We start from the raw sequence: 61361 nt of genomic DNA, 5'->3' as shown, positions 1-61361 counted from the left end.
TCGGTTCGCTTCAGGCGCTTACCGACGTCGTTGGAATTCTTGTGAACCGGGTAGTGACGTTCAATCGTCACTTGTTAACACCGAGCTGTGTGCGGGGACCTCTCGGCAATTTTCGATGCCTACAAGGCCAAATCAACGCCTAAGGTAAAAGCAGGTAATATTGCTCTCCAACCTTCGTCCATTTCAGGTCCCGAACCTTCGGTAAAGCCCCACCGCAGCGTGGATTTCCCCGAGCTCAAGAATCCTCCGAAGGATCGTATCGGTGCTCTACCCGAGAATCGAGGAAAAGCGCTTGTCAAGGAAAGCTGGGGATCGCTGAAGGAGCTTCAAGCCAACACCCAGACTGGGGGTCGTACACGACCTTTGTCGCAACGCGCTGTCCGGCGTTGACCTAAGGTTACGCGTTGACCGGCGTCCACCTTAGGGTTTTGAACCGCGTGGGTCGGCTTTTGTCGTCACGTGTTGACTTTCGTCTCGGCTCCTTCGATTTTCGGTTTATCCGGTGCTTTGTCGAATAACCGAGATTGTTCCGGCGCTGCGTTTATCGCCTGGCCGTCGTTGGAGTCTCGAGTTTACAGCTGGTGAGTTGAGTTTGGCTCGTGTCATTGAGTTGACTTTTGAACTTGCTAACCCTGTCACATCGTGTTGACATGGGGCTCCGAATTCGTCACGTGTTGACTTTTGTCGCAACGCGCTGTCCGGCGTTGACCTAAGGTTACGCGTTGACCGGCGTCCACCTTAGGGTTTTGAACCGCGTAGGTTGGCTTTTGTCGTCACGTGTTGACTTTCGTCGTCACGTGTTGACTTTTGTCGCAACGCGCTGTCCGGCGTTGACCTAAGGTTACGCGTTGACCGGCGTCCACCTTAGGGTTTTGAACCGCGTAGGTTGGCTTTTGTCGTCACGTGTTGACTTTCGTCGTCACGTGTTGACTTTTGACGCAACGCGCTGTCCGGCGTTGACCCAAGGTTACGCGTTGACCGGCGTCTACCTTAGGGTTTTGATTCGTCGAATGTTAATTGGTGTTGAGTTTCATCAAGGTATCGGGTAATCGACAGAAACGGACGAATTTGGGCCTAAAACAGGCATACGGGGACGAAACTGAACCCAAAACACCCGGGGGTGTCTCGTCCTTGACCGAGACACCTTGGGGTGTCTCGGCCAAGGCCGAGACACCTGGGGGTGTCTCGGCCAAGGCCGAGACACCCTAGGGTGTCTCGGTTTTGGGGCCGAGACACCCCTCTCCTCTCTCTTGTCTTTTTCCCCCTTTTGCTCATGGTCCCCCCCATTTTGCTTTGGTTTTATTACTCTTTTTGTTTTCCCCCCTCTTTTCAAACTTTCAAAGAGGATTCCCTCTTATTTAGCTCCCCCAAAACCGAAAACATCCCCCCCATTTCGGTTTTGAGCCTTCTTCTTCCTCAAGCCTCTTTCCTCCATTGAAGAACATCACTCCTCAAGGCAAGGTCGGGTTTTGGCGGGTACCCATTTGCCGAAATCTCCTCCTCCTTTAAACTAAGGTTTCAAATTTCATTTCCAAGCCCGGAGAAGCTTCTTCGATTTGGGTAAGATCCTCCCCTCAAACCTCTTATTTTGCTTTAAAGATTGCATCTTTTATGCTTAGTAGATAGGGGTTTATGTATGAACACATGTTCTTGGGGGGTTTTGTGCTGAACTTTTGGAGGGTTTATTTGCAAAAGAGGGACTGAAATTCGTGGGGGGTCTTTTGCAAAAGTGTAACTGAAATTTGGGTATTGGGTTTATGCCTACTTGGTGAAGGGATGCGAGGGGTGCTTTATGCAATAGGATTAAGGAATTGTTTGAGGGGTTTATTTGCAAAATAGTCCCTAAACGTTTTGGAGGGGCTTATTTGCAAAAGGGCCACGAATTTGGGGCTGAAGTACACAAAGCTTAAACCCTAGACCCCTGATCGAATTTTTGGTAAAAGCATGTGGATGCAAAACCCAAAAGTTCGTGGAGGGACTTTTATGTAAAACTGACCAAATTCTGCAAAAGGGCTCATTTGCAAAATTTGATCAAAATTATAGGGTATCGGGATGTTAGATGATCAAGTATGATGACCATGACCCGAGTCATACGTGTCCTTGACCTGAATTTGGCCTTGAGCACGAGGAGTATTTCGGGTATTTCACCAAAATTTACTGCGAGACGACGATTATCGTTTCGCGTGCACGAAATTCGTAGGTTTAATTAGACTTTAACTACAAAATCCTATTTGTTATTAGGATTTCGAGTCCAAGTGCTTAATTTCCCTTTTTCCGATATTTCGTGTATATATATCGTACCTGATGTACTGCTCTTCATTGCAGATTCCCGATGTCTCCCCGTCGGTCTCGACCTTCCGGGAGTCACCCTTGCTCGCAGCATGGCATGGAGGAGGCTCCTACGACATCGTCTCCAGTGACCTCCTGCTTTGGGGGTTAGAATCTTATATATTTTTTTTATCCCGGATTGACCTCTCGCGGGTCATGACGGAAGAACCGATACCCCTCCCGCGGGGGTTAAGGTTTCGGACTTGTTTTGCTTAGCCAATTCAAGTCCTCGGGTATATTGGGGCGATCTCGTGTTGCCTTACACCTTATAGGTCGGTATATGTTATCACGTGATTTACGTGGTTATATACCGTCCTCCCGGTGTAGGGCACTCGAAATCGTCTTCGCCAATTATCCCGTGAACAATCTCATTTTGTCTTTATGAGATAGATATTCTGACCCCTTCGCTTTATTGCAGTCGATTTTCCCGGTGGTAGCTTTCCTGTTCATGCGAACACCGGTTGCAGCCGTGAGGTCTTTTCGTCGACTTCTGCTAGGCGGGTGGTTGATCCGTTCCCGCAGTTTGACAGGGATCGTTCAGACGAGTCCTGTCGCCTGATACGAGATGGGGGGCGTCACTGTTTACGCCAGCTCATTACTGACGCTCCTTTTACCGCGGATGCTACGTCCACCCAGGCTTTGAAGAAGCCGGACTTCTTGTTCGGTGATCATGTGGAGGATCCCGACACATTGACTTTCTCAGAGGAGCATTGGCTAAATCTTGAAGAGAGTGCCCTTCTATATATTCCTTCCGTTCCTCGTCATTGTTCCTTTACTCATCTGGAGGGACAAGTTGTGGAAAGACGGATGTCTTGGGACCTCACTGATGACGCTGTGCGGGTTCAGTGTGGGTATGTTTCTCATGGGAAGACCCCTGGTTCAGGCGGATATCATCCTGTTCGTGGTCTACGACCCGGGATCATGGGCCTTGACGCCGCACCCCCAGACGAGATGTTTACAGTTGCTTCTACAGTGAGGAACAGGTTGGCTCTCCTCGGGAGAAGGCTTCCTCACCCGGAGTTCCGATGCTATGGTTGGGCTTCTTCTTTACCCAAGGGGTGGTGGCCCCGTATGACCGACTATGTCTTGGGCCATTGGGAGAAGATTCTGAAGAGCAGTGGCCTGTATGATATTTTTCATTTGGGAAGTTCTTTTTCGAAACCAGTCGTTGTAGCATGTTTATTATCATGTCTACAATCATTCCCCAAAGTTTTATATTTTTTTAGAATTTATTTGATATTTTTAAACATTATTTTAAAATCAGCAAAACAGGTTTTTCATGTGTCAGATTTCGGTCGACCGCACCGGTCGACCGATCATTTGATCTTTCTTTACCATGCGACAGAGAGTCTGTCGGTCGACCGGTAAGAAGTCTGCCTCCCTTTCTTTTGTTTTCGACCTGAACACCAGTCGACCGAAAATCTTCGTCGGTCGACCGATCGATTCTGTCGGTCGACCGGAATTTCCGTCGGTCGACCGCTGCTCCTTCTGACTGCTTCCAACGGCTATTTTTGTTACCGTTGCTGGGGTGTTTTTGGTCTTTTGTTTTTGGTTTTTGGCTGAGTTTTGGAGTGAGTATAAATACCCTATTGCTGTTTTCTTTCAAGCCATCTAAGAGAGTTTTAAAACAAGTTTAAGAAAGTTTTTAATCAAGGGTTTAAGTTTTGTTTAAAAGAGTTTAAGAGTTTGTTTGAGTTTAGTTTGTGAAGCAAATTTCACAAGAGCAAAGAGGAGATCATCCTTTGGTGTTTGGGCATTCAACTCATCTCTCTCTCACTCTTGATCTATAGAGAAGTTTTCCTTAAACTCAATTCTAGCTATTTATTGTTTTGATCTTAATTTCCATAAGCTAGATTTCTATATTGAGTTTAAATTGTTTTATTGATACTCTCTGTTCACACACAACCTATTGAGCTTATTGTATTTACATTCATAGTATAATTTTGGGTTGTGAGATTAGTGACTTAGAGTTGTGCTTAATTGAGTTCTCACCTTGTTTAGAGAACAATCAATTGATTTATATTGTGCTTAATTGTGAGGATTCACTTGTAATACACTTGTACACCGAGAGAAGTGTGTGGTGAGAGACGGGGTCGAATCCAAGAGGAGTGGCGTCGGTTGACGGGCCTAGGGAGAGGTTGTAACCGAGCACTTGAGGAGGAGGACACGGGCTAGGACCAACACTTAGTGTGTGAGGTGTGATTACATAGTGATTGTATTGTGAGGTGTAAACGTTGTTCGGGTGAACGTAGAAAACCCGGTTGTGATAGTGGAGATCTCCTCGAGGTGAGGAGCGGAGACGTAGGTCGTGGGGACCGAACTCCGTAATCATATTGCTTGTTTGTCGAACTCCGTGATCATATCGTTTTGTTTGTGATTGCATTGGCGTTCTTATTCTTGTTTTCATATCTTATATCGCCTTTGTGTATTGCTCATCATATTACCCTATCACTTGTGTAGTTTGTTTATTTTATCCTTGTGTTGTTTATATATCCTTGCATATATACATATTCATCATATAGGATATATCTCTTTGTTTGCATTGCTTATCCTAGCTTATATATCTTGTGGTATTTCATATTTGCTAGGATAACTTATTAATAAGTTTTAATTGGCATTTAATCGGATTAGATTAGCATAAGACCCTAATCACCCCCCTCTAGGGTCCAACTTCAAATCGCACCTGGGGGTTATCTCTGGTAATGAGCCTCTGATGGTACGGTCCTTCGTTGGCACTCTTTGTGGAGCCGCTTTCGATTGGTATCATCGCCTCAAGCCAAGAAGCGTGAATAGCTGGGACGACATGGAGACTAAATTCCTCGCTAACTTCTTCGACGATGACACCGAGATATCCATCAGGTCGCTGCTCGACGAGAAACAGAAAGACGGGGAATTGGTTGATACCTTCGTCAAGAGGTTCCGGAACAAGGCGATGAACTGTCGGGACCCGATCACCGAAAGGCGATGAACTGTCGGGACCCGATCACCGAGGAATTCATTCTCCAAACTTGCCACAACAACCTCGCACTGGACGTGTTGGAAGCAATGGGGACAGCACCGTCCAAAACCTGGAAGGATTTGAAGGTCCGAGGAGAGCAAGCCGAGCGGTTCCTCAGAAGGAAGAAGGCGGAAAGAGGCCAACAGGCGAATAATGCTCCGCAACAGAATTTCGTCCCACGGGGTAAAGGTAAGGCACATGCTAATACAGTTGATGCTAATCAAACTTTCCAATTGCAACCCCAGCAACAGCCGCAGCAACAAGCGCCACAACAATCTCGGGGGCAATGGCAACAACGGCCTCAGAAGCAGAAATCTTCGGAGCCGAGGTTGCCTAAAGTGTATTCCTTCAAAGATGACGAAGTTCCTGCCGGCGATTGTGGATCAAGAAGGGGCTAACAAAGTGACGGATCCGAAGTATTGCGCATACCATAGAGCGGTCCATCACCCTACCAAGTCGTGCTACCACCTCAATGACAAATCCAGGCGCTAATTGATGTAGGCGTCATAACCCCAAAGCCATCCAAGAATGTTGGAGCAAATGCGGTTTCAATCAGCTTTGGATCGGTGCCCACAACATGGTTCAAACCAGAGCGCATCACCAAAGTAGGAATGAAGACAGTGAACGATGACCCACATGGACAGCGCCAAAAAGGACTGGTGCCACATGCAGCCCCAAACGGCGAAATCCTCTGGGTTCATCCCGATCTCATTGAAGATGAGCAGTAGGTGACTTCCTCGAGAAGAAAGGGTAAAGGCAAGTCCTGCAATGCTACATCGACAATCTTCGAGGAGGATGGCGATGAAGCTCCTACTTTCCTGCTCTCCAAAGAAGAACAAGAAGTCTTCGCCACTAGAAGCAGAAATGAGTATCACTACAATTATCCACCACCTAGTGAGCAGGGTATGAGTAAACGGGGACCAGCGAAAACTCTCACGGAGATGGGAGTGATTACGAGTCCTACACCGGGCGAAGAGGCTCGACGACAGCTGGTGAATAAACCGAAAGAGAAGAATCCCCAGGAGGTGCAGAATCCGAAGCAGTCTCGTTTCAGTCGTCCGATTGGAAGAGACAAACCGGAAAGCTCGAAAACTCCGCAAGTCTTCGATATAATGGCTCAACTAGCCAACATTCCAGCACGGATAACGCTATATGAGTTGCTGTGATTGTCCAAGGAAACCAGGGAGGCCTTGCAAGAAGCTTTGGCCAATTCAGAGGTGTTTCTGACTCAAATCAAGCCGGCGCCTGAAGAGCTAGAACCGAGTGTCAAATGGGAGATTTGAAGACAGAAGTCACATGTTATGTGATCGATGCCGAAACTTCATATAACTTACTATTGGGTCGGCCTTGGATCCATAGTAACGTTATAATCCCCTCAACTCTCCATCAGTGTTTGAAATATGTCGACACTGATAATAGAGTTAAGACGGTGGTCGCGGATAAGCAACCATTCAAAGGGTATGAGAATTATTTCACCGATTCTCTCCTTTATGGTAACGAATCCGATACTGAATCATCGGCCCATAGCACGGACAGCGGAGAAGAAGCTGATACCGAAGCCGGATTTGATTACAATGGAGGTTATGTTTTGAACGACATTGTACCCTTTGTAATCAACCTTGACGATGAACAAACGTCAGAGGGTAGTTATAACTGGCAACTTGCCAATAATGAAATAAATAACGATTTAGAGTACTCCCTGTCTCTTGATGATGTGATAAAAGAATTGTACGATAATCCTGATTTGTATATGCCGCTTCGATCGTCCTATGTAACGAAGGAACGCCTCCAGCATTCTTTCGGAACAACCATGGTCATCCCGAACAAAATAAGAGGCGCAAAAGAAATGATTTACGGTAAAGGGAAAAGCTCTCCATTACCAGATCATTTCTTAAGGGAAGATGAAGATGATGACAAACCTGGTCGACATTTATCTAAGTATAGTCCGAAAGCACGTAAACTCATGGAAAAGCAGGGGTATGATTTCACACTCGGAGAAGGTCTATACTTCGATCGAGGTCCTCGTACTCCAGCCAAAGCGGCATATGTACCAAAAGGGAAACCCGATGATTATTATAAATACAGACGAGGTTTAGGGTATGAATCTTCTTCAGAAGACGAATGCTGCTGGTTAATCAATAACCAATCATCTAAGCAATACAAAGATGGAAATTCGTCAGATTCCTCGGAATGAGATTCTGATACAAGTCTGGGGGAAGCTTTCAAAGCCCTAATGGCGAACATGGCTACAGCTGATCCGTCCACAATGGAGGATGACGATCAAATGCCAACATGGGAAGACCCATGGATTCATCACCTGAACATGCAGTATGGTGATAGGTTCGAACAGAGAGAACCCCCCACTGAAGATAAAATAGTCCAAGTTAACATGGGTGACGAGGCCAACCCAAAACCTATATTCATCAGCGATAGTCTTCCCCCAAATGAGAAGGAGGAATTAATCGCTCTCATCAGGGAATATATTGACGTCTTCGCATGGAACTATGAGGATATGCCCGGGCTCGATCCCAATATGGCAATGCACCGCCTCGATATCAAGCCGGATGCTAAACCTATCAAACAACAGCAAAGACGGTTTCATCCGCAGATTATGGAAGCCATTGAGGCAGAGGTTAAGAAGTTGATCGAATCAGGATTTATCCGAGAGGAGCAACATCCAGACTGGTTAGCCAATATTGTTTCAGTCATGAAGAAGAACGGTAAAATCAGGATTTGCATCGACTTCAGGGACCTGAATACGGCATGTCCAAAAGACGACTTTCCTCTCCCGATATCAGATGTCATTATCGACAATACATGTGGATTTGAGAGAATGTCTTTTATGGATGTTTTTTCAGGATATAACCAAATCAAGATGCACCCAGATGACGAGAAGCATACAGCGTTCAGAACGCCCCTCGGTGTCTTTTGCTACACAGTGATGCCTTTCGGTCTGAAGAATGCAGGCGCCACGTATCAGCGAGCAATGACTAAGATTTTCCAAGAACATCTTAGGAAGACGGTCGAATGCTACGTTGATGATTTGGTTATAAAAAGCCGCAACAAAGAGGATCACGTCAAGGACTTGAAGACGATATTCGATCTCATGCGGAGTCATCAATTGAAGATGAACCCCACTAAATCCTTCCTTGGAATGTCCAGCGGAAAATTCCTTGGATTCGTCGTCACCACTAAAGGTATACATATCGACCCTGATAAGGTGAAGGCGATACATGAACTGCAACCCCCTAGAAATCTAAGAGAGCTCAGAGGATTGCAAGGGCGTTTAGCTTACATCCGGCGACCGTTCTCTAAACTAAACAAGAAAGGGGTGTCATTTATTTGGGACGACGCCTGCCAAAAAGCATTCGACGATATCAAAACATATCTGACGAATCATCCTATTCTCGTCGCACCAAAATCAGGTAGACCGTTCTTGATTTATCTCAAGGCGATGAACCACTCGATAAGTGCCTTACTAGCACAAGACGATAATAATGGTCATGAGCAGGCAGTCTATTACCTAAGTCGGACCTTGATAGGCGCCGAGTCTCGATACCCGATGATCGAGAAAGAATGCCTCGCATTGGTATTCGCAATGCAAAAGATGCGGCATTACTTGGTTGGACAGACGATTTACGTCATTTCCAACGTTAATCCAGTACGGGTGTTTATGACGCAACCGGCCTCTATGAATTGGCGGTTAGGGAAGTGGGACCTTCTCTTGTCCCAATATGATTTGCACTTCAAACAATAGAAGTCGATCAAAGGACAAGCGATTTGCGATCTTTTGGCGGCACACCCGACCACAGATACGGCAGAAGTATATGATGACTTGCCGGATGGAACCTACGAGGTTAACACTACGTCGCATTAACAAGTATGGCAATTATACTTCGATGGTGCCTCGAGAGCAGTTAATAGGGCAATAACCCCCGGATGTTCTACAGTCTCCTCCGGAGTTGGAGTTGTCTTAATTTCTCCGAGAAAGCATGTGATGCCTCGGACTTATTCACTGACTAGCCCGTGTTCCAATAACGTAGCCGAATACAACACGCTTCTCATTGGACTCAGTTTCGCCAAGGAGCTGGGGGTTGAATATCTCGAAGCTTTTGGGGATTCTCAATTGATAGTCAACCAAGTCCGTGGAGAGTATGAAGTCAGGAACCAAGACCTGATCCCGTACCACCAGGAAGCCATGAAAATGGCAGATTCTTTTGAAGAATTCTTTATTGAATATATCCCTCGTCTCCAGAATGCTTATGCGGATGCACTGGCAGCACTAGCGGTATCACTTGCGCAGCCTCCCGAAACTGAGCTGTTAGTCACAGTAAGGACGCATCAACTCCGCATACCCATATACAATATGGATATTGAAGAGGAAGATGATGGAAACATAAGCGCCAAGGAGGTGAATTCAACTCAAATCGGGTCTGAGTCCCGAGATTGGCTTTTCCCATCATTAACTACGTCCAATATGGTATTTTTCCAGAGGATGTAAAAGAAAGGGAATCAATCCGCCAAAGAGCACCAAGATTCTTCTATAATACTGAGACCCATACATTATACCGTAGAGGGTACGATGGTTTGTTACTCCGATGCCTTTCGAACAAAGAAGCAGAAGAAGTTCTTAAGGAAGCACACGAAGGAGAATACGGTGCGCATCAGCCCGGTCCCAAACTATATGATCGCATCAGGAGAATGAGATATTTTTGGCCAACAATGGTTCGTGACGCAATCGAATACGCACGAGAGTGTCATGCTTGTCAAATACATGCAAATTATATGCATCAACCGCCAGAGCAGTTGCACACGTCAACCACGTCTTGGCCGTTCGAGACATGGGGTATGGACATTGTCGGTCCTATTTTTCCCCCTTCAGTCAAAGGTGATCGATTCATTCTCGCAATCACGGATTACTTTTCAAAGTGGGCTGAAGCAATTCCACTTAGAGAAGTGAAGACGAACAACGTCATCAATTTCATCAAGCATCATATCATATACCGACACGGCGTGCCAAGACGGATCATTCATGACAACGGTCCACAGTTCATAAGCAACGCCTTCGTCAGGTTTTGTGACAAGTTCAAAATTGAAGATATTTCGTCAATAGCTTACTATCCCGCTGCGAATGGATTAGCTGAGACGTTTAACAAGACGATCATTAAAATCCTGTCCAAGCTTGTGAAGACCAATAAACGAGACTGGGACGATAAACTCGGTGAAGCACTCTGGGCTTATCGCACCACCATACGCACACCTACAGGCTCAACAACACATCGAGTTTTACCAAGCCAGGATGTCAAGGGCTTTTAACAAAAGAGTCCGACAGAGAAGCTTCAAGGAAGGAGATCTGGTCCTCGCTGCTCGCCGACCAATAATTCTCACCTCCAAGAAGAAAGGTAAATTCGAACCCAAATGGGAAGGACCGTTTGTAATAGACACAGTCTATTCAAACGGCGCATATCGCCTGATTACTCAAGAGGGCGCCAGGCAATTAATGCCAATAAATGGGAAGTTCCTGAAAAAGTACTATCCCTAGTACATTCAGGATAACTCGTTTATCGGGAAGTTCCTTGAAGAATATTACACTTAATATTCTAGAGGATAACCCAAAATCATTTTCACTACCAAAATCCCTCACTGATTAATTTCAATTGACAGTGAGTCCACCAAAAATGTCTTTCTGGCCCTCTTGACTCTTTCCATGAACAAGAGGTCCACTTTCAGTTCAGAGTCCCCTTTCGATAAACAAAAGAACTCCCTTCTTTTTTCTCTTTGGTTAAGCCTTCTCATGGTTATAACCTAAGATGAAATTTTATTTCGATAAATGAAGAATTCATCTTTAGATAACCAATCCTATAAAAGGTAGGTTTATCTAGATTTTCCAGATTCTCGGAGTGGAGATCCCACTTCTAGTTTCTTTTGCGCTGGAAATAGAATATAAAATTCTTGCTTTCCAGAATCAGGGAATAGAATATAAAATTCTTCCTTCCTTGTTTTTCGGGTTCGCCTTCACCCTAAAAGAAGACCGGGAAATAGAATATAAAATTCTTCCTTTCCCGCACCGATCTTTTCCAAAATTTATCAATCTAGGATTCATCCTAAGGAAGTTTATCCCGAATCCTAAGCAGGGATAAGTCTGCGCCTAACACGCGCTGCCGGTTTAGTCTTTCTCCGAAGAAGAAGACACCAGAGTTCGATTCTGGGGTATTCTATCCTGAAACCTAAGCAAGGATAAGTCTGCGCCTGACACGCGCTGCCGGTCAGTTCTTAACCGTTTAAAAAGAACACCCGTTCACATATTCGACATTGTGACAGGTTGTTATTAATAACACCAGAATCCATGCCTTACACGTGTGGAGAATTTCATCCTGAATCCTAAGAAAGCATATGCCGACGCCTAACACGCGTCGCCGGTTTAGTCTTTTTCCGTAGAAGAAGACACCAGAGTTCGATTCTAGGGTATTTTATCCCGAAGCCTAAGTAGGGATAAGTCAGTACCTAACACACGTTGCCGGGTAGCCTATTCCCGTGACAATGGCGAAGTCTACGTATTCAAAATCGTAGCGCCAAGTCTAAGAGAATTCACTCTCTTAGCACAACGTCACATGCGGAACGGATTTAGACAATCCGCATGCTAGCCCGACTCAAACGGTAGTCAGTAAAGGCTAATCAAATCCGTTGAAGGCTGGGGGTTAGCCAAAAACCCTAAAGTCAACACCTAACACGTGTCGCCGGGTAGCCTATTCCCGTAACAATGGCGAAGTCTATGTATTCGACATCATAGCACGAAGTCTAAGGGAATTCATTCCCTTAGCACAACGTTACATGCGGAACGGATTCCGATAATCCGCATGCTAGCCCGACTCAAACGGTAGTCGGTAAAGGCTAATCAAACCCGTTGAAGGCTGGGGGTTAGCCAAAAATCCTAAAGTCAACACCTAACACGTGTCGCCGGGTAGCCTATTCCCGTAACAATGGCTAAAGATAAAAACCAGTTCCACTAATATGATCAAAAGTCAATACATTCAGCAAAAGAAATCATACATCAAGCGCATGGCCAAAAATCTGCTGATTAAGCTTAGACAGCTTCTCATCATAAGCTTGCCTCAGCTCAGCTCTGATGGACTCCTCGGTGGTGGCTAAAGTCCCCGCAGCAACCTCCTCCGTCTCGGTCAGCTTCTGCTTCAAAAATTTCAACTCCTCAGATAAAGTAATGTGGGCTTGCTGATCCTGTACCTTCGTCATCTGAAGGATACTCAAGGTCTCCTCTCTTTCGCGAAGCGCTCTTCGGAACTGTTCTATCTGGGTCTCTCAAGAAGCAATAGAAGAGTCAAGCTCGATGAGTGAAGATGATCTAGCAGCAAGGTTGGCCTCAACTCGCTCCACCCGATCTCGCTGCACCTGAATCTCGAGCTCAGCAAAAAGTTGAGTATCGCGCCATGTCTGTAAGCGAGTGTCCAACTCGGCAGCAATGAATGAAGAGGCACCTGCATCCCGGAGCTTGCGAAACATCTGAAGCTCATGCTCTAGGCAGTCAAGGTCATCCACTATATCCTTCGCCAAATCCGGGTATTCTGCATCCCTTATCGAACTTATCCTAGAATCAAAGAAAGGCTTAAACTGGTGAAGGGAAAGTCCGCCGTGGAAGAGTTTGCCAATCATAGCATTCACGAAGGAAAAGAAGGAGCGGACTTCTATGCAGATGACGATCTTCTCAGGGTCATTGTCAGATAACAACTCCTTCACAAGGACATGAAGCAGAGAAGAAAGCTCTACACAAGAAGGAGAAATTCGTCAAGAAAACCTTAATAAGGAAGTAAATGACATTTCTCAGATGCTTAATATATACCTTCTTCCCCTTGGGTCGCTGGGGGTAGTGGAGGTGTAACGGCTGTGGGTGTATCAACTGGTGTAGTTGGTCTCACAGCCGGCTCAACAAGATCAGTCTCGATAAAAGCTCCTGTCAAATATAAAACAGAATTCTCAGATGCATCACATTATAGATGCATTAGTCAAAAATTGGCTAGTCCTATAATTAACTTGAGAAGAGCCACGTACCTTCAGAAGAACCATCCTCGGGATTCTTAGGGAGCGTAGACTCAGGAAATGTATCTCCAGGCAACTGGTCATCAATCTGAGGAGAGCCATACATGAAGTGGAGCATAGGAGTGTCCACGAGCAAGCCTTCCTCGTCAAAATCATCAGTTGAGAAATCTGACACAAGAGAATATAAGTACGAAAGAAGAATAAAGAGACTACGACCAAATAGAAATGAGTTACCTCTTATAAGTGCGTCAGCCTCTTTATTCCCAAGATCCACGTTTGCCTCCTGCAAGTTATCTAAAAGAGCGAGAAGCACAGAGACAATTAGGGAATGCACAAATTCTGAATCGTTCAACTCCTTTGTGTGCCATTTAAAGGATATATTGTCAATAGTAGATGTACCTGGATTCGTCGAATCGGGTCTTACATTGGCAGTCTCCCTAACGTCGGCGGCTTCTGCAGGTTTTTCAACCTGGTGTGGTGAGTCAGGCTCACCAGAAGATGCAAAATCATGAAAAGCAGGATCAGGACTCATCTCGCTCTCCCTACGCTCTCCTATATAGAGATGGAAAGCATGAGTCAAAGTTCTGAATGATCAAGCAACAGTCGAAGGTCTCGCCTAGGAAAAAGGACGGAATTCTTCATCTTTGTCAGCTGCGGTCCCTGAAACATCAAACAGTTGTCAAGATTAATAATTCTGGAAAACAGAAGGAATGAGTAAGTAACTAACCTCGCTCGGAACAGTTCTCATAATCTTTAGGGTATCCGCCTGAAGCCTCATCTGCAGAATGGAAGACCTTCTTTCCCTCTTCATCAATCCGACGAATCTTATTCCGTGTCCTCTACGACCGAGCATTTTCCAAAATCATACGAGAATCAGCCTGAGAAGCCTCCTCAGCCTCTAGCTCTGCAATCGGCTTCACGGGGACAGTTTTATTAGCTGCTAACAACCACTTGTAGCTTAAGAAGGTGAGGTTCAATTGCCGCTCAGCACTCGGGAGACTAAACTTAGCACCAGTACAGCCCGTCACGATCCATAACCATGCACGAAGACCGTCCACCAAACCGCCGTGAGTCCGAAGCTACTGACGTGGATTCCCGACATAAAGCTGATCATAGCCAAACTGGCGAGCGAATCGGCAGGGTAGGTATGGCTCTATAAAACACTGATTCCTCACCCAGAAGGTCAGATAACCCGGCCTAATATTCACCAGCCAGTTAAAGCAGCCGATGTCTAAATAAGTTCGATACTCCCTCGGCCTCTCCTCATCAATCAGACACTCGCCATATCGACCGGAGAACTGCGGAAAGCAAGTGGAAAACGCCCAACACTTGTGGACCTGTAGCTGTTGTCTGATGTTAGGGAATCCTCGCCCCTCCCACTTGCCATTCTCAAGCAATTGTAGTAGGGGAACGGAGGGGTCTGTGGCGTTCGGTACCGACATCATATCAGAACGATGAAGGACGAACCAAGCCATCAAATAAGTGTACGGAAGCTCCACCTTAATAGTAGGAATCTGAGCCGGCGATTCACTTTCCTTCCGTGTAAAAGCACTAGAAATCTGTCGAAGCCCTCGATGAATGTTAGCCACCATCACCGGAAGAAGCGAAAGTTCCTTTTTGTAGGCAAGCTGAACCGTTGGGTAGAGCACTTCCAAGGGCAAAGCGTCACCGGACTGATACGGGACCACGCATTTCTTTAACCAGATAGCGAGGTAACCGGCAAGAAGGGTCATCGGTCGAATCGGTGCGGTCGCATGCCATAAGAATGATTTAAACTTGGTCCCTGCAGGAAAGCCACTCTCAGGACTGCTAATGGTATAGGAATGAGCGTCAATCTTCTTCAATAGATTATTCACCCCCGAAGGAGTGAGTGGTGCCAGCTCACAAATAGCCTCGCCAGAATTGCTCTCTAGATTTCTGAACAAATAACATGCAAACTGCTTCAGACTCACGTATGACTTAGTCCTCTTCGCTAAAGGCTCAGACTGCGCCAAAGCAATATGATAGTGACATGTGAGGTCCCATAAAGTCTCGTAGCGGTCGGGCAGGCGATCCTTCAGCTGACTCAATTCATGGTTGGAGGGAAAGTATTCCTGATACAGCATCTGTCCCATGGGCAAACCAGAAATCTTGTACATCTCATGGAGGGCCAAGCCCAACTCCCCTTGCCGGGTCAGAAAAGTATTCGAATCCGGGTTATAAAGCTCGCACAAAGCGAAGAAATGCTTCTGCGCTGACAGGCCAAGCCCATACATGGTGGCACGGAACGGATGCATATAAACCACAAGCCGTGCAACTCCTGCTGCCTCCATCGCTTAAGACGTACTTTCGTCATGCGCAGTCCACCAAAGCTGTCTAAAGAATGGACCCAGCCGTAAAATCTGTGGCGCGTCGCAGGCATCTCCCGTCCTAAGTCAGCGAGGCGATTCTTCAACAGTAGAAGCAGAGGCGAGAAAGGCTCGTTACACGGGCGGTGCATCCAGCCCCAATACTCCAGGATGCAATCCAGTGATATGATCCTGCTCGAACCAGGAGCTGCCTGGATGAGTGATATAGCCACGGTGAACGCATCTTCATGCTCCTCCGTCAAGCCGCCATGACATCTCCCGTGTCACAGCCTGACGCCTGGGCTCAGCTGCAACGAACCAGGAGAGAGGACTGCCCGAGGAATCTTCGGCAAATATATGAAACCACCGCTATTTTTATGAAGCCACTGCTCGGCGTCAATAAACACTGCATCCGGATCTTTGGCAGAGTCGCCAAATAAAAAGTCAGTCTTCCTGAGAGGCTGAATAGAACTGGCATCCTTCACGAAAGGCGCATCGGTAATCAATTGTCAAAGAGATCGATGTCCACCTTCCTTCACCACTTGGACAACCTCTGTCGACGTGCCCGAAGCAAACTGAGGAGTAACTGGAATAGGGGAAAAATCGTCGGAAGTCGAATAATACTCGCCACGATGCCCGTACACTGCATGAGATGAGAACGCTCCGGAAGGATACTCCACTGAAAACAAGCAATTAAACGTTTGTTAATTCCAGTTATAAAAGGAAATTGAACTCGTCCTACAAATGGGTAAGATAAAGTCATTGCCTTATAAAGGGTGAGACGATTTGGCCACATTGTGCATTTATAAGATAGGGTATATCGACAGTGAGACGATTTGGCCACATTGTGCATTTATAAGATAGGGTATATCGACAATATATCCCTGTCTTATAAAACACAATGCAGCGTCAAAACGCCCCCTTTATTTTAAGATATGGTTTTGACCAAGCAAAACCTATCTTTAAAGCGTCGATCCTCACCAAGGAGAATCAAGGCTCTTCCCGATTGCCTCACCAAGGAGGACAACGTGGGGAGGACTAATTTGCAAATTTCCAGAAAAAAGAAGACTAATTTGTAAATTTCCAACTATGCCAAAAATAGCTCACCAGCATACGAGGGAAGCATGCCATCAGCCGGTGCAGCTGGGGAGCGACCTCTCGGGACACGCGACATAATGATCTGCAAAATAAATTAGGGGATCAGATCCAGAAAAATTCCCCTTTTTATTGTAATTCTACCCCCCTGAAAGACGAGCTCGAGGCGCCAAATCATAGTCCTAACCCTCACATGCAATCCCACAAGTTTATAAATTGAATTAAGCATGAAATATACTAAAATTATGGAGGATTTACCTGAGGAAAAGCTCGTGGATCCAATAAAAAATCAGATCTTGAAAGAGGCTCGAACCACGTGCTCGAGGGGCCTGAGAGAAATATTTATATGAAGATTTCTAAGGGATTTCTCAGTCTAAGATCCAAAGGAAGACTAAATCTAAGACAATTGTGAAGATTTGAGAGAGAAAGGATGCTCGAAGGAAGAGAAAATCAAAGAAAAGGTCAAGGGGGGGGGCGGCCCTAGAGGAGGAGAAAAAAGAGGCTTTTATAGGTGAACCAGACTTGAACCACACCGGACCAGGTTGAACCAGACCAGACCAGTCCAAATCAGTTCAAAAGAGGCTGAACCAGGCCAAACCAGTCTGAACCAGACCAAACCAGACTGAACCAGACCAGACCAGGACGAACCAGTCTGAACCAGTCCTGAACCAGCTTTGAACCAGTCCTGAACCAGGTTGAACCAGTTTGAACCAGATTTGAACCAGAATTCAAATTGAAGCTGAATCGAGCATCGAAACAACTTCAAATCGACCGAGGGTTCAATCCTTTGTTTATGCTTGCCTCTCCCACACATTCAGATGGGTCGGAAGATTTTTTAAGCCTAATTACTGTCTTTTTTGGGTCAATATCAGGCCGGTTCAACTCATTATTAGGCCGGTTCAGCTCATTCGAACATTAGAATTACTCCGAAAAGTATACGAGTATAAACTGCTTCTTAATACTCCAATAAGGTATACGAGTATAAACTGTTCCCTATTTTTGGTTGGGAAGTTCCTGGAGAATATTTTGCTAAAAAATATTCTTAAGGATAACTCAACAAGACTACGACGGACAACGCGTCGCAAAATAAAGACTCAACGCCAACAATCGATGGTCAGTTTTATATTGAACCAGCAAACACGAGCTAAAGATCAGAAAATCAGGAATCGACTTCAAGTTTAAAATTCCGACAACGGTCAGACAATAAATGCAGCACCGAAAACCTTACAGACATTCGACAAAGCACCGAATAGCCTGAAGGAATCAAGAACAGAAGCTATTCCAAGGTCCCGTTACACCGACTGAAGGTTGGGACAATCATATCCAAAGTATCCCAGACTCTTCTATAAAAGAACGAGGCTGAAATACTTTGGAGGGGTTATCTGTAGGCGTATAAAACTGACTATAGGTCCCTGAATACAGCTCGGCACGGTGATTCGATAAATCAACAAACCATCAGGTGACGTATCTAAACGCGAGCGTTAGTCCGCAATACCGAAGCCAAGTGACACACGACAAAGTGTATTAACGAGGCGACGAGGCTAACGAATCGCACGCAAACAACGGAATAGATCCACTCGCATGCAAAATCAAGCTAACGGTTCGGTGAATCAACGAGTCATCCAACTGTAGAACGGATTCGAACTCGAACACCGAAGCGGGTTTACTGCCATATCGGGATCCAGACTGCCATATCAGAGTCCAGATCAGCGACGAAGCTCAGATAAACCGCAGAACCGGACAACGGACACAACGGCGCCACACCCGGGCGACTCGGCCAAAGCCGAACCACCCAGGTGGCTCGGCCATTTTGAAGGGTTGGAACTTTTGGAGCCAAAACTCTGCCGAATTGAGAACTGAGCTTGGAGTTTTGAAGACTTGAAGACTTGGACATTCAGATCTGGTTCTTGGCGAGCATCCACGTCATAAAAGGCAGGAGTTCGAGAGAGAGAGAGAGATCAGATCTGAGATCTACACGAAGTAATACTCCGGATCAAAGCTTGGCCTTTGATCCCGAGAACTAAAGGCTATTATTTCCTTGGTGAAATAGTACCCCCCGGCTGTTATTTCCTTCGTGAGATAACACCCGTCAAATCGTGTAGATCCGACCGGATCTAGATCGCGCGGTGGTCCACGGATTAACCCCGGCGCTGGCAAAGAACCCACAAAAGCGAGTGACCGCAGAACAGGAGCTCGTGATTCGTTCAAAAGGAAAGTTGTAATTTTTATTTCTTTTTCTTTGATTTCGTTGTAACCAGATCTTATAAAAATACCGGATCTTTGTAACCGATTAACTGTTATCAAAGAGTGTGCAATGACATCAATGAAGAACACAATTTTTCCCGCGAACACTATCTGTCTCTCAGGAATCTCTTGAATAGCATGAATCTAGCCTGCTAACCCCTTAATCCTTGGAATGGCAGGTGACGCCTCTAACCTCTACTGCTGTCCATAACCATGGTCCTGCTACTGTTGACCCTGACCACGGTTTTGCTGCTGCCCGTGTTCTCTTCCTTACTGCTAGCCCTGACCTCTACCCTGTTGGCCTCCTGCCTCTGCCCTGTTGGCCTCCTGCTAGTGTACTACGACAATCCTTCAATTTATGTCCGATCTTGTTACAATTATAACATGTACGCCGAATTCTGCACTACTGCGATGCTCTCGAATCATGGTGTAGGTTGTTCTCTCTTCTTATGCTCTCGAATCATGGTGTAGGTTGTTCTTTATTCTTATGGTGTAGGTTTTTGTAGCATGTGTATTATCATGTCTACAATCATTTCCTAAAGTTTTACATTTTTTGAAATTTGTTTGATATTTTTAAACAGGGTTTTAAAATTAGAAAACTGCTTCAAACCTATTATTTTTCATTTATTAGTTTGCGGTGGACCACCACGGTCGACCACCTTGAGTCTAGAAACTCAGGATAGTTTTTAGAGGCTCCCCCCCCCCCCCCCCCCCCCACCGGATGCGGTCCAGAGAGTTTCGCGGTCGACCGCCACGGTCGACCGGTTGATGTCCAGAGCCGTATTTTGTTTCTGTTATTGCTCACGGTCAACCGTGTATTTTTCGCGGCCGCCCGCCGATCGCCCAACGGTTCTATTTGTACAAAATCTGATTTCTGATTCTGTGCGCTTTTTGGTCTTTTGTCTTGGGGTTTTGGCTGTTGGTTTTCTTCCTATATAAACCCTCAAACCCCTCTCTACCAGGGTAACCAATGGAATGTTTTAAAAGAGTTTTTAACAAGGGTTTAAGTTTAGTTTAAAGTTTGTTTGGTTTATGAAGATTGTTTTACAAGTGGAGGAGATCATCTATATTGATTGAGCTTCATCTTAATCCATCTCTCCATCTTGTTTTTTAGAGAAGAATTTCTAAACTCATATCTAGATTTACATTTGCATATTTGTTTGATTATCATTCTTTAAAGCTAGTTTTCATATTGAGTTTAGATTTGATAAATCTTATTGTTATGCACATCCACTTTGAGCTTATTGTATTTACATTCATAGTATAATTGGGTTGTGAGATTGTGTAACAATTGAGAGTGAGCTTAGACTGTGTTCTCATCCATATTAGAGAATAAATTATTTGTTGTATTATGCTTATTGTGAGATTTACTTTGTATTACACTAGTACACCGAGAGGAGTGAGTGGTGAGAGACGGGGTTACTTCCAAGAGAAGTGGCGTCGGTTGACGAACCTAGGGAGAGGCTGTATCCGAGCACTTGAGGAAGGACACGGAGTGACCAACACTTAGAGAGTGTGGAGTGTAGTTACATTGTGTTATTGTGTGGTGTAAACATTATTTGGGTGATCGTAGAAAACCCGGTTATGATAGTGGATTTCTCTCCGGGAGTGGGGAGCGGAGATGTAGGACGGAAGGTCTGAACTCCGTGATCATTTCGTGTGTTTGAGTTTGCCTTGGCGCACTTACTCTTATGTTTATATTTCTTGTCGCCATTGTCCATTGCTCATTATTTCTATCATCCACTATCTTGTTTATTTTATTTACCCTTGTGTATATCACTTATCTTAGCTCACATATATTGTTGTATTTTATACTTGCTAGGATAACTTGTTAATTAGTTTTAATTGGTATAAAATCAGATTAGATTAGCATAAGACCCTAATCACCCCCCTCCTAGGGTCTAAACATGTACTACATAAAATTTATATTTAGAAATCCACAACACGAGACTAGTACATTGAGCAATATAATCCAAACAAGAAAACATTCATGTATATACCATGTGTCTCAACTTATAAATTTCTAAATATAAATTTCAACTAGGAAACAAAATAATGAGGAAATAAAAGCGGAAAAATCATACCAACCATTCCCAAAACTATCATTCAACTCTACATACTACCCTTAGTAGGCAAATCAGATACCGATACAATATCCCGTGTAACCAAGTTGTGAAATACCTTCACAGTATATCATATCGATCGAGTGTCAAATAATCACCTACACTTAGGTTATCATCAAATTATCAGATCGTCCTTCTTTGGAATTCTTCAACTCATCGCACCCCCATGCAGACCGATAAATAGGTATATTAACTCATCGCACCCCTGTGCGGACCGATAAATAGGTATATCAATCTCTGCGCATATCCATGCGGACAAAAAATCATAGGTTCAACAACCTCTGCGCACGCTCGTGCGTACCATCATGTATAAAGGAGTGAAGTCCTCCACGATCTTGTTGCGGTCCTGACTAATGTACTCAGAGTGTAGTCCATCCGTGGTCTCGTTTCGGGCCCCAACTAATGATACGAGTTGCCGTGCGAGCACCCTTTGGTCGCGGAATTACCAAAAGGTGGGTTGAGAAAAGGACGACCAAAACACAAGAACAATTCAGTTTGGCGAAGGAAAATACCTTCTCTAGATTATGAAGAACAAAAGATTACAATCTCTCCCTCACAATCTCACTCTAGAATTGAAGAACAAGCTCTCCAAATCTCAATCTAGAATCTAATCTCTCTTGATTAAACTCTCTGACCTAAAAGATGTTTAGAAACCCTAAAACAATCCCTTATATAGGTGTACAAACGTGGATGGCAGTTTGGTAAATAACCAGACCCAAAACCAACAGGAAAACGCGTGAACAGAATCCCAAACGAATCAGGATACCATCGATGAGTCGACTCATGACTGAGATGAGTCGACTCGACAGAAACTGGAGAAATCTCAATAACCAGCGATGAGTCAACTCATGTCAATCATGAGTCGACTCAACCTGATGAGTCGACTCATAACAGTCATGAGTCGACTCACAGGCTGAAAACTGGGTACTTCGATTCTTCTGCTCGTCGTCTTGTTCCACGCTTCCTCCTGTGTTCCCTTATACTGTTTGACACCCCCTATTCTCATGCTAGTATGAGAATCATCTATCCTCAAGCTCCCATGAGGATCGCTAAGTTCCGAAGAGAAGATACACATGTATCATGTGTCCCCTCTTTAAGAACTTGAAGTCCCATTCAAGTTAGAACTTCAGCTGAGGAAACTCTTGAGCTCCTCCATCTTTTCTGCACCACTTGTCTCCTTCGGAAGAGATGCCGAACGAAATATAAACTTTACACCATCCTTAGTGAAGGTGTACTTCTGAGCCCGCCTCTCGTAGATCGCATATCTATCCCATAAGTACGGATTACCCAGTATAATCTGACAAACATCCAATGGAACGACATCGCATGTGACCTCGTCAATATACGATTCGTGGAGCGCAAATCTGATAGTGCATTGATCAACTACACTCAGTTTCTCCTCCTTATGAATCCACCCCAATGGATAGGGTTTTGGATGCTTGACCGTCTTCAGACCTAGCTTCTGCACCAATGCCTCAGATATCAAATTCTTCTCGCTGCCCGAATCAACAATGGCATCAACCAAACTGGTCTTCACTTGCAACTTAAGAACAAAGAGTTGCTCTCTCGGGTCGTCGTCCTCTTTCGTGGTCTGTTTTCTCGTCATAAGATTGAGACTGCTGTTGGGCTCTGTCATCCCCGGGACTTCCTTCGGACCTTGAGCTATCATGTATGCCTTTTTCTCCTCCTTCCTCTTCAACCCTCTTGGTTTCAGATGAGGATACTTCTCCCAGCACCGATCAGCTTCGTGCCCTGTCTTCTCGCAGTGACTACAAATCAGCCCTGTTTTCCCTGGATCACCCTTTTTCTTCTCCTCCTTAGATTGAGAACCACTAGACTCGCCTCCCGTCTGTTTGGAGTCTCCCTTAGCCTCGTTGCCCTTCTTTTGTCTACCCTTAATGGCAATTGCCTTCACGCTCGCCTCTGCAATTGATTCCACCGTGAATAGCATCATCTCCTTTCGGATGTGATCGCTCAATCCCGCCATATACTTCATAAACACGGAATATTCCTCTGTCGCAATGTTGAGGACCATCGCCTGCTGCTAGAACTCCGTAGTGTATTCTTGAATGGTTTGATTGACCCTTTGGTGCAAGCCGTACCACTTGTACCAACGTTCTTTAAGGAATCCCACCGGATAGAACTGTTTCCTAAGTAGCTCCTTGAACTTGTTCCATGATACCGCCTTCTTCTCCTGCTTGCAGTAGGATTTCCACCACGTCAACGCGTTCCCTGAAAGCTTTAAAGTCGCGAACACAATCTTCTCTTTCGACGAATAGCCATAAAGAGTAAAATATGTCTCCATCCGCTCGATCCAGTCATCAAGCCTCTCGACGTCAACACTCCCATCATAAACATGAATCTCCACCTTAAAGTCAATCTTCTGGTTTTGATAAGAATTCTTACCACCTTGATGCAATACAGTCTTAATGGTCTCCTCCTCCTCGTTGGAATCTGAATCTACTCTTTCCACATCGGACTCAACAATTTTCTTCGAAGAAGGTTCACCTTGTTTGCCACCTCCATGGATAAGACTGACTGATAGCTCTGATACCAACTTTATACGAGTTGCCGTGCGAGCACCTTTGATCGCGGAATTATCAAAGGTGGGTTGAGGAGAAAGAATAAGAATACAAGAATAACTCAGATTTTGGGCGAAGGAAAATACTTCCTCTAGATTATGAGTATGTAATTTACAATCTCTCACAATCTCACTCTAGAATTGAAGAACAAGCTCTCCAAATCTCAATTACAAGTTAATCTCTCTTGATTTAACTCTCTGATTCTTTAGAAACCCTAAAACAATCCCTTATATAGGTGTACAAACGTGGATGGCAATTTGGTAAATAACCAGACCCAAAACCAACAGGAATTCGTGTGAACAGAATCCCAAACGAACCAGGAAACCCTCGATGAGTCGACTCATGACTGAGATGAGTCGACTCGACAGAAACTGGAGAAATCTCAATAACCAGCGATGAGTCGACTCATGACAGTCATGAGTCGACTCAACCTGATGAGTCGACTCATAACAGTCATGAGTCGACTCACAGGCTGAAAACTGGGTACTTCGATTCTTCTGCTCGTCGTCTTGTTCCACGCTTCCTCCTGTGTTCCCTTATACTGTTTGACACCCCCTATTCTCATGCTAGTATGAGAATCATCTATCCTCAAGCTCCCATGAGGATCGCTAAGTTCCGAAGAGAAGATACACCCATATCAACTAACCCCACCCAACCAATCGTAAATATAATATTCTATAATAGTCATCACTCATAAGGAACGCAAGATATTTAGATACCCCAACTGATGTAATCATGCGTACTCAATTCCTGTATGTGTACTCCTCAAAATATGTGTATAGAACATTGCACGACTTGCACTATGTGCACGTACATCGAACCCACATGTAGAAAGGGTCAAACATCACAATTTGAACTTGATCAGTCGACCAATAGAAAGCTTCGATCAACTGATCGAGTCTCTCACAGAAACAATGCATACACGAGCCTACCAGTCAACTGATGATTACCATCAGTCGACTAATGACCTCCCATCAGTTAACTGATGGGCATCATCAGTCGACTTGACCGACAGAAAGTGCACAGGTAGGGTTTTTGTGTATTTTCTTCAAAAATTCAAGTTTTTATTAACGTATCCGATTTAGAACTCATGAATACTTAACCTAGAGTTTTTTAAAACAAGATGAAACATGTAAAAGCATGGATTTAGGGTTTAACAATCAAATTAACCAAACTTTTGTTTAATTCAACAATCTAGGATATTTAAACTAAACTAAAACACAATTAACATATTAAATAAACCCTAATGATCATGATCATGTAAATACCTCAATTACATATTCGTTTTACTGTTCTTGGCATGGATTTAAAGCATAAACATCATATATTACACGTTTAACATTAGATTTAAACCCTAAACATAAGATTTATCTTGATTATCACATGAAACTCGATTATTAACTAAGGAAAAGGTTTGGACAGAGGTGATCTTGCCTTATCACTGCGGAAGAGATGTGCTGCTCATTGAAAAAGGGTGTGAAATCCTCCTAAGTAAGTGTCATCCACTTCTCTGGGGTAAACCGAAGTTTGTACCATCCCCCAGCATCACCCTTGAGGCTAAAAGCTGCTAACCTCTACTTCTGGATGGAGTTGACATTAAGTAAATCAAGAATGTTTTCCACATCTTCCTTCCACTTGTGGGCTGTAAGAGAATCTGATATACCCTAAAATTCTGGTGCCCTTATCTTCTGATATCTCTTCATAAATCTGAGCCATGCCTCCTGGTCTGTGGCCCTATCAACGGATGACAGTGGGTCTATTGTAAGTGATTCCTTTGGTGGTGGAACCTCCGGTGTCTGATTAGGAGTTGCTACATGCTCCTCAAGTGATGTAAGTCTGGTGGCGATCGGTGCTATAAGGTCGATCAAGTACTGTGGAGCCTTCTATAGCCCAGGCTCTGGCTCAGCCTACCTAGCTCCCTGAATACGAGTTCCTCTCCGACCACGTCCTCTTCCCGACATCTATAAGTTCATGAACAGAGTTTATTAGACACAGTAAATGAGACCTAAAACATAGATAGCATGATGCGGCATAATTATGTACTAAAATTACAAGTGCACAATTTATCAAGTTATAGTATAAAGAGTTATCGATGTTAGACCCTAGAGGGGGGTGATTAGGGTCTTATGCTAATCTAATCCGATTTAAATGCTAATTAAAACTAATTAACAAGTTATCCTAACAAGTATGAAATACAACAAGTTATATGAGCTAGGATAAGCAATATGAACAACAAGAAATATCCTAACAAAGAGATATAAGCAATATATGATATATGCAAGGATATGAAACTAACACAAGGGGTAAACAATATAGTGGATCATATATATAATGAGCTATGGACAATGGCGACAAGAAATATAAACATAAGATTAAGTGCGCCAAAGCAAACTCAAACACACGATATGATCACGCAGTTCGGACCTTCCATCCTACGTCTCCGCTCCCCTCTCCCGGGGAGAAATCCACTAACATAACCGGGTTTTCTAAGCTTACCCGAACAACGTTTACACCTCACACTCGATTTTCTAGCTAACCGAAAACTTTATAATCACCACTCTTACAATCCCACTCTACACCCTCTCAAGTGTTGAACTAGACGTGTCTCCCTCAAGTGCTCGGTTACAGCCTCTCCCTATGTTCGTCAACCGACGCCACTCCTCTTGGGACGATCCCCGACTCTCACCACACACTTCTCTCGGTGTACAAGTTTATTACAAAGTGAATCTCACAATAAGGCTCAATACAATAAATGTTTGTTCTCTACTATAGATGAGAACACAATGAAAGCTCACACTCAATTGTTACAACTCTTACCAACCCAAAATATATTATGAATGCAAATACAATAAGCTCAAGTGGGTGTGTGTAACAATGAGATAAAATCAAATCTAACTCAAATAGCAAACTAATAATAATAAGAATATGAAAATCAATAATAAAATTGCTAGAGAAAAGAGTTAGAAAACTTCTCGATAGATGACAAGAGATGGAAGGAGAATAGTTGGATGCCCAAACACCAATAGATGATGTCCTCAAGCTCTTGTGAAATTGATTTCACAAACTCAAACTTCTAAATGTTTAAAAGCTTCTTAAACCAAACTTAAACCCTTGTTTAAAACTCTTTAAACTTATTTTAAAAACACACTCTTGTTATTGAAGAGCTGAAGACAATGGGGTATTTATATCCACTCAAAACATCAGCAAAAAAACCCAAGCAAATGACAAAAAAGCCCTAGCCAACGGTAACAAGAAATAGCCGTTGGAACAGAACTGACAGAGCGGCGGTTGAAAGAAAAAATTCGTGGTCGACCGCGATCCAGATCCCAAACTGAGAAAATGAGCAGAGACTTCTTCGGTCGACCGGTGTGATCGACTGATGGAAATTTCGAGCTCTCGATCGACCATGGCGGTCAACTGACAAATTCTTTGCTGTCCACTGACAAATGAACTCAGGGGCGGTCGACCAGTGCGGTCGACCGAGGACTGATACATGAAAATGAAGTTCTGAAAATAGTTTTTTTGATTTTAAAACACTGCTTAAAAATATCAAATAAATTCCAAAAAATATAAAACTTTGGGGAATGATTGTAGACTAATAATCAACATTCAACAACGACTTGTTTTCAAAAAGGACTTCCCAAATAAAAAATATCATCATTTTGCAAAATAGTCCAAAACACGAAAATGTAAACATATGAATTTTGACATTTAGGCTAAACCATGTTTTGAAACTTTGCACAATGATTTTGTAGACTTAATAAAATATGTATATGATTATTGTTAAGTCCAAAAACTAAGAATACAAAATTTTCATAAAATTGCATATTCTATGCAATGTTTTCAAATACACAATAGTAAATATGAAATATGTGATTTCATATTATAAACATGAAAACCCAAAACCATGCATGTATATTTAACGTACTTAACACACATAATATAAAACCTAAACTAAGTTACCCAAGCTAGATCTTGATCTTCAATATAGCTCAACTTGGTACACTTACGGATAAATCTTGAACTTGGATCTTTAACTTGAATTGCGAGGGCTTCACCGACATTTCGCCAACCTCCTTTGGATATGATCGTTGAAGTTCTATTCCATCCATCCTCCAACAATGTTGTTTGTCTATAATAAATAAGAAAACACAAATACTAGATAAACAACATTAGTGGTAAATTGTTTATTAAACATCATCAAAACAAGAAGGCCAACAATCTCCCCCTTTTTGATGATGACAAATAATTTACAAAAAGGATATATGCATGAAAGGAAATGAATATACAAAGTATAATATATCATGCATATGAATAAGAAAGAATATACTCACAATATTTCTCCCCCTTTGACAACATCAAAAAAGGGGACAAAAGGAATAAGAGAGCGAAAGCTCCCCCTAACAATATGCATGGGTGAGTATAACACATAGAAAGATATAGGGATTGCTCCCCCTATCAAAATGCCTTAATGAATGTATGAAATGAAGGCTAAGGCAAAGCATGTGAGCAAGCATAGATGAAAAATATGCTGAATATTACTCACATACAAGAGGACAATGAGAACACATATAGATATATCATTTATGAAAGAAGTGTCTCATTACACAATTATAAAAACATAGTGTATAAAAATAGATTTATGAAATCAAAAGATAGAACATGAGAATCACCTAAAGAGTTTTCAAATCAAAACAAATCAACCAAAAGAAATCATAAATCAAGGTTTATATGCAAAAACAATATTTGATCAATAAATAGAACATTCTTTGTAGAACTTGATCAAACCACATATAGAATGCATTATAAGGCACACATAGATGATCCATAAGCACAAACACATAATTATCATCATATAAGTAAAGTATAATGAATTCAAAGAAATAATTAAAACAAGATTTTTAACAAAAGAATTTCAAGAGAGGCAACAATATATCAAGCTCTTAAGCTTGTCCCAACCCATATAATCATTCTAGCATCCGGTAAACATAATTTGGGAATAAACATCCAATAAATCCGGGGGGTTATATAAACATAAACCTCTCATCAAAACAAAACCAATAATCATGAAAACAAAAGAATTTGACCAAAAAAAATTGTTTTCATAAAAGTTTAAAATATAATTTTTTTCAAAACCAAGAAAAAGAGAAAGAAAAACACTAAAAATCTTGGTATAAAAATTAAATTTGTTTTGGTACCCAAGAACTCTTGGTACCAAAAGATTTAGGAACATGACCGCTATCATTTAAGCTCAAAGCCCTAGGGTTATGAACCCATTTGGGCGCATTTAGTACACGGGTCCGATCATAGCAATAATTATGCAAATGACCCATTCGATTGCAATAAGTGTAATAAAGAGGATGCATTTGCTTATGTTGACCATGTGGATGTGCACGAGGAACATTTGCAAATAAAGATGGTATTTTAAGATTATTTTGCAAATGAGAAACATTTTGAAATAATATTGGTCTACTTGAAATATTTTGCGATTTAGAAACTTTTCGCAAATCAAAACAAAACTTAGCTAAGTGACCAACTCTACCACAAAAATCACAATGATACACAAGAGCATGCTTATGATGAGAAATAGGTGCATGTGTGTGTACATGTGATGAAGAAACTTGATGAGATGCACAAGCATAGCAAAATTTAGCAAGGTGGCCTTTACGACCGCAAATAGAGCATTTGTAAACTTTGCTATACAAGTATGCATAGTGTGTAGGTGATTTATAAGTTATGACACTAGATTTAGCACACTTGTCCATAAGTTTCTTATGATTATCAATACATGTGTTAAAAGTTGAATCTAAACATGATATGCGGTTTTTCATAAGATTCAATTCATTATTGGTCACAACATCATTGATAATAGAAGTAGAGCATATATGGTTATTCTTAAAAAAATCAAATTCATTTCTAATGAATTTTACTTCTAGCATGGCATCTTTATTAGCATGAGTTAAGCTAGAAATGGATGAAGTCAATTTTTCATTTTTTTAATTTTAACATATCATTAATTTCTTTAAGAGCAACATTTTCTTGAGAAATGATATCAAAATTAGAGACTAGCTTCTCATGATCGGATTTTAAACTAACATGCTTGCTTTTAAGATCAATAAAATTATTTTACAATTTAGTGTAGGCATGCGATAATTTCTCATATGCACAAGTGAGTTCATCAATAGATAAATCATTTTCGGAATCGGAATTGCTTACTACACAAGAGTTATCCTCTTGTGGCCGTGTGCATGATGCTCCACATGAACTTGAAGAAGAATCCTCCAAAGCTTGTCGGATTGCCTCCAAGTCCCCTTGATGTGCTTCAATAAATTTCTAAAGTTTGTAAGCACTATCAAAATGAACAAATTTGTTAGAAAAGGATGAGTCAAAAGCATTAAGCAAAAATTCTAACAAAAACTTGTTCATTGAAAACATTTTCTTATCATGATTGCTCTACTTGGATTTCTCCAATGTGGGCACAATATAAGCACAATCAATAACTTTCTATAAGTCAATATTTCTAGATTCAACAAATAGTTTAAATCTAGAAGCTCATTGTGCATAGGGAAAACTAATGAATTTAGGAGCAACATTTGATTCATAGCCTAAACGAAATACATTTATATTCATGATATATATGTGAATATATGCAAGCAAGACAAATATAATCATAACTAGATTAGCACAAATAAGATAACTTGGATCTTTAACTCAAGGCGGTTAGACCTTTAAATCAAAGAGCATCAAGCTCTGATACCAATTGTTAGACCCTAGAGGGGGGGTGATTAGAGTCTTATGCTAATCTAATCCGATTTAAATACCAATTAAAACTAATCAACAAATTATCCTAGCAAGTATGAAATACAATAAGTTATATGAGCTAGGATAAGCAATATGAACAACAAGAAATATCCTAGCAAAGAGATATAAGCAATATATGATATATGTAAGGATATGAAACTAACACAAGGGGTAAACACTATAGTGGATCATATAAATAATGAGCTATGGACAATGACGACAAGAAATATAAACATAAGATTAAGTGCGCCAAAGCAAACTCAAACACACGATATGATCACGGAGTTCGGACATTCCGTCCTACGTCTCCGCTCCCCTCTCCTGGGGAGAAATCCACTAACACAATCGGGTTTTCTATGCTTACCCAAATATTGTTTACACCTCACACTCGGTTTTCTAGCTAACCGAAAACTTTACAATCACCACTCTAGCAATCCCACTCTACACCCTCTCAAGTGTTGAACTAGACGTGTCTCCCTTAAGTGCTCGGTTACAGCCTCTTCCTAGGTTCGTCAACCGACGCCACTCCTCTTGGGATGATCCCCGACTCTCGCCACACACTTCTCTCGGTGTACAAGTGTATTACAAAGTGAATCTCACAATAAGACTCAATACAATAAATGTTTGTTCTCTACTATGGATGAGAACACAATGAAAGCTCACACTCAATTGTTACAACTCTCACCAACCCAAAATATATTATGAATACAAATACAATAAGCTCAAGTGGGTGTGTGTAACAATGAGATAAAATCAAATCTAACTCAAATAACAAACTAGCAATAATAAGAATATGAAAATCAATAATAAAATTGCTAGAGAAAAGAGTTAGAAAACTTCTCGATAGATGACAAGAGATGGAAGGAGAATAGTTAAATGCCCAAACACCAATAGATGATGTCCTCAAGCTCTTATGAAATTGATTTCACAAACTCAAACTTCTAAATGCTTAAAAGCTTCTTAAACCAAACTTAAACCCTTGTTTAAAACTCTTTAAACTTGTTTTAAAAACACACTCTTGTTATTGAAGAGCTGAAGACAATGGGGTATTTATATCCACTCAAAACATCAGCAAAAAAACCCAAGCAAATGACAAAAAAGCCCCAGCCAATGATAACAAGAAATAGCCGTTGGAACAGAACTGACAGAGCGGCGGTCGACCGAAAAAATTCGCGGTCGACCGCGATCCAGATCCCAAACTGAGAAAACGAGCAGAGACTTCTTCGGTCGACCGGTGCGGTCGACCGATGGATAATTTGGAGCTCTCGTCGACCGTGGCGGTCGACCGACAACTCTCTGCTACCCCACTGAACAATGACACTCAAGGGCGGTCGACCGGTACGGTCGACCGAGGACTGATACATGAAAAAAAGTTGTGAAAACATTTTTCTTATTTTAAAACACTGTTTAAAAATCAAATAAATTCTAAAAAATATAAAACTTTGGGAATGATTGTAGACTGATAATCAACATGCTACAAGCAACTGTTTCCCAAAAAGGACTTCCCAAATGAAAAATATCATCATTTTGCAAAATAGTCCAAAACACGAAAATGTAAACATATGAATTTTGACATTTAGGCTAAACCATGTTTTGAAACTTTGCATAATGAATTTGTAGACTTAAAAAAATATGTATAGATTATTGTTAAGTCCAAAAACTAAGAATACAAAATTTCACAAAATTGCATATTCTATGCACGTTTTCAAAACCACAAATAGTAAATATGAAATATGTGATTCATATTATAAACATGAAAAACCCAAAACCATGCATGTATATATGTATATTACTATATATTTGCATAGAAACCAAAAAACTTATGTAAATATATATATAATATATATATATATATATATATATATATATACTATATATATAATTATATATATATATATATATATATATATATATATATATATATATATATATATATACTATATATATATATTATATATATATATATATATATAATATATTATACTATAGTATAACTACTATATATATATACAGAGAAACCAATAAATGTGTGTGTATAGATATTGAGCTTAACGTACTTAACACACATAATATAAAACCTAAACTAAGTTACTCAAGCTAGATCTTGATCTTCAATATAGCTCAACTTGGTACACTTGCGGATGAAGCTTGAACTTGGATCATCAACTTGAATTGTGAGGGCTTCACCGACATTCCGGCAACCTCCTTTGGATATGATCGTAGAAGCTCTATTCCATCCATCCTCAAACAACGTTGTTTGTCTATAATAAATAAGAAAACACAAATACTAGACAAACAACATTAGTGATAAATTATTTGTTAAACATCATCAAAACAAGAAGGATAACAATCGATCCCACGAGGAAGGTGTTTTGTAGGAGAAAATATAAAATTGGTTCTTATGTTGTGTGCGTGACAAAAAGGAGTGATGAGTGAATGTGATTGTGGAGAGAATGATTGTGATTATGTAAATGAATATATTTGAGAGTGGAAGTGAGTAAAAAATAAATGTGATCAACAAGGCAAGAAGGAAGAATGAATAAAATTGAGAAACAAATAAAAAAATCAAGAATGTAAAGATAGCGGGTTCAATTAAAGATATGGGTAATCTAGAATTGAATCCTCTTCTTAGAAAAAGGTGATTCTCTAGAGGGTTCTAGCCTAAAGGAGAATCAAAGAAAGTGAAAATAAACAAAAAAAAAACTAAACCCAAGAGGGTTCTAGCCTCAAGGTGAATAGTATAAGAAATTAAAATCTAACTACAAAATAAATTATAAAATCTAAACTACAAAATAAATTACAAAAATATAAGAAAATAAATCTACTCTATAAGCATAAAATAAATCTAATCTATGAGCATGAAATAAATCTAAGGAAAGAGGGTTCTAGCCTCTTGGCTATTTAAACAAGAAAATAAAATCTAATTACAAGAATGAAAATAAATCTAACTAATAAGCAATAAAAAAGAAATAAAAGAGAAAAAGGAAAGAAATGCAAACCTCTAAATAATTCTTCATCTCTATCTTCATCATCCAACAAAGAGAAGAAATATTTAAGTGGTGAAAAAATTATTATTATTAATTATAACAAAAAGTTATAAATTTGGAAGGCCTTCTCAATTAAGAGTAGCCCTCCTCTCCAAAAGGAGTTACAAAAATTTTCACACCTCTAACCCCTCACTCTCTACCCCTATTTATAGTAAACATCAGTGAATGTGAGCCATTGGATCAAAATCTTATTCAAAACAATTGATTTTCAGCCATTGAAGCGTAACAGACTCCGTTGGTATCGATGCCGCCATCGATGCTGGCATCGATGTCAGTCTGCTTCCTTTTTCAACCCGCAACTTTTCTTCTATTTGGCTTTTGGGCTTGGGCTTTTGGTATTTTTTTCTTCATTTGGGCTTCTGTTGATGTTTTCTTCTTTTTGATTTTGGCCTTTTGGATAATTTAGCAATTGATTTTCCAATGGGCTTCTTTGCTTTATTTCTTCATTAAATCAAGAGTTTTTTGTTGAGAGATTAGAGTTTGAGATTTATTCTTCATTAACCTGTAATTAAAGATAAAAATAATTATTAGTGGTATATTTATTCATATTAAATAGATAATGAGGGTATAAAATTGTAATAAAATGTGATTATCAAATACCCCCACACCTAAACTTTTGCTAGTCCTCTAGCAAAGAAAATAAAATGAATGAAAACCTAACTCACTTTCACAGGAATCGCGGTTGTATTTAGCGCATACAACAAGCCTTTAAACCCCTAAGTTACCCTAGTGAACGAGTTGTAGTCTCGTGAGGGTTTGCAGTGAATATACCCACAAAATCCGGTCAACTTGTCAAATTAAATAAGTTAGTAAATAACTAAATTTACTTGATAATTAAAGCTAGTTATTACTCAAGAAAATATTTTTATATATAACTCTAAGGTATATTTCCTAGAAAATCTTCTCATTATAGCAATACAAAACCAAGTCAAACTTAGAAATTTAATTTAAAAGTTTTAAAAAGAACATGCTAACTCTTTGTTTAAAATAGTATTCAAGTTGCTTGATCTAAAATATTTTCCAAGACCATATATATAAATATAACTATATATAAAACATTTATTAGTATTTTTATTTTTATTTTTATTTTTTTTTTTATATTATTATTATTTTTAACTCTTTCTCCCTTGGTGATTTTTTTCTACTTTAACGGGCTTTCTAAGTGATCATTTAACGAGTTTTGGGCCAATGAATCCCAATCCAATTGAGCTTAGGTCATTAAGTATAAAAATACTCCTTGGGCTTAATTACTCGGTCAACTTAGGCATTATAAGATAGAATCACCTTGAATTTAAGAGTTTTCTTTTGTGCCCATTTTTCGCACTCTTCTTTTGTAATTTTTTTTATGTATATATATTCTAAAAAATATGTAAGTCAAGCCACTTTGAAAAATTATTTTTAACTTTAAGCTAAGCATGCATTCCATTATTTTAAATAAAGATCTAAGTTAAGACTTAAGTAAAGTATACTATTTTGAAAATTATTTCTTAAGAACTTTATTTAGAGTTATCATAAAAGGTGAACTTGAGTAAATAATAAATTAGAAAATTTAAAATTCATCAAATAAATCAATTATTACATAACTCTATCAATTTGTCAAGTGACGAAAATTTTATAATTTTTTTTAAGGAAAAGGGAAAAAATGACAAAAATGCAAGTAAAAATGTAAAATAAAGAGAAAAAATAACTAATTCCCACCCCCACACCTAAATTTTGCATTGTCCTTAATGTAAACTCTAGGATGCACAAAGTAAAGTAGATAAGAAGTGAAATACTTACATTTGGTCGGCTGATAAAAATCTGCAATTACCTTTGGTCTAAGGAGGATGGAATCAAAATTTTATTCTTCTTTCTTTTTTTTCTTTTTTTTTCTCTTTTTTTTCTTTTCTTTTCTTTTTTTTCTTCTTTTTTTTTTTTCAACTGAATAAGAAACTCTCGAATGAGAGAAGAATAAATTCTTTTTATTATTCTGAAATAAACAAAACAAATAATGTAGAATGAAGTGTTCAACACGAAGAGCTCGTATTCTACATTGAATCCTACATTATTGTTAAAAATTCTTCCTCAGATTTTAAATAAATTCAGAATGATATAATCAATAATGTGAAATTCTAAGCATTTTGGAGTGTTCAATAATTTTTGCAACAAAGTAAGGTAGGTATTATTGGTGTTATGCATTTTGTATTTCTTAATGAACTCAGACTCTTGTACTGTGAAGTGTTGTTTTCTAACAACCAATTCTTTTGTAGAGTTCTGAAATTTTCGTTGATGATTATTCTCTAAGAATCTAAGTTCATCAAGAAAGAGTTCTTCAAATTTTAATTCAAAGCAGCAAATGTTTAACACAGTTTCATTATTCTCAAGGACCTGATCTGTTTCTTCTAAAAACTCTAACTCTTCATCAAAAATTTCCTCAAAACTCAAATCAGACTCGTCTTTTTCTTCTTCTTCTTCTTCTGATCTTTTTTGAATGTAATTTATTTCTAGAGGTTGATTATTTGGCTGGTCCCCTGGATTAAAAATGTTGAGATCAGCAGTCAAATTCCCAAAGGACAGCTTTATTTGACTAGTTCTACAGTTGATGAGAGCATTAGAAGTAGCTAAGAAAGGTCGTCCTAAGATGACCGGTGTCTGTCCTTTGGGATTGGAAACAAGCTGTGTTTCCAAGACTACAAAATCTACTAGAAAAATAAAATCTCCAACCTTAATTAGAACATCCTCTAATTTCCAAGACTACAAAATCTACTAGAAAAATAAAATCTCCAACCTTAATTAGAACATCCTCTAACTCACTCATAGGGACCTTAACAGATCTATTAGCCAACTGTAAGGTGCATTTGGTTGGGTTCAGTACACCTAGACCTAATTGCTGGTAGACTGAATATGGAAGCAAATTGACACTGGCCCCTAAGTCTAAAAATGCCTTATCAATGTGAGTATTACCAATGATACATGAAATGATGGGGGAACCTTGATCTTTACATATCAAAGGTATGGGATTTGATAGCATTTCACTAATATTGGCAGCTAAAAAGACTTTCTTTGGAACATTTATTCTCCTCTTCTTAGTGCATAATTCTTTTAAAAATTTAGCATAAGATGGAATTTGTTCAATTACATCTAAGAGATGAATATTGACCTTAACCTACTTGAATGTTTCTAGGATATTCTCCTCTTGCAGGGAGTGTTTCCTAAGCCCGAGTCTATCTAGAAAAGGAGCAACTGGTCTAAACCTATCAAAAACAGGCTCAGGTTCCGGTTCAGATTCTTGGTCATCTGAGGAGGGTGATTGTTGAATAAATTCATCAGAAGGAGAAGGAGAAGGAATTTATACTAGATCAAAAGTTTGACTTGGGGGAGTTGTCACTTGATTATCGACTTGTCTACCTAACCGAAGTGAATGGATTGCATTCACTTGAGCTTCATAGGATGAACTGCATCCTGTGTCCTTAGGGTTGACCACGGGTTAATTCGAAAATTTTCCTTTTTCTCTTTCACTCATGGCACTAGCTAGTTGACCAAGTTGGGATTCTAATCTAGCTATAGCTTGAGTGTTGAAATTGAGCATTTGTCCGGTTGATTGCATAAAGGAATTCAGAGTGCTGGATGTTTGAGTCAACATATTCGCGGTTTGAGTAGAGGCCTTAATTATGGTTTCCAAACCCCTTTCCAAGACATTGAGACGTTTATCCTGATCTGGATTATGAGGAGTCTGAATTACAGCTTGATGAAGAGGAGACTGATTTTGATATGGCAGATTAGGTTGTTGAAATTGTGGATTGAAAGGAACTGTGTTTCTCCTAGGAAATTGTTGGGTTGAAGCGGGAGTGAAGTTTTGAGTTCTGGGAGAATTTCCTTGATTCCATGCAAAGTTGGGATGATTTCTCCAACCTGGATTGTAGGTTGGAGAAAATGGATCATTTCTAGGGCGCTAGAATACAGCGTTCATCTGTCCTAATGGCTGATTATTTCCTAGGAAAAGGCATTCCTCTGAAACGTGGGTAGGAGACTGACAATTATGACATCCTTGGGCAGAAACATGATTGATTTGAGCTGGAGCTCGTTCCTTAAATTCTAAAGCTTCTAACCTCCGTAGAATCGTCGCCATCTTCGCTTCAGAAGCAATGTTTGATTCCAAGGAAGGCCCACTAGACTTAGAATTGAGGACTGATGAAACCCTGTCATCATAGTGTTCCCACTGCATTGTTTTCTCGGATAAACTCTCTAGAAATTCCTAAGCTTCATCTGTGTTTTTCCTCATAAAATCTCCCTGACACATCGATTCTAAAGATGTTTTTGAAGAATAGTCCAATCCTTCATATATGACTTGGCACAATTGCCATTTTTCTAGACCATGATGATGACATTGGATTAAAAGATCTTTGAATCGGTCGAAATATTTCCAGAATGGCTCTCCCGGTATAATTTTAAAGTTTTGAATGTTGTTCCTTAACTTTACCATTTTGTGAATAGGGAAAATTTTCTTAAGAAAAACGGTGACAAATTCATCCCAAGTTGAGATGGAATTTGTCGGTAAGCTGTACAGACATTTTTTAGCTTTATCCTTAAGAGCAAATGGAATAAATCTAAGCTTAATCGCATCTTCGGTTAATTCTCTCATTTTAATCATAATACACACTTCCTCAAATTCCGAAATAAAAATATATGCATCTTCTGTTTTATTTCTAAGGAATTTGGGAAGCATGTTTATGTAATGCGGTCTAAGCTCAAAATTTTCTCCATTTGCTTCAGGAAGCCTTATGCAAGATGGAATTGCATTTCTGGTGGGGGTAACATATATCTTGAAGAATGGGTTAATTTGTCATTTCTTGGATTGGTTCAATACGAATTAAACGATGAGAATTATCCCTAACCCAAGTTTGCATACACCAAAACAACTTCTTTTTATAAATTTTTTATTTCTAAAGAAAGAAAGAAAATTAGTTTTTTTATGAGAAGAAAAAGAAAAATTCTAACTAAAACAAATCAAAGCAATTACTTTTTAATCACTCTAATTCTAGGGTTAGCCTAACTCAACTAGACCAGCTCCTAATCAAAAACTCCTATAGTGAAAAGATTAAAGTTTTATCCATGTAGTTAGCCAGGTAAGGATAGTGCTGGAGGGTGATCTAGGATCAATTAAGTACATCTTTCCTTACGAAGCGCTTTACGCAACCCCTAAATCTTGCCTTAGACACCAACTAATCTGAGAAAACTTAAACCGGTTCACTTAAGGATTTCTTGTTCCTTATTGAGCTCGTGTCCTTAGGGGCCAACGTCTAATGAGTTTTAGAAGGCTTGGGTTTGTGAAGTGAGGAATTAGTGATTTGTGGGCTAGAGAAATGGTGATGAAATCTCTTATCTTATCTTGATTAGGGGTTTTACCCTTAAGAATGTTTTAAGTGTGTGCCAAATCAAGTGCTACAATCACTTTGGTGAATTCATACACTATATGAAATGCAACCCTACAAATTAAAAGCGACTAAAAAGGATGATAAAAAGAAAATCTATTTTTTTTATTAGGGTTAACAATCAAACAACTATGAGAAGGGGAACATTGTTTGAGTTTATTATCTTGTTAGTTAATGTTCAAGTGAAAGATGAATTTTATTATGGTCAACAAAAATAATTTTTTTAATCCTAATTGTCTCTAATTGTGAAACTAACTAAAAAGGGTGGAATTGAAAACGCTAGAAAGAAGACTTACCCGAAAGCAATTCTCCAAGTTCTTCTTGATCTTTAATCCAAGACTTTCAAGCTCCAAGCGGTTCCTTCACAAGAAAACACACAAGTTAAAGAACTAACATAATTAAAACCTACTTAAGCATCTTCCCCGGCAACGGCGCCAAAAACTTGATGCGGCATAATTATGTACCAAAATTGTAAGTGCACAATTGATCAAGTTATAGTATAAAGAGTTATCGATCCCACGAGGAAGGTGTTTCGTAGGAGAAAATATAAAATCGGTTCTTATGTTGTGTGCGTGACAAAAAGGAGTGATGAGTGAATATGATTGTGGAGAGAATGGTTGTGATTGTGTAAATGAATATATTTGAGAGTGGAAGTGAGTAAAAAATAAATGTGATCAACAAGGCAAGAAGGAAGAATGAATAAAATCGAGAAACAAATAAAAAAATCAAGAATGTAAAGATAGTGGATTCAATTAAAGATATAGGTAATCTAGAATTGAATTCTCTTCTTAGAAAAAGGTGATTTCCTAGAGGGTTCTAGCCTAAAGGTGAATCAAAGAAAGTGAAAATAAATAAAAAGAAAAACTAAACCCAAGAGGGTTCTAGCCTCAAGGTGAATAGTATAAGAAATTAAGAGGGTTCTAGCCTCAAGGTGAATAGTATAAGAAATTAAAATCTAACTACAAAATAAATTACAAAATCCAAACTATAAAATAAATAAGGTGAATAGTATAAGAAATTAAAATCTAACTACAAAATAAATTACAAAATCCAAACTATAAAATAAATTGCAAAAATACAAGAAAATAAATCTACTCTATAAGCATGAAATAAATCTAATCTATGATCATGAAATAAATATAAGGCAAGAGGGTACTAGCCTCTTGACTATTTAAATAAGAAAATAAAATCTAATTACAAGCATGAAAATAAATCTAACTAATAAGCAATAAAAGAAAAATAAAGAGAAAAAGGAAAGAAATACAAACCTCTAAATAATTCTTCATCTCCATCCTAATCATCCAACAAAGAGAAGAAATATTTAAAGTGATGAAAAAATTATTATTATTAATTGTAACGAAAAGTTATAAATTTGGTAGGCCTTCTCAATTAAGAGTAGCCATCCTCTCCAAAAAGAGTTACAAAAATTTTCACACCTCTAACCCCTCACTCTCTACCCCTATTTATAGTAAACATCAGTGAATGTGAGTCATTGGATCAAAATCTTATCCAAAACAATTGATTTTTAGCCATTGAAGCGTAACAGACTCCGTTGGTATCGATGCCAGCATCAATACAGGCATCGATGCCAGCATCAATACAGGCATCGATGCTGGCATCGATGTGGGCATCGATGCCACCATCGATGTCAGGCTGCTTCCTTTTTCAGCCCGTAACTTTTCTTCTCTTTGGCTTTTAGGCTTGGGCTTTTGGTATTTTTTTCTTCATTTAGGCTTCTGTTGATGTTTTCTTCTTTTTTGTTTTGGCCTTTTGGATAATTTGGCAATTGATTTTCCGATGGGTTTCTTTGCTTTATTTCTTCATTAAATCAAGGGCCTTTTGTTGAGAGATTGGAGTTTGAGATTTATTCTTCATTAACCCGCAATTAAAGATAAAAATAATTATTAGTGGTATATTTATTCATATTAAATAGATAATGAGGGTATAAAATTATAATAAAATGTGATTATCATAGCATAACATATAACAATAAGTAAATCTTATCATATATCATTCACAGTATATTTTATAATCAAAGCAAGATAGTTATCATAAAAAAATTTGTAATTTTCGTGTGTGTGTGTGTGTGTGTGTGTGTGTGTGTGTGTGTGTGTGTGTGTGTGTGTGTGTGTGTGTGTGTGTGTGTGTGTGTGTGTGTGTGTGTGTGTGTGTGTGTGTGTGTGTGTGTGTGTGTGTGTGTATATATATATATATATATATATATATATAATAACATAACATATACCAATAGGAAAATCATATCACATATCATTCACAGCATACTTTATATTCAAAGCAAGATAGTTATAAAAAAACGTAATTTTCACTTTATATATATATATATATTGTCCTCACTCAATCTAGGAATTCCTAGATGACTCTATACGTGATTCCTAGGAAACTCTATTCTATCTCCACGACTCGACACAAGATAATCCTATAAGGATGCTGGAACTAGAGCTCTGATACCAACTGTGATGCCCCCGGATTTACACAAGGCTACAGTCTGAGGTGAATCCAAGGATGTCAAACCTGTCATACACCCATACTATGCAATAACATGTTTTACCATCACAAAAATATCTCTCTAGAGGAATCAATAAAACAGTACAGGTACAAGCAGATATAAAAGAGATGGACATAGGAAATTAAGCATAGAAATAAAGGTAAATCTCAAAAATGATTAAGTCTCAACCAATATAAGAATAAATATGTCCAATAATGTGATACAAAATAGTCAATAATCTCAACCACAGGAGTCAACTGAAAATACATATGTCATCAGCTCTCAAAATGTAATGTAGCTCTATAATCAACTAGAAACATAAACTAACATCTGTGGAGAAGAAACTACTACAAATAAGTGACGACGACTATGCTTAAAGTCCATCAACCTACGGCTCTCCGAAACTCTGCTCTGCTAACTGAAAAGAAGTAAAAACCACAGTGGCAGAGCGCTAACAAGTTCATCTCCATCCGCCCCTAGGGGAAGGGATACTAAGTATGATGGAGGCTCTACTTATAAGTGCATAGTCTAACTAAATTATTTTACCCTGTACTACATAAAATTTATATTTATAAATCAACAACACGAGACTGGTACGTCGAGCGAAATAATCCAAACAAAAAAACCATAATGTATATACCATGTGTCTCAAGTTATACATTTCTAAATATAAATTTCAACTACGAACAAAATAATGAGGAAATAATACAGGAAAAATCATACCAACCATTCCTGAAACTATCATTCAACTCCACATACTACCCTTAGTAGGCAAATCAAATATCGATACACTATCCTATGTAACCAAGTTGTGAAATACCTTCACAATATATCATATCGATCGAGTGTCAAATAATCGCCTACACTTAGGTTATCATCAAATTATCAGATCGTCCTTCTATAGAATTCTTCAACTCATCGCACCCCCGTACGGACTGATAAACAGGTATATCAACTCATCGCACCCCCGTGCGGACTGATAAATAGGTATATCAACCTCTGCGCATAACCATGCGAACCAAAAATCATAGATTCAACAACCTCTATGCACGCTCGTGCGTACCATCATGTATAAAGGAGTGAAGTCCATCGTGATCTTTTTGCGGTCCTGACTAATGCACTCAGAGTGTAGTCTATCCGTGGTCTTGTTCCGAGCCTCAACTAACCCCACCCAACCAATCGTAAATATAATATTCTATAATAGTCATCACTCCTAACGAACACAAGCTATTTGGATACCCCAAACGATGTAATCATGCGTACTCAATTCTCGTACGTGTACTCCTCAATATATATGTATAGAACATTGCATGACTTGCACTACACAATCATACATCGAACCCACATGTAGAAAGGGTCAAACATCACAATTTGAACTTGATCAGTCGACCGATAGAAAGCTTCGGTCGACTGATCAGGTCGCTCACAGAAACAAGGCATACACGAGCCTGTCAGTCGACTGATGATTGCTATCAGTCGACTGATGACTGCCATCAGTCGACTGATGACCTCCAGTCAGTCGACTGATGGGCATCATTAGTTGACTGGACCGACAGAAAGTGCACAGGTAGGGTTTGTGTGTATTTTCTTCAAAAACTAGGGTTTTTATTAACATATCAGATTTAGAACTCATGAATAGTTAACCAGTGGTTTGTTTAAACAAGATGAAACATGTAAAAGCATGGATTTAGGGTTTAACAATCAAATTAACCAAACTTTTGTTTATTTCAACAATCTAGGGTATTTAAACTGAACTAAAACATAATTAACATATTAAATCAACCGTAATGATCATGATCATGTAAATCCATTTGTTACAGATTTGTTCTACTGTTCTTGGCATGGGTTTAAAGCATAAACATCATATATTACACGTTTAACATTAGATTTAAACCCTAAACATGAGATTTATCTTGATTATCACATGAAAACTCTATTATTAACTAAAGAAAATGTTTGGATAGAGGTGATCTTGCCTTATCACGTGTACAACACTCTAAAACAAATAGAAAAATGACTCCTCGTCACCACACTTCGCAAAACATCACTTCTCCTCGCTTTTCGCCTCACGAACTCTCCCAAAATCTCACTTTTTGGGTTAGGTTTTGAGGAGGAAGAAGAGAGACTGCTAGGGTTTGGAACTTTGACGAAAAATATGTTTTTCGTGTATAATCACATATTTATACATATGCAAACCCGGTTCAAAACAGCCCAAACCAGAAACCTAACAAAAACTGGAAACTGGCTGATCAGTCGACTGATACCCTCATCAGTCGATTGATGACCTCGTCAGTCGACTGATACCCTCATCAGTCTACCGATCAGACCGAAATCAGTCTGTTTTGGTTTTTCATGCATGTTTTCGTGTTGTAACTCGTTTTGTGCATGTCCAACACTTGTACACTCTTATATATACTCTTAATTGATCTCATATCAAATGTTATCATAATCGTGCATCCATAAAGGATATTTTCATATTTAAAACTTATTTATCAATATACAAATCAACTATTCCTTCAAAATCCACGGGGTTTTACAGTTACTCAACTCATAGTCGATTGAGGGTTTACGGCTTACTCAAGCTAGGATTGAATTAAGGAATTTGCCACTAGTTAGGGCTAGGGATACTCTTGTGTGAAGAGTCCAGGTTAGACTACTAATTTTGGAGAAACTAAAATTTCTACTGAATCGGGTTTGTGATTCAATAGAACTTTCACATAATAAGAAAACGTCTTCTCGAGAAAGAAGAGTGGATATAAAATTATTTATCCAAACCACTATAAAATCTCTGTGTGTTCCAGATTATTCCTGTAATTATTGCATTGCATACTGTTTGACTTGTTATTTATTTTATTCTACTGTATATTTTAAAATCGGGTTTGTGATCGTTGCCAAAGTTTCTTAGATTTGCAAACAATTAGTAGCCTACGTAACTTCTCTTTCTCCATCATTCATTGTTTGATAATTTGTATTGACGATAGTCTGGGAGACAATCAAAACACATCGGACTTTAATTGCCTTTAAAACTCAGCCAGAGACGAAATAATAGACGATTTTTTATTTTTATTTTTTATGACAATAAGAGAGACGTGTACTGTTGATGAACAATATCCTCTTGGACTTAAATGCCCAAAAATTTAAAAGTTTTTTGAGTGTCCAACGCCAGCAACAAAAGAGAGACAACGATGACACGTAGGCATCAACGATCTTTGGCTTTGAAGCAAAAACTGACCTTGATTTGGAGTGAACTGATCTTTTAAGAATAAATCCAATTATTGAGTTAATGAACATGCATGATACTTCACAATATGACAACGTAAGCCAAGTATTCAACGGGCTATTTGTTTTGTTCTCGAAACCAATAATTTACCTATCTTTTCCTTTAGTTTCCACTTTCTTTTTGGTACGTTTTCACTTATATACTTGTGGATTATTTTATTGAAAATTCTTGTGCATAGAACACCGAAGTATAGTTAATCCACGGTTTCACTACAAAAAATTCAGTCGACTAATTTCTACCCCACTTAGTTGAGGGTAATATTCTTCGAAATTCATTAATTAATCACAGTAAATTAATGTACTTCTTTACAAAATTTCTTGTACTTTCATGTTAATAAAGAACAGCGAAATGTTTATATTTTGATGAAATCCTTAATAAAATTTAACCTAATTTTTAGTCTTTTATACTCATTTGAGTTTTCAATTGCACTTAAATGTCATGTATTTTCATCTACTTGATATACACTTATTCGTTTTTGGCAGCACTTATATATTCTAAAGTTTTTAAAACTTTCATTTATATTTCTTCACTTGTTTGTTACAGCATTTATATATCGTAAAGTTTCTAAAGTTTGCACTTAATTATTCAAAAAATTTTAGACCTAACACTTAAATACCCTAAGATTTATAAAATTTGCTCTTGAATACCATCAAGTTTGAATAACTAAGGGTATTTAGTGTAAGTTTTATGATCTTTAAGGCATTTAAGTGTGCCTTTTAAAGACTTTAAAGTATACAAGTGCCTGTCAAAATAAATAAGAGTACGTAATCGCAATCTTAAGAACTTTGGATATACATATGCTTCTAAAAATAAGTGAAGATGTGCAAGTGGGAAGTAAGAGAAATTATAGACTTCAAGTGCAACCAAGCTAGTTACCCAAATTTCTAGTCTTCGATGCTCTTCGTAGGTTGTATTAAAAAAACAGAGTTCACGGTAAGGGTCGTTATGTAGATGTGAGCCTAAGCGGTTGTTTGGTCCAATTTCTTTAAAAAAATAAAAAAGAAAAGTACTCAAATTTTTTTTTTAATATTTCTATAAAATTTATAGGAAAAATATATAGAACTCAAAAGAGTGTCATATTTTTTGTTTTTTGCTATTTCTTTGTTTGGTTCAAAGTATGAAAAAGTGTCAAACTTTATAGAAAAAAAATATATTTTTTTCTTTTGTTTGGTTGGAAGTCGCTTTATAAAAAATAGCTTACTAACAATGCAGAAATCACATGAGAAGTGTACTAATGTACTTAATTATTTTTTAATATATGCGTCGGGTTTCTAGATGATTTCCGTCCATTTTGAACGAAAATTAATTTTCTATAAAATAATATCATTTTTTATATTTTATAAAAAAACTTTTCTATAATTTTTTTAAATTAAACATAATTTATAGAAATATCGAGAAAAATTTTATTTATAAAAATGGGCCACCTTCTATGAAGTTTTCAGCTTTAAGAGTCATGCCATGGACCGTACGACTATATCGTCAGCTCACATCCTATTCCTCATCATCGGTACAGCTCCAGCCAATTAATGACTGACGCGTGTAACAAACACGTCAGCATAACCAATATTGAGGCGACCATGGGCATTGGGTTTCGTGCAACTGTCATTTGATTTGCATGGAGATGCGGTCTGGATACCGCAATCTCTGGCTTCAATTTACTTGACATTAGCACGATGCATGGATATGTTACCGCCGGCGAGAATAATGACGATGAATTGACCACCTCAAGAAACGAACCCTATTACTAGTTGTGGACTTGAGTCTGACCTATAGGGCCTCGAGGGATGTGGCGGAAAATATATTATTATCGGAAAACAAAAGTACTAGTAATATTTTTCTCTTGGAAAAAAAAAAATAGAGGCATACCCTCGGACACATCTCTGACAACACCCCCTTTAGTTCCAGTGCAGGAGCCTTCACTTGAGATTTTTTTAAAATCTCAATGTGGCCCGGCCCTGCACTGTAGCTAGAAGGGGGGGTGTGATCGGGTGTGTCTGAGGGTGTGCTGTGCACCTCCCTGAAAAAAATGTGTCTTAGCACGCCAAAAAAAATAAATAGAATGTGATTTCCTAGCCGCGCCCGACCCCCCCCTCTTTTTTTTGAGGTGTGATTAAAACCCTTAATACCCGACTTAATAATTTTCAGCCGCTTTTTTATATTCCAGACAACATGAGAGAAATATAACTCAGAAAACCGAAACCTACCATTTGAGCTTGTTCCCGATCAACCAAAACCTGGCCCTCTCTGCTCTCTGCTTCTCGTCTCTTCTCTCTCTCTCTCTCTCTCTCTCTCTCTCTCTCTTCACATGCTCAAATCTTCTCAACCTCAAACCTCCGTCAGCTTGAGAACTCATTTTTAAAACCCTAGTTTCATTCAAGCGGCCAAGAAATCCATAAGAAAAATGCTCAAAATTTCTTCAAGTGAAATGGCTAAGAACCCTAAGCGTAGCAAGGATGAAGGAGACAACACTCAAACGGAAGGGGCTCTTCACCGGCGTCGGTCGGTGCAATTGGCGAAGCAGGAACTACCAAACTTATCCGCCTTCGTCTCTGCCTTGATAGCTCCCGCCGACGGTTCTCCTCCGACATCCTTTGAGGATGACAGAAATCCTATTGAGCATGAAAAGACTAGAAATTCGAGAGCGCAAGAGGAGACGCTCGCCGGAGGATGTGTCCATCTCAAAGAAGAAGTAAGTTTGCAATTAATTGAGTGATTTTGAATTTAATTATTTTAATTGAGTGATTTTGATTTTAATTGAAGTTTATGGGTTCTTTTTATGAATAAAATGGTGGTGAGAGACTGATTATTGTAGCGTAGAATCAATTTGTTAATTTCGGAGTACGATCTGAGCAATACGAAGTATTATCAGCTTGGAAGAATTGCATGTCAATAATTCTCATTTGTTGATAGCTAGAAGCAATGCATGTCAATAATTCTCGTTTGTTGTTAATGTTTACTCTTAAGTGTCAACTATTAGCTATTCTTGTTAATAAAACCTGACTTTTATTAAGTTAATGCCTTTACTGTTAATTTTAACCTAATTTGAATTTGAATGATTTGTTAAGAGTAAATAGTTGTTTATGCAGGAAAGTTGTTCCTGTAGGTGATATAAGACCTAGTGCATGTCTTTGATCGTACTGTACTTTCATGCAAAAACTTCAACTAAAAATGAAGAAGTGGCATTAGGATGCCTACAAGGGCAGTAACTTTGAGCACTATGTATTTTTCGGACCTCCAGCACGTGATCGACGGGCACTAGAGCATATGCTCAGCCATTATACTAGCGAAACTGATGAATTCTCTTTTCCCGATCCTAAAATCGGGTCTATATTTTCAGTCAAATTTGATGAAGAGTGGGTGCAAACTCACACGGGCTTCCCTATTGATGGGGAGTTAATCTACGGGAATAGAAACCCTCATAACCAGCTTTGGAGGGAGTACTTTGAAGAGAAGAAAGAAATGCTAAAGGCCAAGTCAAAGCAAAGTCCAAGGCTACAGAAGAAGCTGGTAGCATGAGCAGATATGTTGAAGAGTTACTGGAAACACTTGTTGAGTCAAGAGATAATAAGGACATTGAGGATTTTGTGTTGCTGCAAATCTTGTACTAGTGTGCAATGATTTGGTGCCCCAACAGCTCACAAGGTATCATAAGACAGTTGTCTCAATATGTAGATAGTATTGAGAGAGTGAAGAACATTGTGTGGGGTAAATTTATTTTTGATGAGACGAAGAGAGACATTCAAATTACCATTGAAGGGTTGAGGAAGCCAGGGGTTACATAAGTCCTTGGATGCATGCCGCTCATCCCTGTAAGTTACATGATCATATGGTTTGACATTTGTTTTAGTTATTAGTAGCTTTGGTAACATGCATTAGAAAACATGTACAAGATTGAATGTTTACAGGATATGGTTAAAATTAACATGTTAACATGAAATTTAACATATAAAAATTAAAGTTAACATTAATAGGTGAAAGTTAACATGTACCTATTAATGTTAACATGTAATAGTGAAAGTTAGCTATTTAGTATATAGTTGAAGAAAGAGTTCTGAAAGTTAACTATTTTGACTTTCGTTCCTTTGATTTTGATAGCTATAGTACTATGAGATGACATGCATTAAAAAATCAGCCCTAAACTTGAGATGGAAACCTCCGTTGACCAATTGGGTAAGGTCGGAGGGACAACTGGATCGTTGAGGGGGGAGACAATTGCCGCTAAGGTCAAAAAAGCAAGCATTAAAATTATGGAGAAACCAATTTCTCCCAACAGCCCATGGGGTGAAAAATACCCTCAAAAGGAGCCCAGCAGGAAGAAGAATGAAATCGCTTACTTTGGAAAAAAAAGAATCCGGTCTCATCTAGGAGTAAAGTTATGGAGCAAACTAGGCCGAGGAAGAAGAATGAGAAAGAAAAGGTAAAGGATGGGAAGCAAGAGAAGGTAAATGGCAAACCAAAGAGCTCATTCGTAGGCTACGTAAGCATCAATGACTCTTTACACATTCTTGCATATTTATATTGAGTTAAATTTTGTAACTTTATCATTAATTCATTTTTAGTTTGCATTGTTTCATGTTAACTTTCTTTGGGTAACATAGTTACATTGTTACTGTTGAGTTAGTGTTAAATGTAAATAATCAGTAGAACAAGTGAATAAATAGCATATCATGATAACTTTTGCCCCTTTATATTATTTTTTCATGATTAAAGCTTATATGTTAATCTTATATGTTAGCTTTAGTTATGTTCATGTTAATTTTAAGTTTAACATGTTAACTTTCATTCTAGCATGTTAACATATAAAAGTTATGGATTTTCATAACTATTATCATTAATCTTGTGGATTTACATGGGTAACAGGTATATTGTTTATTTTTCAGATTTTCTTCCAGCATATCACAGATGCTTTTGAAAGAGAAGATGAAATAGAGAAGTTGATAAGTGAAGATCAAATTCATTTTTGGAGGAATACGGTCAAACTAAATTATAAATTGCTCCACGTTGTCAAGCGTAGCAAGAGCCTTCAATGAGATGCTTGCTCTAAGGAGATACATAGGGTGAACAAGAAATTGGAGCTCTATGAAGGAACCACTGACTTGATTGACCCCGAAGACCTGAAGAAATGTGAGAGTGATTATGTCAAAGAATGATAGGCATATAGGGTCCGCACAAACTGAAGTAAGGAGTATTCATTCTATTGATAGGGGTGACAACGTAAATTGCTTTGATTATGACAATGTAACCAATATTGATAAGGATGTCTCTCATATTACGGAGGCTGTTGCACAAGCAGAGAATGAGATAGAGAAAGTTGAATGGAAAGAGATGGAGGATGAGAATATGGAGAAAGTTGTAGAGAGTGAGGAGAGAAATATGAAGAAAAGAAAGTTGCAGAGCAAATTGAGGAGAAAAATGAGGTACAAGTTTATCAGAAGAGATCCAAGAAATTGTAGGATCTGAAATAAATACACTAGAACACTAGAAGGGGGGTGAATAGTGTTTTTTTAAAGTTTATACAAAGTAGATTATAAATTGCAAACAAAAATGGCAATCTCAGAAATTCACAATCACAAACACAAGGATTTATACTGGTTCCACCAATCCGGTGTACATCCAATCCCCAAGCAAATCCCGCTTGAGAGTTTCCACTATGATTTTGAATAAACTTATAAAATCAAAAACAAACCTGACCAATTTGCAAGTCCCTATAAATTGCAACACTAATTAACAAACACCTTGCCAATTTGCACACCAATCTCTAAACCAAGAGATTAACACCTCTCACAACTTGAGAGAACTTTTGAAGCAGTGTTTCGGTTTTGTGATTCAATTCAACAAGAGCTTGAGGAGATCATCTATTGGTGTTTGGGCATCCAATCTTCTCCATCCACTCTTGATATATTGAGAAGTTTTCTAAACTCTATTTCTAGCTCTTTTATATATTTGATTATCATTGTTATTAAGCTAGAACTACTTTGAGTTTAGTTTTGATTTATATCTCTTTGTTCACACACAACCTTTTGAGCTTATTGTATTGACATTCATAGTATAATTTGGGGTTGTGGGTTTGTGACTACGTTTAAAAACGGCTATAAACAGTCATAAATTCAAACTTTGAAATCTGGAAAAACTATATCTGTAGTCGACTACAATACAGATTAGTCGACTACACTGAGTTCAAACAGACTCTGTGTATTCAGAAAATTTCTCAATAGTCGACTACAATGCTCATTAGTCGACTAAACAATATTTTGACAAAAACTTGTAAAATAAAATTTGCCTTTAGTAGTCGACTATAATGTAGATTAGTCGACTATACTGTAAAATAACAGAAACTTATGTTTCTGTCAAACACCTGAGTAGTCAACTATAATCTATATTAGTCGACTATACTGTAAAATAACAGAAACATATATTTAAGTTTTATACACGAGTAGTCGACTACTATTCTAATTAGTCGACTACTAAGAATAAAAAATATGAAATAAAATGTTTTTATACTCAAGTTTTAACTATAATTCTAATGGTTAACATAGGGTATTTCTATAGTTAACCAACACACTAAGCCTGTGTTAGTGTGCTCTAATATTATGTGTGTTCGTGTGTGTGATCAAGGCTTGCACAATAATTCTAAGTAAAGAAAATATAAAATACATTATCTCATATGTTCTTCATCTTCTTCACTTCATAATGCCTTGAAATCAACTTGCACTTGTTCATATTTTGATATTGAAATCTGCATATAAAAGTTAGTGCATTTGTATAACACACATTGTATAAATTGTTATCATCAAAATACTATCATGGAGATATGATATTCAACATTCTCTCCCTTTTTGATGATAACAAATAATTTATGCATAAATATGTATTTTATAATCAGGTTTAAACATAATGAAAAAACCATACTTACTCCCCCTGCATATATGCAAATTTGAGTCTATATCAATACATAACAATAGATGACTATTTCTCCCCCTTTGTTATCAACAAAAAGAGAAAAACATTTATGCTAAACATGACATTATTTCTTCAAAATGAGCTAAAACTTCAAACAAATCATCCAGGTTATGAACATAGTCCATAACTTCACCCATCCAAATAGGTAGGCAAAGACTTACCATAAAGACCAAAAGTTCCACAATGTTCATCACCATGATCTGTTTAAAATATGTAGCACATATCTTAACTAACCAAACATCATCATAGATAAGAAAACACACAATCAACATACTTGACATAGTAGCAACATAAATAACATATTACATAAGTCCTAACATCTCACAACTACATAGTTTTTATACTTAAACAAAATAACATAATTGTTTTGAAACTTAACATAAAAAAAATCCTAAGGTGCTGGAGGAGGTTGTTGTCCTTGAAAATATGCATTAAGCTTTGTGTCCAAGTCTTCAAACTTCTTGATTAGCTCTTCTTAATTACTAATGATATATGAATTCTGAGAATATAGAACTCTTTGACCAGTTTCAAGTTCAAGAATACGTGCACTTAAAGTGTTGTATTGCACGTCTGAAAAGCGTGAGGGTTCTGTAGGAAATGGTGGTGGTTGACTAGAAGAAGCTCCTGCTTGAGTTGAAGATTGTGGAATATCTTGTGGAATTTCTTCTTCATGAGGTTCATTTTGAGGATTTTGTTCTTGAATTTCAAAATTTGTCAACTTCATCCTAGTTAGGGCATTGGAATCAAAGAATTCAATGGAACGGATAACAGAATTTTTAGATTGGAGATCCACATGAAATTTATCAAATATTTTTGTTAAAAAGGCACCATAAGGAAGAAATCCTCTTGGTATTGTCAAAAGATTATAAAAATAAACTTCAGCTCAATTAACTTGGATATTTCCCATTATAGCATATAGAGCTTTTGCTAAATCTAGGGAAATAAAATAAAAACTCCCAATTTTTAGAAATAAGTTATAAGCTAGGATTCGTGCAATGAACCTAGGAATTGGATGAAGTTTGTTTGAGTTATTTAAAGGTTTGCCATATCCAGGAAGAAATATATGATTAGATAAAAGATTTGAATCATTCATCCTAACTGACCTAAGAGAAACTCCTTGATAAGGAATATTGAAGATTTTTCAAATTGACTTTGTAGTTAAGTCAATCTCTATTCCTTTAACAAGAGTCTTAAGTTTTTCAGAACCACCAATAGTTCCCACACGTTCTATATTAGTATAGAATAATTGCACAAGAAAAGGATATGTGGGTTTTCTATTTTCAGCAGAGAATAATTCAAGCAAGCCCATATTTTCAAAATATGACCCAAAATTCCAGGGAATAAAATCATCAAATTTCACAAATCGTCCTGGAAGAACTTCAAAAGATGATATTTTGTTAAATTCTTCTAATAAATCAGGACTTTTTAAATAAATGATGATTTCATCGTTAACAGAAGTATGAGTTTGCTTAGCTTTCTTAGATCTAGACATGATGAAACAGTTAAATAACAAAAGATTTAGAGATCAAGTTTAGAAATATACCCCAAACAGTTGAAACCCTAGATTAGTCGATTAGAACTGGGAGTAGTCGACTACTGAACTTGACAGCTTGACAGATTTTAGAGAAAAAATGAAGATCTTGATGAAAATTTGGGAAGAAAGAAAGTTCCCTAACCTAGAATCGTGAATTATGAAGGGAAGAAGAAGAGGGTTGGTTTTTTTTAGATGGGTTAGTGGTTAGTTTTTAGGTTTTTACATTATCTTTAAAAAAAAATTACATTGAATGGTTCAGATTTGATAGTAAAATAAATGTAGGGTCAAGATTTGATATTAGATATGTGGCTAAGATTGATATAGTTAAAAATCTATGGTTGAGATGAGTTTTACTTAACTGAAACGGGTATTGGGTATTGGGTTTTGAGTTTGAATTTAAGTAAAAATCCAATAAACTTTTAAAACTGAAAAACTGTGCGTTCAGAATCAGTAGTCGACTAATAGTAAAAGTAGCCGACTACACTGTAATCGACATCAAGATGATTTTCAGATTATGACTCAGAGTAGTCGACTATAAATAAAATTAGTCGACTACACTGTAAACAACAGAAATTTGATTTTAAGATTTTAACTTAGAGTAGTCGACTATAGAAGCAAGTAGTCGACTACACTGTAATTCACAGAAAAATTTATATGTAAGACTTGTGCATGTAGTCGACTATAAGTCAAATTAGTCGACTATTAAGGGTATGAATGTATATGTGTTTGGTTTTAAAAATTTAATTTAAATCTTCAATTGAACATATACCTAATTCCCTTCTTAATTTAACATAAATTTCTTCTTTTAAGGGTTTTATTAATATATCTGTTATTTGTTTATCTGTAGGTATAAATTCTAATAAAATGTCACCTTTAAGCACATGATCACGTAAAAAATGATGTCTAATATCAATGTGTTTTGTACGTGAATGTTGAATAGGATTTTTAGATAAATTAATTACACTAGAATTGTCACACATAATGGATGATATGGGACAATTTATACCATAATCAGATAATGTTTGTTTCATCCATAAAATTTGAGCACATGCAAGACTTGCAGCAATATATTCAGCTTCAGTTGTTGATAATGATACTGAATTTTGTTTTTTACTAAACCAAGATACAAGTGAATGTCCTAAGAAATGACATGTTCCACTTGTACTTTTTCTATCGGATTTACATACGGCAAAATCAGCATCACTATATGAAATTAAATCAAATGAACTATGTTTTGGATAAAACAAACCATAATTTGTAGTATCTTTAATATATCTAAAAATTCATTTCACTGCTTTAAGATGTGATTCCTTAGGATTAGATTGAAATCTAGCACATAAACATACACTAAACATAATATCAGGTCTACTTGCAGTAATATAAAGAAGTGATCCAATCATACATCGATAGAGCTTTTGATCAACATTTTTACCATTTTCATCTTTGTCAAGTGATGTAGTGGTACTAATTGGTGTTGGTTTGCTTGTTGTATTTTCCATTCCGAAATGTTTGAGTAAATCTTTTGCATACTTGCTTTGATTGATGAATATTCCTTCTTTCAATTGTTTAATTTGTAGTCCAAGGAAGAAATTTAGTTCACCCATGTGACTCATTTCAAATTCATCATGCATAGTCTTAGCAAATTCTTGACAAAGATTGTTGTTAGTAGAACCAAAAATAATATCATCTACATATATTTGAATTAATAAAATATCTTTATTTATTTTCTTAATAAATAATGTTAAATCAATTTTTCCAATTTCAAAACCTGAAGTTAAAAGAAACTTCTTTAATCTATCATACCAAGTACGAGGTGCTTGACCTGAAGTTAAAAGAAACTTCTTTAATCTATCATACCAAGTACGAGGTGCTTGTTTAAGACCATATAAAGATTTCTTAAGTTTAAAAATATGATTTGGAAAACTTTCATGTTCAAAACCTGGAGGTTGTTCTACAAAAACTTCTTCTTTTATAAAACCATTTAGAAAAGCACTTTTAACATCCATTTGAAATAATTTAAAATTCATAAAACATGCAAATGCAAGTAAAATTCTAATTGATTCTAATCGAACAATAGGTGCATAAGTTTCATCATAATCAATTCATTCTTCTTGATTATAACCTTGAGCAACTAATCTAGCTTTGTTTCTAACAACTTGACCAAATTCATCTAATTTGTTTCTAAAAATCCATTTTGTTCCAATAATGGATTTATTTTGAGGTCTAGGTATAAGATCCCAAACATTATTTCTAGTAAATTGATTAAGTTCATCTTACATAGCAATTATCCATGAATCATCAAGAAGTGCTTCTTTTATATTTTTAGGTTCAATAGTTAAAATAAAAGCAGTATGAGTAATCAAATTAAAATGAGATCTAGTAGTTACTTTATCAGAAATATTTCCAATAACTAAATCATGTGGATGATTTTTAACTTCTACAAAATCTTTAGGTAAATTATTTTGTAAATTATCATCTTTTGTAATATCTATCATTGGAGTATCATGAATAGTATTAATTATATCATCATCATTATTTAATATAATAGGTGATTTTAAAAAATTTTCATCAAAAGAAACATATAAAGATTCTTCAATAACTAGTGTTCTTTTGTTATATATTCTATATGCTTTACTTTGATTAGAATATCCAACAAAAATTTCTTCATTAGATTTAGAATCAAATTTATCTAAGTTATCCTTTGTGTTTAAAATAAAAAATTTACAACCAAAAACTTTAAAGTAAGATACTTTAGGAATCTTGTTATAAAACAATTCATAAGAGGTTTTCTTTAAAATAGGTCTTAATAAAACTCTATTTAATATATAACAAGCTGTTGATAAAGCTTCTGCCCAAAAATATTTTGGTAAATTACTATCACACAACATGTTTCTAGCACATTCTTGTAAAGTTCTATTTTTCCTTTCTACAACTCCATTTTGTGGAGCAGCATGAGGAAAAGAAAAAGTATGTGATATACCGTGTTTGTCACAAAAATTTGCAAATAATTTATTTTTAAATTCACCTCCATGATCACTACGTATAGAAATAATAGAAGTAGATTTTTGATTTTGAATTCTTTTGCAAAATATAGAAAACTCATTAAAAGCATCATTTTTATGTTTAAGAAAAATTACCCATGTGAATCTAGAATAATCATCAACAAGAACAAATGCATATCTACTTCCATTTAAAGATGCTACTCTAGATGGACCAAAAAGATCTATGTGAATTAATTCTAATGGTCTATTTGTAGATATTATATTTTTAGATTTGAAAGAAGATTTGTGCATTTTTTCTTGTTGACATGCATCACAAAAATTATTTTTAAAAGACATCTTAGGTAAACCATTTACTGAATTATTTTTAGAAATCTTAGATATGTGTTTAAAGTTAACATGTCCACAACGTTTATGCCATAAAATAGAATCATTAGATGATGCAATAAGACAATGTTCATTTAAAATATTTTTCATAGATAAAACATATATGTTATTCTTTCTATGGCCTTTAAAAATAATAGTTATTAAATCAATATCATAAATTAAGCATGATTCTTTTTCAAAAACAATTTTAAAACCTTTATCACAAAGTTGACTAATACTAAGTAAATTATGTTTAAGACCATCAACTAATAAAACATTATCAATGATAGGTTTGTTTGGATTACCGACAGATCCAATACCGATGACTTTTCCTTTGTTGTTATCTCCAAAAGTAACAGTACCACCATCCTTGTTTTGAAAAGATAACAACAATTGTATGATTCCAGTCATATGTTTGGAGCAACCACTATCCAAAATCCACCTATCTTTCTTGGGTACCTGAAATAATAAATATTTATATTTTGGTACCCATACTATGTTGGGTCCTTTAAATTAGCCTTTAGGAAACCAAACCCATGAAGAGTTTGATTTGCCTAAATAGTTAGGTGATAAACAAATATTTTTAATAAAACCAGAAATATAAAAATTCTTATGTAAAGAAGATAATTCTTTTGGAACCCAAATAGAAAAGAATTTTGATTTCTTTTTACACAAATTTTCAGTTCTATATTCATACAAATCATAAGAAAGTTTTACAAAAATTGTTTTCTTTAATTTATTTTTATTAATTTGAAAACCTAATCATTTTGTCTTTTGTGATTCTCTTTGAAAAGAAAGAATGTTTTTAAGATTTTCTTTACCTTTATTAAATTTGCTTACATTCAAACATATATCCTCATATCTTGATTTAAAAGAAGAAATATCTTTATCTAAACTATTAATGCGAATTTTTAAATCATTACATTCTGATTTTAAATAAATATTCTCATTAGATAAACATTCATTTTCTTTAAGCAAAGAATAGTTTTCTTCTTTCAATTCAATTACTTGAGAATTTGAAAAATTAGAAGAATTTAAATCAAAAATTTCTTCAAGTAATCTTTTATTTTCACCTTTAAGAAAATTATGTGATGTCTTTAATCTCACAAAAGTTTCATATAATTCATTGAAAGCATCTAAAAGCTCTTCATTATCACTTACTTCATCTTGTGCCATAAAACACATGTGAGCACTTTCCTTTTCTTCAATTTCTTCATCTGAAGATGACTCATCACTATCATCCCAAGTGACTGCCAGTGCTTTCCTTTTCTTGTTATTTTGAATGTTGTTGAAGTTGTTGAAATAACTTGATTTTTACTTATTCTTCAACATTGGACAATCTTTCTTCATATGACCTGGTTTATTATACTTAAAACAAAGAGGGTTATCTAAAATTGAACTCTTAGATTTAAAATTACCTCGTTTTATAAATTTTCTAAATTTTCGTGCAAACATGCTAATTTCTTCTTCATCATCATCTGAATCTTCTTTATCAGAAATAGTATTAAATGCAAGAACTTTCTTGTTCTTTGTTTCTTCATCATTCTTTCTATCTTCAATTTGAACTTCATATGCCATAAGATTACCAATAAGATTTTCAACCGTAAGAGTTGACAAATCATTGGCTTCTTCAATAGCGATAACTTTCTTTTCCCATTGTGGAGTAAGTGATCGAAGAATTTTTCTTATCATCTCCACTTGTGTATATGTTTTTCCAAGACCAATGAGAGAATTTGTGATATCGGTGAATCTTGTGAACATTTCTCCAATAGTCTCATTTTCCTTCATCTTGAACAATTCAAATCTGTGCACAAGAACAGAAATTTTAGATTCTTTAACTTTATTTGTACCTTCATGAGTTACCTCAAGTGTATGCTAAATATCGTATGCAGATGTGGCCGTTGACACCCTATTGAACTCATTCTTGTCAAGTGCACAAAATAATGCATTCATTGCTTTTGAATCTAAATTTTCATTATTTCTTTAAGAAGTAGTCCATTCTGTAAAAGGAGTTGTTGGCTTCTCATATTTTATTTCCACGACGTTCCAAAGTTCATAGCCAATTGATTGAAGGTAAATCTTCATTCGGTACTTCCAATAGTTGTAGTTCAATCCATCGAACATTGGTGGACGATTTGTAGAATGACCTTCTTTGAATTGTGATGTATTTGTCGATGCCATCTTTCACCTTTCTCTGATACCAAATGTAGGATCTGAAATAAATACACTAGAACACTAGAGGGGGGGGTGAATAGTGTTCTTTTAAAGTTTATGCAAAGTAGATTATAAATTGCAAAGAAAAATGGCAATCTCAGAAATTCACAATCACAAACACAAGGATTTATACTGGTTCCACCAATCTGGTGTACATCCAGTCCCCAAGCAAATCCTGCTTGAGAGTTTCCACTATGATTTTGAATAAACTTACAAAATCAAAAGCATACCTGACCAATTTGTAAGTCGCTGTAAATTGCATCACCAAATGACAAACACCTTGCCAATTTGTACACCAATATCTAAACCAAGAGATTAACACCTCTCACAATTTGAGAGAACTTTTAAAGCAACAATTTCAATTCCTATAAGCCTTGATTTGTAGTGTAGTGTAGTAATGGCTTAGGAATGATTCTAACTTCTGTAAATTGCCTAAACAATAAGTATTTGAATGATGTTCAGAGGTAATTTTAGAAACTTTTTTTTTCTCAAAATCTAAATATTTTTTACTTAAAAAATGCACAAAGATCAAAGCTTATGGGTATGTAAGTCTCTGCATTTTTTATGAACAGATAACCTATTTATAGCCCTTAAAAAGACAATTTTTTGAACTTTAAAAACGTTTAAAAACGGCTATAAACAGTCATAAATTCAAACTTTGAAATCTGGAAAAACTGTATCTGTAGTCGACTATAATACAGATTAGTCGACTACACTGAGTTCAAACAGACTCTGTGTTTTCAGAAAATTTCTCAGTAGTCGACTACAATAATCATTAGTCCACTACACTGTATTTTGACAGTAACTTATAAAATGAAATTTGCCTTCAGTAGTTGACTATAATGTAGATTAGTCGACTATACTGTAAAATAACAGAAACTTATGTTTCTATCAAACACCTGAGTAGTCGACTATAATCTATATTAGTCGACTATACTATAAAATAACAGAAACATATATTTAAGTTTTATACACGAGTAGTCGACTACTATTCTAATTAGTCGACTACTAAGAGTAAAAATTATGAAATAAAATGTTTTTATACTCAAGTTTTAACTATAATTCTAATGGTTAACATAGGAGATTTCTATAGTTAACCAACACACTAAGCCTGTGTTAGTGTGCTCTAATATTGTGTGTGTTCGTGTGTGTGATCAAGGCTTGTATAATAATTCTAAGTAAAGAAAATGTAAAATACATTATCTCATATGTTCTTCATCTTCTTCACTTCATTATGCCTTGAAATCAACTTGCACTTGTTCATATTTTGATATTGAAATCTGCATATAAAAGTTAGTACATTGTATAACACACATTGTATAAATTTTTATCATCAAAATACTATCATGGAGATATGATATTCAACAGAAATTAGTTTCAAAGGGGACTAGGGGACCAAATACCAGGATCAAGACCTGATCATAGCTAGTCCAAACCCCTTTAACAAAAGAAAAGAAGAAGGAAGTTCATCAAGAGATAATTAACATATCACACCACAAGGATGAAGAGAGGGGAAAAATCAGGTACTATTGTAAGCCCGATGAATGCACTTGTGATTTTCTAAAGTAGAGAAAAATCAAGAAGAAGGAGGAGGCTCTTTTGAAGTTGTTAAATGAGGGTATTCCTAACATTGATGATTTTAGCAAACATTTTATTGATAATGAAGGAACCTTTGTTCACAACTTTAGAGTACCCCATCATGTAGCGACAAAGCTCACACTAGATGAGAACAGATGGATCTCTCAGTTTTGCAATCAAAAAGCCCATAAGTAAGTTTAGATATTCTAAATAACGTTTTCTAGAACATGTTAGCTTTCACTGTTACATGTTAATGTTTTCAGATTTATGTTAACTTATACCCATTTATGCTAACGTTTGCTAGAACATGCTAGCTTTCACTGTTACATGTTAATATTTCCAGATTTATGTTAACTTATACCCATTTATGTTAACGTTTGCTAGAACAAGTTAATATTTCCATATTTTTCTATATCCTGATTTATGTTAATGTTTGGATCTTACTGTTATGTTTCAGGTCATGTATTATTGTTAATACGGTGAACAATAGTATCGATTCTTTGGAGCTTCTTTATCTTCTATGTGGCGGCCGTATTGATGACCATGCAAGTTTAATATGTTAATATTTTACGCATTTCTGGGATTCTTTGGGTGTTGTGTTGTTATGCAATTTAATTTGCATCTCCTCCATGATAAATTTACAGGTCATGGAAGCTCTTGTAGATAAGCTAAGCACATGGCTAGAGAGGCCAGAAGTTACGACCTTAGGCATGAAATATGGGGTTGTATCAACATTCTTCTGTGTAAGCATTAGGTTCAAACTCCTAAGCTTCTTTAACTCCTGTTTACAACTGGCGTAACATTATTTTCTTAGCAATACAACATAGCCTTTATGCAATGACCCCAAATTTTCCACATCTATACACCTCATTCATACAAAAGCATGTTTCCAAGAGGAATAGTGTACTCCTTATCC

The 61361-nt window shown here is 37.5% G+C and overlaps 1 protein-coding gene across 1 annotated transcript; it reads left to right on the top strand.

Annotated features, from left to right (window-relative positions):
• Positions 2172-47926, top strand: LOC109831028. The gene is made up of 3 exons (XM_020398372.1): positions 2172-2435; positions 2747-3452; positions 47881-47926. The coding sequence occupies exons 1-3, from the start codon at positions 2333-2335 to the stop codon at positions 47924-47926; spliced, it is 855 nt and encodes a 284-aa protein (XP_020253961.1). The 5' UTR covers positions 2172-2332.

The sequence above is a fragment of the Asparagus officinalis genome, chromosome 2, assembly GCF_001876935.1.
Source record: "Asparagus officinalis chromosome 2, Aspof.V1, whole genome shotgun sequence".
NCBI classification, from domain to species: Eukaryota; Viridiplantae; Streptophyta; class Magnoliopsida; order Asparagales; family Asparagaceae; genus Asparagus; species Asparagus officinalis.
Note: the sequence above shows the minus strand (reverse complement) of the source record. Positions and strands in the feature narration are given on the sequence as shown.

What these genes read in the sequence shown, in the direction of transcription:
- LOC109831028 (XM_020398372.1), top strand. Translation starts at nt 2,333, where the DNA reads ATGTCTCCCCGTCGGTCTCGACCTTCCGGGAGTCACCCTTGCTCGCAG. An exon ending in AGTGACCTCCTGCTTTGGGG is followed by an intron (nt 2,436 to 2,746) that starts GTTAGAATCTTA and finishes GCTTTATTGCAG; the next exon opens with TCGATTTTCCCGGTGGTAGC. An exon ending in ATTCTGAAGAGCAGTGGCCT is followed by an intron (nt 3,453 to 47,880) that starts GTATGATATTTT and finishes TTGTTTATGCAG; the next exon opens with GAAAGTTGTTCCTGTAGGTG.